Consider the following 72089-nt stretch of genomic DNA (forward strand, 5'->3'; position numbering starts at 1 on the left):
GCATGAAAATCAAAGTGGTCCAGTGAGACCCCCGACCCTGAGCCCTGAGCTTAGAACAGCCGTACTGGGTCAGACCAAAGGTCCATCTAGCCCAGTAGTCTGTCTGCCGACAGTGGCCAACACCAGCTACCCCGGAGGGGATGGACCGAAACAATGACCAAGCCATTTGTCTCGTGCCATCCATCTCCAGTCTTCCACAAAAAGAGGCCAGAGACACCATTTCTATCCCCTGGCTAATACCATTCCATGGACCCAGCCTCCATGAATTTATCTAACTTCTCTTTAAACTCTGTTATAGTTCTAACCTTCACAGCCTCCTGCAGCAAGGAGTTACACAGGTTGACTATTTGCTTTGTGAAGAAGAACTTTCTGTTATTAGTTTGAAGCCTGCTACCCATTCATTTCATTTGGTGTCCTCTAGTCCTTCTATTATGGGAACTAATGAAGAACTTTTCTTTATGCACCTTCTCCACACCACTCATGATTTTATAGACCTCTATCATATCCCCCCTCAGTCTCCTATTTTCTAAGCTGAGAAGTCCCAGTCTCTTTAGCCTCTCTTCATATTGGACCTGTTCCAAACCCCTGATCATTGTAGTTGCCCTCCCCTCTCCCACCCTCTCTCTTCCCCTCTCCCACCTCCTTTTCCCAGTCTCCCCGAGTTTTGTTCAATAAAGAGAGTTTCTATTTTTGAACACACGTGTCCTTTATTTTGTACATCAGGAAGAGGGGCTAGGGAGGGATAAGTGGAAGGAGGTGAGGGAGGAATGGGGTATGAACCCCCGATGGGGAAGACTGGGGTGGCTCTGCGGGCTCCTCGGGGTGGAAGCTGTCCTGCAGCCCCCCGATTGACTCCCTCACCAGATGGCAGCCTGCGGCAAGTGCAGCCTGGCTGATGACCGAGTGCTGTGATGTGCCGAGTCCGGGCACTCAGGGCACTCCAAGCCAGGACTGCTTTGCTGTCCCTCATCGAGATAGACAAGCGATCAGGGAACCCCTGAGAATTGTCTGTCCAGGGTGGGGGTCGGGTCCCTTTAACCACAGCCGTCGGCTAGCCTGAGACAGCATCTCCACGCTCTAAGTCCTAATCTGATGCCCTGCCGGCACTGCTTCCGACCATCCTTAACCTCGGTTCAGGGTCCACTCAATGTGGACATGCTAGTTCAAATTAGCAAAACGCTAATTCGAACTAGTTTTTAGGTCTAGATGACTAGTTCGAATTATCTTAGTTCGAATTAACTAATTCGAATTAAATTAGTTCAAATTAGTGCTGTAGTATAGACATACCCTTAGAGATCTCAAAATGTAATCAACAATAAGGGACCATTACTAGTGATATCTTGCAGCAATCCACTCTCAATTCAATCCTATTCAACATACTGATTAATTATCAGGATGAAAATTTAAATCAGTGCTGGTAACATTTGCAGATTAAAAATAAAACTGGCAGAGTGGCAAATAATGGATGGAAAGAGGACACTTATGCAGAGCAGTCTGGATCCCTTGCTAAACTGAAAACAGTCAAATAACATTATCTTTTAATATAGTGAAATGCAAGGTCATAAATCTAGAAACTGAAAATGTACCTCACACTTACAGGATGAGGGAATTCAGCCTAGGAAGCCATGTCTCTGAAAGGACCTAAGGGATTATTACAGTGGCTAGCCAAGTGAACATGAGCTCTCAGTTAAGTGTATTAGCTTAAAAGATCTAATGTAATCACTGAATGTATAAACAGAGGGGTATCGATTAGAACAGGAAAGAGATTTCGCAGACTGCTGTGACAATACTGTGTCCGGTTCTGATGTCTACACTTTAAATCAGATTTTGAAAACTGTGTAGAGTTCAGAGAAAAGCTGCAAAAACTATTCAAAGTTTGGAGAAGATTATCGACATAATGAGCTCATTCTTGCATAGCAGCTGCCCCATTACTCTGCTACTGACAACCCTATCCACATGCAGGCCTGTCCCTGTGTAGATGAAGTGAAAGTATAGCCATGGTCTCAGGAAAATATTAGGGAGTATGCAGTATGGGAATTGTTTTACCAGCTTTCCCTCCCCACAACAGTGCATGATAGGAAGATGGGGTCAACTAATGTTTCTCTTAACTGCACTGCCACATAAGTAACACAGCTTTCTTTAGCCCTGCTGAAGCCTAAGCCCCATGGAGCAAATTAAGAGAAAATTCAGTTTCCAGAATGAACCACTGGGAATCTGAGAATTTCAGGGTGGTTGTAAAAATTCCAACATGATAGATGCAATTTTCCCTACACTGTGGCTCTGTATCTATGCCACCTGGACAAACTGCTCTTGCTATAGTGAAGAGTTGAGCCTGTATTGTTCAGGCATCTGTAAATAGGACTTTGATCTCTCAGGGGTGAAGCACAAGACAAAGAAGAACCACATGATGGTACAGCACATTTGTGTCAGAGTTTCAGAAACCTGTCCTATGGGAACTAGGGTGCCCTATAGGATACTGAGTAGTAGCTCTCCAGAAAAAGACAATGGATTCTCCACTGTGCAGAGCTATTGGTCATTATTTCCCTCGGCTGCACACATAAGAACCAGGGAAACTACTACAGTCCTGAGGCTGAAGAAACAATATACCATGAAGTACCCAAAAAAGAACAGCTCCGACACAAAATCTGTAGCAAGGATAAAATGGGCAGGCTGCTTACCAGAATTTGTGGAAGCTTCACATCTCAGGCCATATGAAGTTGATTGCTCAGACTCTCTCTTGAGCCATTATTGATTCCCCATGCTTAAGTCACCAGTTCTGGGGGTGAGTGAAGGTCACAGAAGATAAGCTGCTGTCATTTATGATGATGATCTATATCCATTTTTGTCTCTTTCCTTAATGAAATACCCTCCCTCCCCACTGATGTTTCTCAAATCCATGCAATGCTTCTTCGTGTATTGCTCTTCCTTCTGCCACAGAATTGATGGTGTTCATTGTGTGGTTATATATAGGACAGGTGCACAGAGGGCAATTTTTTTCCTCATTGTCCCTTGCTCTTTCTTCTCTACTTCACTCCATTTGTATGGCCTTTCTTCCCGCCACCCTATTTTGCTCTCCTAGCAGCACACAGTTAAAGGACACATGAAAAATGTGTCAGTTTTTACTGCCAAGACACTATACAACAATGAAATAAATGCAATATTATAATTAAAATGTGATCTCTGATATTTAGTATCACATTAATGGAGATAAAGGAAGCAGCATAGCATAACAGAAGGCAATTAAAAATAAGCCAGGATAAAGAGCAAAGTTGTAATACTGGTTAAATGATTCCTTTACTTTTAAACCTCTGGGATTTGTTAAGGAATCCAGCTTAAGTATAGACAAAGGCTAATTAAAAGGCTGTTAACACTCTTAAGTGAAAGCTCAGCTCCATTCTAAACCACGATAGCGGAAGTGCCTTCAATGCCTTGTCACTAATTGGTCATATGGAGCCCAGGGAGTTGCTAGGACTGACACTATGAAAATGAAAGTCTATTGGTGAGTCACTGATAATTAAGTAGTGAGGGACTACAGGCAGTCCCCGAGTTACGCGGATCCGACTTATGTCGGATCCGCAGTTACAAATGGGGCCCTTCCTCTCCCTGGTCTCCAGCAGACCAGGGAGAGGAAGCAAAGCGGCGGAACACGCGGGCAGCGGACAGGGCTGTCCGCTGCCCACGTGCTCCGCGGCTAGGCTCTGCTTTGCTCTGCTTTGCCCCCCGCCTCCGTCCCGTCCCCCTGGTCTGCAGACCAGCGGGACGGGGGGGGGGCAAAGCAGAGCAAAGCCGCGGAGCATGCGGGCAGTGGACAGCCCAGACGCATCTGGGCTGTCCGCTGCCTGCGTGTTCCGCCGCTTTGCTCCCCGTCCCCCTGGTCTGCAGACCAGGGGGACGGGGAGCAAAGCAGATCAAAGCCACGGAGCCCGAGGGCAGCAGGACAGCCACGGTGCGTCTAGGCTGTCCCGCTGCCCCCGTGCTCCGCGGCTTTGCTCCAGACACCTGTGGTACAGCAGCTGGGGTGCTGCCAGTTGGTCCCGTAGCGCCGCTCTGGGCGCTACTGGACCAACCGGGCAGCACCCCAGCTGCTCTGCCCCAGGCGTCCTGATTCAGCCACTGCTGGTCAGTTTCAGCAGCGGCTGAATCAGGACGCCTGGGGCAGAGCAGGTTGGGTGCTGCTGGGTTGGTCCAGTAGCGCCGAGGAGCGGCGGCGCTACTGGACCAACCCAGCAGCACCCCAGCTGCTCTGCCCCAGGCGTCCCCAAGTCAGCCGCTGCTGAAACTGACCAGCGGCTGACTACAGGAAGCCCCTACCCCGGGCTTCCTGGAATCAGCCGCTGATCAGTTTCAGTAGCAGCTGACTTGGGGATGCCTGGGGTTCTTAAGTTGAATCTGTATGTAAGTCAGAACTGGCGTCCAGATTCAGCCACTGTTGAAACTGATCAGTTTCAGCAGCCGCTGAATCTGGATGCCAGTTCCGACTTACATACAGATTCAACTTAAGAACAAACCTACAGTCCCTATCTTGTACGTAACCCGGGGACTGCCTGTATCTGAAAACCTGTTTCACAGATTTAGCAGTTTCAGAATGATTTCAGTGGCCTGGAAGAAATGCATGCTGTGTAAGTGAGGCTTTTTGGGGGGACAGAAGGGAGTTGGTTTGTTTTCTATTGACCTTCAGTGCAAATAGGGAATTGTTAACAGATGTGTTGTAACTGACCTAAGGAGGTTTTGGCTGCAGATGTAAATGCAAGGAAGCAAAATTTATCTTTTCCAAGAGCTTCTATTTCTCATCTGAATGAAAGCCCAAACGTAAAGTCCCCAAACAGATGCCATTTTAACGTAATGTCAGTCTGAGTATCCTACATATGTTAAAACTGTATGTATGAAAATTCACTCTGTCCTACATAAGTTTAACTCATTGAATTACAGGGCTGCCTTTACAAATTATGGGCCCTATAATACAGAGGCTGCCTTCCACTGACACGGATTCTGCTGGGGGCCTGTAGATCTGGTCTTGGCTTGGTCTTGGGACTCAGGGGTTTCTCTGGGGCCAGAGCAGAGTCACAGAAGCTGAGGGCTCCTCTTCATCTGTCAGGAGGGAGCCCTCAGTTAGCAGCCAGCTGTTGGAGGAAAGGGTCATGTAAGGGCTGGCAGAAGCCAGGGAGAAACATTGTTGCAGGCAGAAGAGAGCAGCCGGGGAAGTGGCTGGAGGGGAATCAAGTGGCAGTGGTGACAGGGCCATCCTCAGGCATACAAGCACAAGTGGTTTTATAGAGGCCCCAAAAATGTGGAGCCTAAAATTTTCAGGTGTCCTATGCAGTAGTGTATTTCATATATGGGTAGGGATGGCCCTGTTGAATTGACTTTTCAATGTTTATGTATGATGTAACAAAACTGGAAATAAATCATTAGAATATTTGCATCTGAAAACTAATCAGTCTTATATATGAATAAGACCCTTTTCCCTGGGCAATTTCTGTAAACTGCCAAACATCACCAGCCAGCCCTTGCTTGGTTCTGAAACACTATCCACACGGTGAACTATGTGCCTGAGGTTCTGCAGATAATGCAGGTAGAATAAACGCTACAGTGAATGAACCTGTCAATCCTATGAGGTGACATCAGCCTGCATCTTCACCCACAACACGCAAAATACAAGTATTATCATGGAAAATGCAGCTTGACACTTGAATATAACAAACATTCCATGACTATTTGGACTATGTTTATCTAAAACCATTTGTCTTCTTTCAGAAAGAAACAAACAGCAAGGTGATAGCACCCACTGGTACAGTAATCAGCCAGGAAAATAAAGGAAGAATTTTTCACCCTAAAGCCACTAAGCAAACACATTTACATTACAGTAAGCACACAATGAAAAACAAAGCATTAGATCAGAGCATCATCCTGACAATATTTTTCTGGTGTGTGTCACCTTATTCTCCCACAAATAGTGTTGCAGAAGTCAATACTACTGCTTATGGTTGTGATCTGTGTTGGGGATAGTGCAGTGCCTGAAGATTTGCTTCACTTGTGGTCAGGGAGCAATTTTCTTGGAGGTCCTCAACATACACGGTGTATATTCACTGCTGTTATCTGTACATAACCAGCTAGGAATAGGGTGTCTGGAACCTGTCTCTAGCTCTCCCCCACCCTTCCCACAAACCTTTGGAGTCTTGTATCTCATGAGGAATAAGGAAGAAAAAAATCTGTCTTTGGGTGTGTAGAGATTGGGCATGTTTCCCCTACTACTTGTGGAAGCAGATAGGTGGGGCTTTCTTAAACCTTTTTCTCCTAGCCCCTGCATATCCACAAAGCAGCAGGGCATAAATTAGCATTCACATAAGTGTCTGATCCTTATAATCATTACTCCTGACATATTTTTTCTAACCTTCCTTTATAAAGCTTTCCTGCATCACCAGTTGGTTTTCATGCAATTCAACTAGCTTCACTCAGCTATTGCTGCAATAGCCGTTATATTTATTAAAAAGGTAGATTTAAGGATTTAAGGATTTGAGAGGTTTGAACCAGATAGTTTGGTTGGACGGGTCAGAAAACCAAATAAAGACAAAGTATGAGACACTCTGATAAATTTGTTCACTCAGTGCGATGCAGGAGAAAAAAAAATCTGTAACAAAAATAATATAGGAAAGTTTGGTTAAGAGTAGATTGCATGATTTTATTTTAAAAAATGACATGCCATTTAAGAGTCATACTGTTGACTGTGAGGTGGAACTGCATTATTCCTGACTATGTATTTTTTATGTATGCTCAGGTTTTAAAAAAATGGAAATCAATAAAAATTCAGTTAAAGAAAAGATTAAACTTAAAGGTGCAAAAGAATGAATTATGGAAGTTCTTCGGTACCCAGATAAACAGCAGCAGGAAAGCATCATATTTTGCTATAGCACTTGACTTTATCACATACTGCTGGAAATTGTTGGCATCTGCATCATATTTATAAAAAAATCAAACCTTTTATCATAAGGTAGACTTTTTCTCAGTGATGTGTAATTGCATTTTATTTGAAGGGCCAGGAGGAAGGATGATAGGAAAATTAATACAAGGATGTGCAGATAAAAATAAATTCTGTGCATAGGAATACAGATAATCCACAATATTCAGGAAACTGTCCCTCTTTTTACACTCAGTATCCAAACATTAAATAATTAGAAAGGACCTGAATTTGTCTACCTTAAAGTCAATGGCAAAGCTCTCTCCTTCGGTGGGAACAGAAGTTAGTCAAAAGAATAAGATAATATCCAGAAGATTTTTTCTAAATTGAGATTTTAAAAAATGAATCAAACTCACCTTTATGTTTAAAGTCTTCTCTTTAAAATATCCAAATCACTGCTGCTGTCTGAATTTTTGTTAAATGCACTTCTCTTTCTATACATTTCTATATCGTACAGTATTCTCAGAGATAATGTAATGGAGAGCACAGAACACCTTTGTTAATATCAGGTGTTGTTTCATATAATGCCATACATTTATTTTTCTCTTCCCTTTTTTCATTGTTGTTTCAGTAGGTGTCCTCTTAAGTAGCATCGCTTAAGGTCTGTACTCCGAATAGTTTCACCCACATTTGAACACATTGGTCCTATAGCTGGGTTCCCATTAAATCTATTGAAATTTGAGGGCCAACATCATTTGAAGTCAAAACATATTACCAGAAAATTCTTTCCTAAATTAGAAAAACTCATATAGGAGTCAGGAAATGTGGTGAATTTTAATTTACAGTGGTGCCTTCCGATTGACCTAAAATGATAGTTGAAGAAGGCAGGATTTTCCCTCTTCACAAGAACCAGCTAAGGGAGCTTGTGCCCTACATCAGAAAAGAGTATGTCTACACAGCAGGGCTGAAGCCAAATTAAGCTGTGCAACTTCAGTTACGTCAATTGTGTAGCTGAAGTCAAAATGGCTTATTTCAATTTTTGGCGCTGTCTACACATCAGGAAGTCAAAGAAAGAACACTTTTCCTTCGACTTCCCTTACTCCTCTTAAAATGAGGGTTACAAGAGTCAGAGTAAGATGTCCTCCTGCTCAACATTATTTCGAAATAATAGTGTAGACACGTGCTCGTTATTTCAGAATAACTCATGCTATTCTGAAATAATATTGCTATGTAGATGTGCCCAGACTGTCCTTAAATCTACCTGGAACATGATAAAATATCTTCAGAGGTCAAGGCCATGCATATAGAGGACAATTACCTCCAGGCTGCTTCCCAGCAATTGCAGGCCTACATGGCAGCATATCTCCTGAAGTATATTGTGACAGGGTGCGGTCACAGAATACCCCTTGTGGGAACTTCCTGGGGTGCTGACAAAGCCACTGATACTTACCACCTTGCTCTCACTACCCTGTCCTTCTGGGCCAGTTCATCTGGTGTGCATCCAGCCAAGACTGATTGCCTCCTTGAGGAGCAATATAGACACTGAAACACTTCAGGTCCGAGGAAAACACTGTTTAGAACCCAGCTTCCTGGGATACCACTCCCCATATGGGATCAGAATCCCAAATGAATTATTTAGGTAAGCCCCCTTAAACAATGGAAGGAGGACATCCTCACTGATTGCTCCCCCAGGTAACAATTATTTACACTGGGCTTGATAGCTCATTCTTATTTTATTAAGAACGAGCAGTAGGATTTAAGTCAGGGCTACTCAACTTTGGGAGCCCTGGGGACCACAATGATACAGTACATGTTGAGAGTCACACCTTAAGTATGGTTGCATATACATGCAAATATATATGCAAATAGCTTCTTTCATACTGATGGTCATGAATACAAAGCACTTCCTACAATGCCCTGGTGCTCCCAGCACCTCCTCCCTGAGGGCTAGAAATGCCGACACTCTGTACCAGTCTGTTCCAGACAGCCCATCCGCTTGCATCTTTCAGTGCTCACCCCGCCTCGCCGTTGTGGAACGTGTTCCTGCTGGAGGCCGTGTTCAAAGGATCCTAGCCACGTGCCACATGTTGAGCTTTACATAAACCCAAACTGAACCGTGGGCTGCAAATAAACTGGCTGCAGGCCATGTGTTGAGTAACACTGATTTAAGTAGTTATAAGTGAGAACAGGCAGAGCAAAGTAGATGACAAACTTAAAATAACAAAAAACACATCTAATTCTGAAACTAAAATATCAGTACAAACTTATTACAAATTCACCCTAAAACTGTTTTTGTTCCAGATAAACCTTGAAAGCCAGGAAGTTCCCTCTCCCTGGAGTCTTTAGGTATGCTCCTGGGTGTGTCATCCCAGCCAAAGACAAAGTAACTCCAAGCTTTCTATTGTTGTATAGCTACCACCTTTCCATGGACAATTACTTGGTCCACCCCTACCAGTTGGAGTGGATATGTGACTTCCTAAGATCAACCACTGCTAAGACTTAGAGGACAAAAGAGGGTGTTTACAGTTGGTCATCTAGATATTGAGAGAAACACCCTTGATGGCGTTCATTTGCACATTTTAAACCATAAACCATTCCATACTGCATATCACTAACTTTACATAGAAGAATGATACATACCTCAAAATAAGAGATACAGATCTAGTGAATTATGATGTTAAAATTGATAGGCTACATAGGGCAATTTGTCCCAAGGATCTTTAAGTTATGCATATTTGTGTCCATAAATCCATTTCATAAAGCCAGGGGGGGATGTCATTCACAGATACGTATTCCTAAATTGTGCCTGTACTCTAACCCCAGGTGGTATAAACTAAATTTAATGGATAATCTGGGGTATTTCGTGATAATGAAAATAATTCTTTACACACTGATGTTCACAACTAATCACTCCTGAAGTTGTAATAAAATTGGTGACATTTTATACAGGCATTTAGAAATGAAATGCAGAAAAATCCTTGTTCTTTTCACTAAAAAAGCAACATTTAGTAAATTATATTTGGCTCTTATGAAGTTTTCATAACATTAAATAAAGATGAACAGGTTACCTTTAAATACTTCTATATATTTTTGTGTGATATTACCAGAAATCTATGGAAGACTTCTGGTGGGCAAAATTAATATTCCAAATTCTCACAAATTTTAAATAGATTGTCTGTCAATATGAATGGAAGTATCTTGTTTTTCAAAGTAATTAATTCAAATCTTGTTTGGGATGTAGGGGATTTAAAATATGTCTATTCCATTTTTACCAGATTGCTTTAGAAGAATAGCAAGAATCCAAGTTGAAGAAATAATTCAAAACAATTCACATGCAAAAAAGAGCAGACTACAAAAAGAACTATCTGCATTCTATTTTAATCTCATTGTAATCCTTTCTGATCATTCCTCTAATTTATCCAGCTAATTCTGCTGCAGCTTCACCTAATCTTTTCCCCTTGTGCCCTAATAATCCTACTCAAGAATGCATTTGATAAAGAAATATACAAGAATGCATTTACATTAAAATTAATAAAGGTGAAAGATTTAAAAATAATGGTCAAGATAAATAAGTTCTGGCATTTCGTTGTGTTACATACTATACAAATTTGACACTGACATAGTACCATATTTCTGGCTTCAAAAATAGTGTTGCCAGGAAGACTTTGGCTTCCTTGAGCACAGGATGCTGCTCCATGAAGAAGGACTTTTACGCAAAAATTGGGTCCACTTATCAAGGAATGGGATACAGACTGGGTAACCAAGTGAGGAGGACTTTAAACTAGGTTCGATGGGAACAGGTGACCAAAGCCCACAGGAAAGTAAAAAACATGGAGCACATGAAGATGGATTAGAAATCGGGAGTGAGTGAACTGCAACAGCAGGGATAAAGGAGATCCAAGAGAGAATTGAGGGTGAAATCTTATCAGTATTTTAAGTGCATGTGTACTAAATTGACAAATATGGGAACTAAACAAGAAGAAATTGAAATACTAGTAAATAAACATGATTATAACATAGGCATTACAGTGACTTGGTGGGATAATCTGCATGACTGGAATATTGGTATAGAAGGGTATAGCTTGTTCAGAAAGGATAGGTAGGGGAAAAAAGGAGAAGGTGTTGCCTTATAAATCGTAAATGTATATACTAGGCCTGAAGTTGAGATAGAAATAGGACACTGACTTGTTGAGAGTCTCTGGGTAAGAATAAAAGAGGTAAAAATCAAGGGTGAAGTCATGGAAGGTGTCTACTACAGACCACCTAACCAGGAAGAAGGGGCAGATGAATCTTTCTTTGAACCACTAACAAAATCACAGGACTTGGTGGTGACGGGAGTCTTCAGCTAAACAGACATCTTTTGGGAAAATAACACAGCAGGGCACAGCTTATCCAACTGTAACCCTTCTGCTAAGAAGTGCCAGCTGCAGCCAGGGCCGGGTTCAATATCTAGGGGTTCCTCTCCATCCATCCAACCCAGAACTGCTTGAGCCCCCACCCAGTAACCTGGAAAATTCACACAAAACACCTGAGTGCCTCTGAGAGGCAATACTTCCTCACTTGCAAGCACAGAGTCTGAGTGTAGAAAAGAAACCCCTAATAAAAGGGGAGGGAAGTAATGTGGCATTGATTTGGGAAAACACCACAGAGTTTGTAACCAAAACCACGAGTAACAATGCGACCCCAATGTCCTTGGGCAATGTCCTTTTCCCTCTCAGTTTCTTAAGTCCAGCAATGTAAATGTCCCCCTCACATGCCCACCCCTTCTGTGCACCCCACTCTCACTCTGACAGGCCTAGAGTTCAGAGGAGCAGTCACAGAGGTCACCTCCTATCCTGAGTGGCCGTAGGTAAGGAGGCATCTTACTCTGCTGGTCATTCGTCATCCACCTGCTCTCTGCTTTCTATTGTCGCCTTGCTGGCCATTCATCTCACCTTGCTGCTGCCATCTGCTGGCTGCTTATTGTACCTCTCTGTCGCTTCCCTGCTGGCTGCTCATTACGCCTTTCTGTCACCTCTCTGCTTGTTGCTCATTGTGCTACAGCTGCCCTGCTAGCTGCTCATCACATCTTCTGCTGGCTTGTGGCAAACCTAGTGATTTCAGCTCTTGGCCCAAGCACAGTCCAGCCACAAGAAATTTCATCCACTAAAGTTTAAAATAATAAAAGAGACTCTTTATGGAGTCTGTTCTAGTTCTATCATTTGAACAAACAGGGGAAAAAACAGACTGAACCAGTCTGACACGCCTCGAGGGTATGTAGCCTGCTGATTCAGAGTCCTCCCTCCTCAGTTAACTTCACAGAACTTTGTCAGACGAACCCTTGTCCTTCCAAGGTTCTTTACACTGACAGGCTGTGTCTACTTTGGGCCACTTATTCCGGAAAATCAGCTGCTTTTCCGGAATAAGCTGCGAGCTGTCTACACTGGCCCTTGAATTTCCGGAAAAGCAACAACGCTCTACTGTACAAAATCAGCCGCTATTCCGGAAACACTATTCTGCTCCCGCTCGGGCATAAGACCTTATTCCAGAACACTGTTCCGGAAAAGGGCCAGTGTAGAAAGCCCAGTAGTCTTTTCCGGAAAAAAGCCCCGATCGCGAAAATGGCGATCGGGGCTCTTTTCCGGAAAAGTGCGTCTACATTGGCCATAGACGCTTTTCCGGAAAAAGGGCTTTTCCAGAAAAGCATCCTGCCAACGTAGATGCTCCTTTTCTGGAAAAACTGAAAACGGAATAGTATTCCGTTTTAAGCAGTTCCGGAAATTCATGCCAGTGTAGACACAGCCACAATGTCTCTCCTTCTGAACTGAGTTAAACACAGTCTGAGTTACTGCTTTCCCACAATAATTGCAAACATCGGTGATCATATCTCACAATTCCTGCATTTAGTGCTATCACAATTTGCGACCCGACACCAGCCACGCTGATTACAGTGACCAAAACACCAGTGTAACAGTTGAATACCTAGCGGACCCAAGCAAAGCAGGGGCAAACTGTACTTATATGAACACACCCAGGATTTCTTTCCCACTCCAGCTGGCTTAATGGAAGCATTGATTCAGACCCTGCTTACACAACAAGTTATTGAAATGTATTGGAGGCAATTTTTTCTTTCAGAAGGTGGAGAAAGCTACTGGGGGGAGGCTGTTCTATATATGATTTTACAAAAAAGGGAGGAACTGGTTGAGAATTTGAAAGGGGAAGACAGGTTGGGTGAAAGTGACCATGAAATAATCGAGTTCATAATTCTAAGGAATTGTAGAACAGCAAAATAAAGACAATAGACTCCAAAAAGGCAACTTTAGCAAACTCAGGGAGTTGGTAGGTAAGGTCCCATGGGAAGCAAGTATAAAAGGATAAACAATTGAAGATAGTTTTTTAAAGGAACATTATTAAGTGTTGTGACAGTCTGCTGGCTAAGCCAGAGCTCTGCCATTACAGCTGGCTGAAAAGGCCAAATGGAAGCCAGCTAAGCAATCCCAGGCCTGAAGGGCTAATGGACCTCATTAGCCAGAGGGCTATATAAGGAAGCCAGACGGGAAGCGGAGTGGGAGGAGCTAGAGGTGGCTGAGTGTGTGCACCCCAGCTAGAAGGAGAAGGTAGCTGACTTATCTGCTGCAAAAACCAAGCTCTGTAAATAGAAGGTGGTGGGAAGTTGGCACAAGCAATAACAGACATGGGTGATTGCACTAGAGAGGATCTCCTGGTGATTTGTGGCTGAAGAAGGGGTCCCAGGGCAAAGGGCCTGGGCAAGGAACTTGCCACAGTGTGCAAGAACAAACTATTTCAGTATGTAGAAAAGATAGGAAGTATGGCAAGAGACCACCCTTTCTTAGCCAGAACATCTTAAAAGATCTAAAAATCAAAAAGGAATCTTACAAAGAGTAGAAACTAGATCAAGTTAAAAAGCATGATACAAACAATAGCAACAATATGGAGGGGCAATTTAGAAAGGCCAAGGCACAAACTGAACTTAAATTAACTGAAGACATAAAGGGTAACAAGATAATATTCTATGAATATATTAGAAGCAGGAGAATGACCAAAGACAGTGTACAACCATTACTCACTAAGGGTATGTCTACACTACCCTCCTAATTCGAACTAGGAGGGTAATGTAGGCATACCGCAATTGCAAATGAAGCCCGGGATTTGAATTTCCCGGGCTTCATTTGCATAAAGCCGGCCGGCGCCATTTTTAAATGCCAGCAGTTCGAACCCCATGCCGCGCGGCTACACGCGGCACGGAGTAGCTAGTTCGGATTAGGCTTCTAATCCGAACTAGCTGTACTCCTCGTGGAAGTTTAAAGACTAACAAAAAATGTAGATGGTATCATGAGCTTTCGTGGGCACAGCCCACTTCTTTCAGTCTTCGGAGATCTCTCCTATCTTCCATGACTTTTCAAAGAAAATAGATAATGCTCAGATATCTCCTCAATCAGCTCATTGGGTATTCAAGGATGCATTTCTTCAGGCCCTGTGATCTGAAAATATCTAACTTATCTAACTAATTTTTAACTTCGGGTAGCCGTGTGTGGGGGGGAGTAGCCGAGTTAGTCTGTACAAGATAAATTTAAAAAACAACAAATAACATGGTAGATCTTTAAAGACAAACAAAACATGTAGATGGTATCATGAGTTTTCGTGGGCTAAACTTGCTTCTTCAGATGACTGGAGTATTAGAAGTCCAGATCCAAGAATAAATAAGGAAAGGAGGGGAAGGAGGGAAAAAATGAGAGAGAGAAGGAAGGGGGAAGGAGGAAAGAGAGACAATGATAGATGGTTCGAATAGTTACAAGAGGCTGATAAGAACAATTAGCACCTCCATTGTTAGTTTGGTTGGTTAAGACATTAGGATGTGGAAGGTAGCGTGCGAGCCAGCCAATATCCCTATTCAGACCATTTGTATATGAAGTTAAGTTCCAGTCCTTCCCTGTGTATTTGGCTTGTAGAATTGGCCTGAAACAACACAGTGATTTGGAGATCCATTAATGAGCGTCCAGTCAGATTAAAGTGTTCTCCAACAGGTTTTTGTGTATTGCTTTTTCGGATATCTGATTTGTGTCCATTAATTCTTTCCTGTAGAGATTGTCCAGTCTGGTCAATATACATGGCAGTGGGGCATAGTTGGCATTTGATGATTTAGTTAGGGTTGGTCTTCCTTTGGGTAGGAGGTTAGACTTGATGACCTGCTCAGGTCTCTTCCAACCATATGATTCTGATTCTATGATTATTTTTCCTGGGGTTGGTGTTACACTAATTACAGTGCATCTACACAGCACCCTTGTCTTGAAATAAGCTACACAAATTGCATTGCTTACTTCGAGGTAATTTTGAAATAGTTTATTTCGAAATTTGGCACTCTCTACACAGCACCAAATTTTGAAGTAAAGTGCTTTAACCTGACAAGTCCTTTAACCCTCATGGTTAATGGGTTCCCTGGAATTCTCTGGCCGGGGCCGCCTGGCTGCTGATAGAACCCCCACTGCTGCTGGATTCCCCAGGGTTCAGAACCTGTAGATATATAGATATATAGATGGAAAATTGAGACTATGTATAATTATTTATTCTTTTATCTTACCTCTTAACCAAGATGCTGTTTAAGAAACGAATCCTTTCTATTTTAAGAATGTTTTCTGCCACTCAATTTTGCTCATTATTATTTTCAGCTTTGTTAAACTGACCTTCTAAAGCACTATGCATTACTATATCAGACTGTTTTCTATTCGTAGATAGGAAATGAACTTAGATTTTGTTCATTTGCACGTAGGCAATTATCAGTTTTTATTTCAGTGATCAATTAATCATTATCTATCAGAATGAGATCGTCATAAAATGATCCTGAATTTGTTTCAATATTTTTTGCATTACCGAATTTCCATCTATAGTCTGTAGAATACCAAGGCTGCTTTGCCAGTGACAGCATGACACCTCCAGTTGATGCTTTCCTGACTGAAATTTTCCTATTTTCTTTCTATACATTATATATTGAGGGAGACACTCATATTGTGTGTTATGGCAGATTGCCACAAGTACCCCATCTTGTGATTTATCAGTTACAGTTTTAAGACTGTATCCCAGAGTCTGGAATAGATTGTATTCCAAAGAATTCCAGAGATTATTCTTAACTACTGCCACCCTCATCTCTTTCTGACCACTCTTTTTCCTACATAGGTTGTATCCAGTGATTTTGATATTCCAGCCATGCATATCATCTGATTGTATCAATAATACCAATCACATCACATTTCTTTATACAAATGAGTTTTCTTGTTTATTACTCAGGCTTTTAGTAATTGACAAATTTCTTCTCTTTGTATCCTTTATTCTTTTTCACTTATGCAACCTTGTGTTTGGCTAGAATGCATGGGTATTCAAAGCTGGAACACTTCAAAGAAAAATCCTTCTTTGTAATCCATAAGCAAAGTTTCTTTCACAGTTTTCTTTAACTAAATACTGACACACACTGGGGACATTTACTTACTACATGTTGGACCTCGCTGGTCTGTCACCCTCAGGACGTGACTGGTCCTGAACAAGGGGATTTGCTGGACTGGGGAAGGTCCCTGCTCTTGTGGCTATGCTGCCACTGGGCTAGAGCTCCAGCCTGCTTCCCCCCCCCCCAGGCTGCCTCAGCCCCCTGGGGTCCTCGCCAGTCCCACTACTGCTGGGGTCAGAGTGTCACAACCAGAGCTGTGTAGGCAGAGCAGAGCTCCACAGCTGCCTGGCTCTGCGGCTGTGGCTGGAGCTCAACAGCCCAGGGCAAAGCTCCCTGGCTGCCACTGCAACTGGGGCTGAATTTCCCAGGCCACTGGAGCAAGAATGCAGCCAAAGGTCCATGCCAAGGGATGGGGCTAGAGCTCCCTGGCTGAGGCTGCTCATGTGAGGGAGCTCTGCTGGGGCCAGAACTCTCTGCCATGCCATTCAGGGGGGACATGATAGCAGTTTTCAAATATCTAAAAGGGTGTCACAAGGAGGAAGGAGAAAATTTGTTCCTCTTGGTTTCTGAGGACAGGACAAGGAGTAATGGGCTTAAAGTGCAGCAGGGGAGGTTTAGATTGGACATTAGGAAAAAATTCCTAACTGTCAGGGTGGTCAAATATTGGAATAAATTGCCAAGGGAGGTGGTGAAGTAGGAATAAGAGCCTCCGGAAAAGGGCACTTTTTCCGGAGGATCGGGGCCAGTCTAGACGCTCTTTTCCGGCTTTTTTAAAAGCCGGAAAAAAGCGGCGGACATTTTTATTTAAATGCCGCGGGGGATATTTAAATCCCCCGCGGATTTCCCTATGACGACTAGTGAAATTTACATGCCCCTACCGGAAAAGGGGCCAGTGTAGACGTAGCCAGACACTACAAAGGACAGGACAGAAATTACACTAAGAAGTCACTTACAGGTACCATGAAACCCTTTGGTTCTCTGAGCTCTTATTAAATTCATGCAAAATAGACACATAGCAGGTATATATTCTCACCCCTGCGTTCCAGACTTGGCGTGGCCAGCGTCTTTCTCTCAATCCCTCGGGAAGAAGTAGGGCGAGGTTGGGCGTCTCACAGACCTCGGGAGACAATAAATACCTGCCAGCAGGTATAGATGATTGGAGCTCAAATGGGGTGGGCTGCTGAACCTCTTTTTATACCCCTTGGGTCATGTAGGCTTCTTCCTGGTCTCAAGTGGCCAATTAGGAAAAATGGCTTTGAATGCCAAGTTTCCCACGAAGGGTGCAAAGCATAATTTACACCTGGGAAAATGCAGACAATGGGCACCTCTGGTATGTGATGGGCGAAGATTCCTCTCCTGGGACAGTGCAGGCATGTCAATTACTGGTACTAGCCATCAGGGCGACGGGAGGCCCCGGGTCGTCAGCTAGCCCATTTACTGTCTGGTTTCTGTTTATGGTAGAGTCAGGGACAGGCAGCACACCTGCGTTCCCAGGGCATCAAAGGCTGACTGCCTTTCTCTTGCTCTCGGGGGGGGGGCAAGATGGGGTTCGTGGAAAACCAAGATGGGGTTTGTGTCTGGCTACACATGCAGAGCCTAGGATGGGTCCTTTTTTATAGCTTTAGAAGAAATTGAAATAAAAGATCAATGGAATTATACATTCATATATTTCAAGGCCAAAAGGAATCATTATGATCATGCCATCAAGGATCCTCTGCAGTACAGCCCTTTTAATTTTCACCTGCAACAAGCTTATAGCTCCTGATCTAGAGCAAATTGTTTAGAAGGGTCCATTTGGAAAAACACATCTTTTGTTAATTTTGTAGTTGTATTAATCCTGAAAGTGTCAATTCTAGAAAGCTATACTATAAGGCTATGTCTACACTGACATCCTTTTCCGGAAAAGGGATGCAAATGTTGCGGGTGATTTAAATATCCCCCGCGGCATTTGCATGAACATGGTTGCCGCTTTTTTCCAGCTCGGGGCTTTGCCGGAGAAAGGCGCCAGTCTAGACGGGATCTTTCAGAAAATAAAGCCTTTTAAAATCAGAAATAAGGGATCTTCCGGAAAAGGCTTTATTTTCTGAAAGATCCCGGAAAAAAGCGGCAGCCATGTTCATGCAAATGCCGTGGGGGATATTTAAATCCCCTGCGGCATTTGCAATTCTGAAGTGTCTCATTAGCATCCCTTTTCTGGAAAAGGGTGCCAATATAGACACAGCCTAAATGTTAAACAATACTATGGATAGAATACAATACTATTCTAGTTCTGTATTGGTTCGTATCCTATATTCATCTCCATAGTATATGAGCACCTTACAGTAGTGGATTAAACCATGAAACTACACATCTATCAGCTATTATTTGGTCTCATCTTCTGTTCAGAGGGAGGAGTGTGTGCAGTTGAGTATCTTGTCATGCCCATCTACTTAGACTTTGGATTTCCTAGCAGAAGAACATAAGAATGGCTATACTGGGTCAGATCAAAGGTCCATCTATCCTACTATCCTGGCTTCTGGCAGTAGCCAATGCCAGATAATTCAGAGGAAATGAGCAGAAGAGGTAAACAAGTGGACCATTAGTTATCATCCATTCCCAGCTTCTAACAAACAGAGGATAGGGATACGATCCCTGCCCATTTTGCCTAATAGTCATTGATGAACCTTTCCTCCATGAACTTATCTAGTTCTTTTTGAACCCTGTTATAATCTTGCTTTTTACAACATCCTGTGGCAAAGAGTTCCACAGGTTGACTGCAACTGTGTGAATAAATACTTCCTTTTGTTTGTTTTGCTGCCTATTGATTTCATTGTGTGACCCCTAGATCTTGGGTTACAAGAAAGAATAAACACCACTCCCTTATTTACTTTCTCCACACCAGTCATGATTTTACAGACCTTTGTCAAAATCTGTTCCATGCCCATAATCATTTTTGCTATCTTTTCTGAAACTTTTCCAATTCTAATATGGAGAGATTAAGAGGTTTACTGATGCTGATGATGTTGTTTGCTGATAAGCATATGCACTGTATTCATATTTGCAAAAACAATGCAGTACTTTAAATAAAACACATATTTTGTCAGATTCTTGTATTGGGCCCACCTCAGCAGAATTTGAACATCTGTTTCAGTTTACAAACTGCAATAGACAAAAGTGAAGTCAGCCTTTCAGGCATCTCAGAGAAAGGAAGGCAGATTGTGTTTGATAAGGATAAAACAAGACAGAGACCCAAAGGAGACAGAGTGGTTTGCTCCAGGTCTCTCACACTGAGACAGCTCATGGTACATATTATCATGACTTCTGATAAGGCTATGATTGATAAGAATGCGTGCTTGTAAGTTTTCTTAAGCTTATTTTTATCAGTCTGCAGCAGCAATAAGTCAACTGAAAAGTTTAAATAATAATAATAGAGCTTCTGTATGATCCATTTCATTTCATGTTTCTTATCCTGTAAAATTGTTGCTTTTTAAACAAGGCTATAGACCAGCTCAGCAGGCAAACTCCTGCTGGATTTTGTGAGTACAAGATTTGGCTTGTAGCATTCTCTATGGCTGCACTTAAATAAATCCTCTATTTTCACAGCCTATCTGATAAAGGTATGACACCCAAGAAAAAAATCAGCTTGTTAGGTGCTAAGTTGTTTTACCTCATTATCTGGGTTTGTAGAAAAACATTTGAGCCACAACCCTAGGCTTAAAGATACTATAGTCCTCCACCATCTTTGAATGTCTTCTGGAGCTTTCAGCTTTGTAACATGGACATATACTGAGCAGACAGGTTGTTGAGGCTTTTTGTGAGAGGCCAGCAAAACATGTTTCTTTGATTTGGTTTATTTGTAAAATTAATGTATACACATTTCATGTACTGGAAAAATTGTTATTCACACTGAGATTGTATTCCCAGATATGGGTATTAATATAGCAAAAAAAATTCAATCTTAACTAAAACTCTTTATCTTAATTAATCTGATATCTGTCCCCCAAATTATATATGTTTATAAAACACATTTCAGTGTATCATTTTTACTAGTCAAGAAAGTATCTGAACAAGCTTTGGAAGGTCCATTTATAGATAGTACCAGACTCTAAACCTGTCCAACATTGTTTTACCTGCTAATAATCTGCCAAATATTTTTGGGCAATGAATTTACAAAGCATCTTTCCTTGCAAAATTGTAAATATATACTTCCAGATGTACTAATTTAAGAGTTATCTAATTCAGTTATATCGATTAAGCACAGAGGAAAACCTTAATATGTTACTCAGCATTGGTAGCAAAACACCTGTTTTTTTTTTTTTTTTTTTTTTTTTTTTTTTTCCAAGAACAAAATGATTTATGTAAATACAGATGAGAGATATTCAAAACACAAGTCTACCAAGAGATACAGACCAAAAATATGATTGGCTTCTGTGCAGTTTAATGTTCTGACTAGTTTGGTCTTCACCTGTCAGCATTTGCAGAAGAGACTGAAATTCAGACATTCAATATTCAGATTCTCATTTTTATCATTTTTTGCACCAGAATAACTATTATAGGGCAAAATAAAACAAACAAACAAAAAACAGGAATGACCTTATTAATACAATTTCTAGAAAACCCTCATTTTACAAGATTGTTTACAGGAAATATGTTTTATTACTGTGTAAATTCAGAGTTTCACCCAGGGCTGCGGGTGTAAAATCGTATTTTCTTCCTGGGTGCAGAGACAAAGGGTACGTCTAGACTACAGGCTTTTGTCGACAGAAGTTTTGTCGACAGATACTGTCGACAAAGCTTCTGTCAACAAAGTGCGTCTAGACTTCATTCAGTTCTGTCGACAAAGCAAGCTGCTTTGTTGACAAAACCCTGTAGTCTAGACACAACCTGATGCAATAACACCTTCTGTCGACAGAACTCTGTCGACAAAAGGCGTTATGCCTCATAAAATGAGGTTTACCAGCGTTGACAAAACTGCTGAGTTCTGTCGACGTTATGTCGACAGAACTCAGCGGTAGTGTAGATGCAGGTAAAGTTTTGTCAACAAAAGTCCACTTTGTCGACAAAACTCTGTAGTCTAGACACACCCAAAGTCTTTTAAGCCACGTCTACATGGCAATTAAAAATCTGCAGCTTGCTCATGCCAGCTGACTCAGGCTTAAGGGGCTGTTTAATTGCCATGCACACATTTGGGCTCAGACAAAAGTGCAGGCTGTAGGATCGTGTGATGGTCCCTGAACTTGGACTTCAGCCTGAACCGGATTGTCTATACTGTGATTAAACAACCCCACGAGCCTGAATAAGCTGATAAAGGGAAGCTGAGAGTTTTTATTTGCGCTATTGCAGTGTAGACATACCTTCCGACACCCTGAGACAAATTATCTCTAGCAAGACCTCTCTGTCAGTGCCCAGCAGTGCTAATCAAACTATTTTAATTAAATAACTATGGCTTTCAGGAATTTTGCAATGGTATTTTTAAAATTAATTAATCACTTAGTGTGATGAGTTGTCTTTTGGCACTTCTTGCATAGCACCCTAACGTCCTGCTATATTCCACCTCCTTGGTGTTTTTAAAAAGAGTCTGCATGGAGCCAGACAAGGGCTGGGCTTTCAAGAAGTAATCCCCTGTTCAGGGGCAACCCAGGAAACTACTTAGAAAGGTGACCCTAATTAGAGCCAATGCCGTAAAAGAATGCATCATGGAATGTTTTGCTTCCAGTGAGGAATGAGGGAGTTGATATGGATTATGCTTGCTGCTTGTAAAAGTGGATGGAACAAATATGGTTAAGACTTTTGTTACCGTGGCCCAACCAGGTAAACTTGACCCACATAGAGTGATTAACTAGAGATGCAGATCACAGCACTAATCTTTTCTTTTGTCATTCCAGCACTACTATACCAGTGGGTCACATGAAACACCCAATAATCATAAAGCTGAGGTTACCTTAGAGATGACTATCACAGTGCACACAGTAATTCACAAAAGCAAAACATGGAAATTAGGGCAGCCTACCAGAAATGAGTACCTGTTTCATTTTGTAATGCTGTATTTCCCTTACGTTGAGTTTGCTAACTGCACAGATAGTGTATCCATATGCTTTATTTCAGGGAAGAATGCCATAAAGCATCTCTGATGATTAGGTGTTCTCTGTAGTACATCTGGAAAAATATTCTTTATGGGTCTGTCCACACTGAACACTTATTTTGAAATAAGGTATTTTGGAATTTATTTTCCAAAATAGCTTATTTCGAAATAGCGTGTCTGCACACAAAAAGCACATCAAAATACCACTTAGCTATTTCAAAATAGCCTGTCCACACTGATTGGACACTATCTTGCATTTAAGGCCACCCAGAACCACTTCAGGCAGGGCATCAGGACAGCAGTGATTTCCTGGAGCTGCTGCCTGAGGCTATCTGAGATGTGTGCTTAAAGAGACGCCCCTGTACAGCTGTTTCTCAGGTTCTTCTCCTGCTTGCCTACCTCTCGATGGGAAAGTAAAGTATATATCCTGTGTGCTTTGGTTGCCCTGTTGGACACCACAACACTCCCAACTATGGAGCTGGAGCTGCCTCCAGGCACACTATAGCCCCTATCATGCTGCAGTTTATGTAGCAGTTTAAGCAGGCTGCCCTCCTGGCCCTGCAGGAATGCAACCCTGAGCTCATTGAGGAGACCCCCAACATCTGTCTGGGAACACAGCCCTTCCAACTGTACCCCACTGTGCACCACCACTTCTGGCAGCTGGACACCAGTTCCGACTGGTGGGACCAGCTCGTTATGGAGTGGTGGGAAAACCAGCAGTGTCTCTAGAACTTCCACATGGAAGGAGACCTTTCTGGAGCTGTGTGCCTGGCTCGTCCCAGCCCTTGTGCAATGGGACACCCAAATGAGACCTCCCATCCCCCTGGAGATATGGGTCACCATTGCAATCTGGAAGCTCGCAATGCCAGACAGTTACCAATCCATTTGGGAGCCAGTTCAGCATGGGGAAGTCGACCGTTGGAGCCCTCATCATGCAGGCACTCTCAGGCTGTGGGAGGGGCGTGTAGTGCTGGAATGAGAAACCCTAGGGAAAGGGGGAGTTGGGGGGGGGGGAAGATCACTTCCTTGGGTGGATCTCCAGCCTGTCCTCACACAACCCTGCCAGAGGGATGGGCTATGTAGCAGGTGGCTCCTGGTGTGGTTGGGAAGGGGAAAGAAGGGAGCTTGGGGACCTCTCAAGGACTCTGTTATCTCTGTGATTCTGTTTGGTTGTTTGTCTCCTTCTGCACGAGGTGAGGGCCATCAACACCATCATGCTGTGCAGGGTCTTCTACCTCTGCGATGTGGACCCCATCGTTGCCGGCTTTGCCACGTGGCCTTCCCCAACTGCAGAGGCTGGGGGTGAGGGGGAGCTATTGACAACACCCACATCCCCATCCAGGCTCCCGATCACTGGACATCTCTATACATAAACCACAAGAGCTAGTTCTCCATGGTCCTGCAGACCATCGTCAACCACTGCAGGCAGTTTACTGACATCTACGTCGGGTGGTTGGGGAAGGCGCACAATGCCTATGTGTTCCTCAATTCTAGTCTCTTTCACAAGATGGAGGCTGGCACTTTCTTCCCCAAGTGCACCATCAAGTCTAGGGACTTGGACATGCCACTAGACATCATGGGAGATGCGGCTTCATCATGAAGCCCTACACAGGACACTTTGACACAATCAAGGAACGATTTAATGCCAGGCTGGGCAGGGACTACATGCAGGCGGAGTGCGCCTTCGGGCGTCTCAAGGCCCATTTCCAATGCCTCCTGACCCAGCTAGATGTTGGAGAGGGGAACAATCCCCAGGTGGTGGTTGCATGTTGCGTGCTCCACAACCTGTGTGAGAGAAAGGGGAAGCGTTACTCCCTGGATGGGGGGCAGAGGCTGGCCTTTGAACAGCTATTCACAGTTGCCATCCGGGGTGCATTTCCGGGAGGCCCTGAGGGAGAGTTTCTCACAAGGACCCCAGTGACACTCTTCCCAGGGCCTCCCCATTAGTGGCCTGCACCTTGCCCCTCTCCGTCTTTCCTTCCACACCTCTCCAATCCCCACTCCACTCCTCTCCCTTGCAGAGACAATAAAACAAACTGTTTTGGAAAAAAATGAATTCGTTGGTTATTTATTTGGGGTAGAAGTAACTGGGAAGAGACCGAGGCTAAAACCTGGAAGAGGGGAGGGGAAAGAGTAGGAGAACCTTGGAGGGGGAGAAGGGAGCTGGAAAGAGGAGGAGGGATGAGGGGAGGATCAAGGCTGGGGTGGGAGTGGCGCCTGGCTCAGATGGTTCCTCCACCTCGTGTGAACCTTGGTGAGCACTGTGGGGGCAGGGAGTCTAGGGGGAAAAGCAGGAGAGGGGGATGGAGCAGGGTCAGGAATGGGAGGAGGGGAGGGGCTGGCTTAGGAGGAGGGGCAGAAGTGGCAGCAGGAGTGGTACCTGCTTTTGGGTGGGTGAGGAGACTGCATCGTCATGCACATGGTGCGGCTCTGTTGCAGCAACTCTGTCCAGGTCTCTCTTCACCACTGCATGTCCTCCCGGAGCCTGGTGCAGCTCCCTGAGCATGGAGATGTGCTCCCATAGCAATTCTTCCTGCGTTCTCTGGCACCTGTGGTCCCCCCAGAGTTGGGTGGCTGCCTCATGTGGTGCTGGCCACTCCCCTCTTGCAGATAGCCCAGCTGGGGAGAATAAAGAGAAACAGTCAGTCATCCCTGGAGACACTGTCCCTGAAGCCATGCTTTCATCTGCGAGATGAGACCAACATCTCTTGGGTCAGATGAAGGTGATTTCCTGGGATCAAGGCCATGTGTGGCCTGGACAAGCAGGTGCTTTCTTACAGAGGCCCAGATGCCCTTCTCCCCCATGTCCTGGAGAAGGCTTTCCCCTCCCCCATGTCCCAGAGTCAAACAGGCATGGGAAGTTGCTGGACACACCAGGATCCTGTGGGCAGGAGTGGGGGCCTCAGGCTGGCTGGGATTGCCTCGGTGCCACTCACACACTGGGTCCAGCAGTGGTGGCATCCCAAAGGAAGAGAAATTGTATCCCTGGCTGCTGGGGGAAATGGGGTCAGGGTGTAAGGGGGCAAAGTGGGGTGTGAATAGCAGATGCACCTGGACCTGGCAGCACTGTCCACGGGACTGGGTGCTGCCTGGAGTGTGCAGGAATGCCAGTGCACTGTGGGTGGCACTCCAGAGTCTGTGTGTATGTATGTGTCTGTGTCTGTGTGTCCTTGTCTCCAGCCTTCTGGGGCTGTGTGGCCCAGACTGCCACTGTACTTGCATACAAATGCATGGACTGCAGCACAATTCCCCAGGCCAAGCAGGCTGAGTGAGGAGCACACCTCAGCCCCTCACCACCTGCCATCTCCACCTTGTCTGTGTGAGGCAACTAAGGTCAATCACCTGATGTTCCCTCCCCAGCCTCAGAGGAGACCTGGGACACATCCAGACTGTGGGGTACCAGCTCCAGGGTCACTGAGGTGATGTTGCTGGCTGCGTTGGAATCTTCCTCTTTGTCTTCTTCCTCCTCCTCATCATCATCTCTGTCTCTGGCCCCTGGGTGGGGGAGGATGGGCATCTCCAGCCCCGAATCAACCATGAGAGGTGAGGAAGGTGGCAGGAGTGTGTTTCTGCCCCAGAGCAGGAACTGTGCTCCCTTGCTCTGGCATATGCCTGGCCAAGATCCTTCACTTTCATTCGGACCTACTCCTAGTTCAGAATGTGGCCAGGTTATCAGCCATGCAGCCATAGATATTGGTGTTGTGCCATCTGGAGCGGAGATATGGAAGGTTTTCCTCCTTGCCCCACACCTCAATGAGGACCAGGATCTCTGCCCCAGACCAGGATGGCATACACCTCTTTAACTGCCTGTCAGGCTCCTGGGAGTCATTAGACTGCTCCCTGAGAGCAGGGGAGGGCTCTTGGGGAGATTGAGGGTCAGCAATGATGGCCAGATGATGTGCTGTGGCAGCAGCAGTGTGGGTGGAGGGCCAGCTTCCTGCCACAAGCCCTTTGCTCTGTGACTGCAGCTTTAAGGGCTATAGGGGAAGAGGAACTATAAAGTCCTGATGGGTGTGGATGGAGTGGCCAGCTACTCGGGAACAAATCCACACAGAAACATCTTCTGACCCCCGGCCACAATTGTTCTATCTGCTTCTCAAAATCCATAAACCTGGACACCCCGGACATCCCATCATCTCTGGTATCGGCACACTCACTACTGGTTTATCCAGCTATGTGGACTCTCTTCTCAAACCCTAAGCAACCAACACCCCCAGCTATCTCCGAGATACTACTGACTTCCTAAGGAAACTACAAAACATCGATAACCTCCCCGATAACACCATCCTTGCCACCATGGATGTAGAAGCTCTATACACCAACATCCCACATGAAGACGGATTACAAGCAATTAGAAACACTATCCCAGAGGACACCACTGCCAATCTGATAGCAGACCTGTGTAACTTTGTTCTCATCCACAATTATTTCCAGTTTGAGAACAACTTATACCTCCAGATCAGCGGCACAGCCATGGGTACATGCATGGCCCCACAGTATGCTAATATCTTTATGGCTGACCTAGAACAACGCTTCCTCAACTCCCGTCCCCTTTTGCCCCTTTTCTACTTACACTACATTGATGACATCTTTATGATCTGGATGCATGGCCAAGAAACACTGGAGACATTTCACAGAGATTTTAACAACCTACACCCCACCATCAATCTTAGCCTGGACCATTCTAAACGAGAGATCCATTTCCTGGACACCACAGTACAAATCAGCAATGGAAAATTAGACACCACCCTCTACAGAAAACCCACTGACTCATACAGTTGCCTACATGCTTCCAGCTCCCATCCAGAACACACCATACAATCCATCATCTATAGCCAAGCCCTTTGATACAACCGCATCTGCTCTAATCCCACTTACAGAGATTAGAAACTTCAGGATCTCTACCAAGCATTTATAAACCTCAACTACCCACCCAGAGAAATAAAAAAGCAAATTGAAAGAGCCAGACGAATACCTAGAAACCATCTACTTCAAGACAGACCCAAGAAAACCAACAATAGAACACCACTTGTCATCACCTACAGCCCCCAACTTAAACCTGTCCAACACATTATCAATACAGCCTACACTGGAACAAGATACTAAACTCCAAGAGGCTCTGGGAGACAGACCCATAGTCTCCTATAGACAACCACCTAAACTCAAGATGATTCTAACCAAAAACCACAGGACATACCACACCAATACCAACCCTGGTACTTTCCCTTGCAACAAACCCCGTTGCCAGCTTTGTCCACATATTCACTCTGCTGATACCATTACTGGACCTAACCAAGTGAATTATAAGATCAAGAACACATATTCCTGCGCATCCAGAAATATAATCTATGCTATCATGTGCCGAAAGTGTCCGTCTGCTATGTACATTGGACAAACATCTCAGACATTTCGCCAAAGGATTAATGCCCACAAAACAGATATCAGACAAGATCACAAAGAAAAAACAGTTTCTTGCCATTTTAACCAGAAAGGACATTGTCTCAATGACTTGATTACCTGCATCCTACTTCAAAGGCCTTTTAAGACTACACTTGAAAGAGAATCCTCTGAACTGTCATTCATGCTTAAATTCAACACTTTACGCCTAAGTTTGAACAAAGACTTTAATTATCTTACCCATACCTCGCCCCCCCATCCCTCTTCTGTTCTGAAATTTGATTTGTCCTTTTCATATGTGTTCATTTTTTTAATTGTATCCTTTGGTGTATAAGGTTATGACAATTTTCTTCCACTATTTGATCTGAGGAAGTGGGTCTGGCCCACAAAAGCGCATCACCTAATAAACCATCTTGTTAGTCTTTAAAGTGCTACATAGTCCTGTTTTCTGAACTGTAATAGTCTTGGCCTTCACAATATCCTCAAGCAAAGAGTTCCTCAGGTGGATCTTTTTCTGGCCCCTTCCACATGCATGCTATACCAGCTTTGACTTCCTTAAATAGTCTAAGTTAAATCATTTAGCTTGGTGTTTATTATCCCACCATTACAGCACATCTGCATTTGACCTGCTAACTCCAAGTTCAACAGAGTGTATTCTAAAGTAACTGCAGTAAAATTAACATTTGACTCTGCAATACCATCCAATATTTATCTGAACATTTAACTGTTGAATTCCTACTACTGAACTTTGACTCGAAACAGCTTCCCATCTTCATCATATTGTTCTACAGGTGATCTCAAAGAACTAGTGCTGGTTTAGGGGTGGGGATGCAGGGAGAGACCCATCAAAGCTTACAGTCACTAACATACAAAATACTTTTCTAGACATTTTATTAACTAACTTCATTGGCAAGCAAACCATATACAGCAGAGCAGCTTACAGCTCTAAATAATTAACCTAACAGAGAGTGCTAATACTACATACTTTTATGAATACTCCACTGATATTTTAAGGAGAAAGGGGTAGGAGCTGCATAACAAAATGTAAATAAAATCATAATCAATGTCCCCTTCCACTTTAGCACTACAACTGCTACTGAATAGCAAATAAACAGACACCAATAACAAATCTTAAATGTTCCAGCTACTACTCCCACAGCAATAAATCAAATCCCAAGTAAGTCACTTTTACTCAGCTGACAGAGACTCATAGAACAATGCGCTTACAAGGGACCACAAAGGTAATCTAGGATGTAGGATTTGTTGTGTCTAAAACACCAAAGACAGCTGGATACCCAGCCTCTTTATGAAAACCTTCAGTGAAAGAGCAGCCTCAACTTCCCTAGGCAGTTTCTTATATTGACCTGGTGTTCTTCCAGTTAGGAAGGTTTTTTTCCCTGAGATTTAATCTAAATCTGCTATGCTGTAGTTTGAACCCATTGCCTCCTATCCTGTCCTCTGTAACAAGAGAGAACACCTTCTCTCCATCATTTTTATGGCAGTCTCTCAAGTATTTGAAGATTGCTATGATGTCCTCCAATAATCTCCTCTTTTCCAAACTAAGTATACCCAGTTCCTTTTTAGCCTTTGTTCACATGACATGCAGTTCCATCCTTTTGATTATTTTGTCACTTGCCTCTGTATCCTTTGTAGTTTCTCTGTACCCTTTTCTATACCTTGGTGACCAAAATTAGACACAATGGCCTAACCATCACTTAGTAGAGTGGTACTTTCACCTCCTATGACTTGCATGCAAGGCCTCTGTAAATGCAACCCAAAATTGGCCTAGCTTTGTTTGCATCATCATTGTATTGCATTGTTATGATATACAAGCACAGAATCCAGCAGCAGCAGCTGGAGAAGCTGGAGACAAGCTTTTACATTTTGTAGAGAAGCTGATAATATATTTTGTAGAGAAATGAACTGTGATCTCCAGGGCAATAGGCAATCAGGTACTAGAAGCTGCAGATTAGAAAGCTAAGCTACTTTGTTCTCATCACATCCCCATCTCATATCACTTCCAGCTGGAACTAAGAGCCTATTTTCATAGTTTCACGTACTTGCCTAGAGAGTAGCAATGCATACTGGATGGCCTCTTGTTATAATTCTACAAACTAAAAAGTCATTTAGGTGATGTTCTTGTTTGTCCCTCTCTGTTAACTGTGTTGAGACTCATAAACATTCTTCTGAAGAGCAAATATTTCACTACTTTGATGGAAGTGATGAGTATTATTAGCACATTTTCATGCAGAGAATACAATCCGCTCCCCCCCGCTCCCGAGGTCTTTACTTCCAGCCTTGTTTCAAACTATACAAGCAGAACAAAGGGTTGGTTAGTTGTTAGTTTTTTTGTTTTGATTTTGGTTTGGAGATTTCCCAATGTTCAACTGATCATTAAAAGTTCAAATGGGATTGAAAAGAGGGGAGTGGAGCTCTAACAAATTAACTAAGATGCTTTTCCTATTGACTTCTATGAGTGGGGGGTACGGTTACACTGTGCAGGGTTTTTTTGGAAGAAGTATGCAAATAGCACTAGCATTCGCATACCTTCTTCTATTTTTTTCCTGGAAGAGGCTTTTCAGTCGTTTGGCCCCATCTTCACAGGGACAAATGTCAGAAAAAAAACCTCTTTTGAAAACTCCTTCTTCGTAAAACGAGGTTTATAGTGGCTTTCAAAAGGGGGGGGGGGGTTTGTCCGACATTTAGCCCCATGTAGATGGGACCAAACGGCGGAAAGGCCTCTTCTGGGAAAAAAATTGGAAGAAGTAGGCAAATGCGAGTGCTATTTGCATACCTCTGCCGAAACCACCCCCCACACACATAGTGTAGCCATACCCCTGTAGGAGACAGGCCAGAAAGTTGGTGGGTTGAAAGCAGTGGTTGGGGAAGGAGAATAGAGTATTGTCTACTCTTTAAAATTCAAGCTCTTGGGGCTTGGTCATAAGATGCTGAAAATCAACATAGTTTCATTGAAATCAATCCTCTTAAATTATCATACAAACATAACAACAGTTACTCACTATTACATTATTTCTTGCTTAATCCCTTTCATGCCCCCTCTTTGAAAAAACAAAAATAAAAATAAAAAGACCTAAGCACACAACACTTCTCATCAAGTAATCATTAAATCATTGACTTTGCAATTTATAAGCCAAGCCCCGCTATTTGGAGGATGTGATAAACTAAAAGTCATTTGGAAAAAAGTTAACAAGAAGATATTTTTGTCCATGATTTTAAAACTTTTCTGATTTTTTTTTCTTCCAAACTTCCCAGAAACGTTCAACACAATAGGTGAATCTAGATTACATCCCTCTTTCGAAAGAGGAATATAAATGAAGGAAATTGAAAATGCCAATGAAGTGGAGATTTACAAATCTCGCACTTCATTTGCATAATAGCATCCGATCGCTTTTTCAAAAAAGGGGTTTTTGGGAAAAAAAAGCAGCCTAGACATGATTCTTTCTGGAAAAAAAACTTTTTTGAAAGAACCGTTACTCCTGAAAAAATGAGGTTTACAGGGTTCTTTTGAAAAAGGGTTTTTTTTTTTTTTTAAAGAACTGTATCTAGATTCAGAGGGGTAGCCGTGTTAGTCTGAATCTGCAAAAGTGACGAGGAGTCCTGTGGCACCTTATAGACTAACTGAAGTGTAGGAGCATAAGCTTTCGTGGGCAAAGACCCACTTTGTCTACATGCATCTGACAAAGTGGGTCTTTGCCCACGAAAGCTTATGCTCCTACACTTCAGTTAGTCTATAAGGTGCCACAGGACTCCTCGTCGCTTTTGTATCTAGATTGCTTTTTTTTTTCTTCAAAAAACTTTTTTCAAAAAAGTGATCAGGCACAATTATGCAAATGAAGTGTGAGATTTGTAAATCTGTGCTTCATTTGCATTTTCAATTTCCTTCATTTACATTCCTCTTTCAAATGAGGAATGTAGTCTAGACGCATCTATGAGATGCATATGGAATTTCAGGGGCATTGAATTCCCCTGGGGGATGTTCCTGGAAGAGAATTCTGCTGAAAATTAAATGCAGAGTCAACCTTAATCACAGAGAAGCTACTGGTTCATTATAAACTCAGTACTGTTTCAGTGGGGAAGAACATAAATACTTCCAGCACATGTATTTAATACAATATTTTTGCCAAATGATGCTACCATTCTCTTTGTTTATGGCTTTAAAATTTTTTATTTAAATTGGAACACAAATATATCACCTAGTTCCATGCTCATCTTCCTTGTAAACACAGGCACTATAGGACACAAAGCTTATCCCAGGCTAACTGAGAATTTTTTGCGAGAGTTCTTTGTTTAAAATATTGATATCAACTTAGAAGAAGAAACCAGGTCTTGCAGTCTCCTTTTCACCTCTGATATAATGTCCACCTTAGAATGCAAGGGGAGGCTCAGCCGCAGTGCATCCAGTTCCACTGCACAGCACTGTGCTTTGTGCGGCCACAATTTGATCCTGGAACCAAAGGATCATCCCAATGCAGCTCTTTAATGATGATTGCTGATTTCCAAAAAATAGCAAGTCAGGAGAAAAAGAGATCTTGCCCTTTGACTGTTCTTCAATTTATCTGCCACAACATATTTCCCGGGTCTTTCATTTGAAAAGTGGTATGTCTCCCCCTGTTTTCTCACTTACATCTCTGCTTTTTCTAATTTATTTTGTAGTTCTTTCTCTCCTTATCTCAACAGTTTCTGAAGACTGTGGTATCTCATTAACATGAAATTGGAATTGTTAACCTCCTAGTCTCAGTATTTTTTCAAGGCTTTCAAAGAATGCAAAGATATAATTACACACTCATCAACTTTTAGAAACCTAGAAGAATCCTTAACAAAGCTCAATACAGTTGGGCAGTGAATTAGAACTGGGCAATAAAATTTAGTCTCATCTAGGCTTCATCATACTGAAGAAATGTTCAAAGTATTAGCCCGAATGTTCTCATCTTGGGGCCATGCAGTTTCAACTCAAAGATTGAGGTGAGTGTATATAAGGGAGTACGGATGAATTGTATAAGAAAGACTTTCCAGAATGAGTCTTTTAGGCTTTTCAGAATCATTATCTTGGACATACTACTTATTCACTTATAATAGTAATCCAAGGTAAATCAAGACCCTTGTGGCATTATAGAATCAAAATAGTGTTATCAGAACTGCAGCTGTAATGCAAACACACCTCCAATTGTTGTCAGGTCACATCAAACCTGGGACTTCTCAAGCTTAATGCACAACCCCCTACTGCAGTGGGATGGGGAACCTTTTTTAGGGGCGGGGGCGGCTGACCCACAGAAAAATCAGTTGGAGGCTGCACAAAAGAGGGAAGAAAAAAAATCCAACTCAGTGATAGAGAAACATAAAGACACTCCCATCATTCTCCTTCCAGAGCAGAGCCTATGGGACCTGGGCTAGTAGATTTTGTGGGGAAAGTGCCCCCAGACAGCATCTTACTGTGCCAGCCAAGGGGAAGGGGAGCAGCAGCACACAGAGCCACTTCCTCCCCTCACCAGACCAAGCCTGTGGATTGGATTTGTCTCTGCTTGCCTGACTCTGGACCCTGAGATTCAAAGCTCCTCTCCCCAGAATGGGGAATCGGCGCAGGTGCTCCAGTCCCACAGTGGAATCTGCAAGAGGGTAGCCATGGGGTTGGAGTGTCAGTGTGGGCACCCCAATGCTGAGGGGTAAAACTTGAGCGTCAGGGGCCAGATCCAGGCAAGCCGGGGCCGCATCCAGCCCCTGGGCCTTGGGTTCCTCACCCCTGCTCTATTGTGTGACCTAAAAGACACTTCTTCCTTAACCAAGGCTCTATCACATTCCTCGATCTCTGTCTGGTCATGCCACCACTAGAGGACAGAGTGCCATACTAATTCAGCATGGGCTACATAGTGTTAGCTTCATGATGAGCTAGTTTGTGGCTTTTATGTCAGAGTCATATGTAGAGGGTGCTGCACAGCTGCATCTCCTGGAGCACCAGCGCAGAGATTGTGCCTCTCTCTAAAGTCCCTTCTGGGGGTGCTCCTTTCTCATGACAGTCAGTCCAGTGGAGCTATGTCTGCACTGAAAAGCAATGGGGCTTGAACCCTGGATCACAGCATGACTCAGATTTGGACTTTCCAGCCCCATGTGATCCTGGAGCTTGGTGATAAGCCTTGAGTTAATGCAATTTGAATGTAGACAGAAAGTGGTTTAGGACTGGGTCTGAGTTCAAACCCTAGGCTTATATTGCAGGGTAGACATATGGGCTGTGTCTAGACTAGCAAGTTTTTCCATAAAATCAGCTGCTTTTGCGGAAAAACTTGCCAGCTGTCTACACTGGCCATTTGAATTTCCACAAGAACACTGACTTCCTACTGTAAGAAATCAGTGCTTCTTGCAGAAATACTATGCTGCTCCCATTCGGGCAAAAGCCCTCTTGCGCAAATCATTTGCGAAAATGGCGATCGGGGCTTTTTTGCGCAAAAGCGCGTCTAAATTGGCACGGACGCTTTTCTGCAAAAAGTTTTTTTGTGGAAAAGCGTCAGTGCCAATCTAGGCGCTCTTTTCCACAAATGCTTTTAACGGAAAACTTTTCCGTTAAAAGCATTTGCGGAAAATCATGCCAGTCTAGACGTAGCCGAGCAGTGTGGCACTATGACTCTAAGCTGAATTTACAGGTAGCAAACACCCAATATGAGAGGAAAATAAAATTGGAAAGACCATAGAGAAAGAAAAAGATTAGATATCCACACTTCAGAAAAGTAAAAGAAGAAACATTATGAAATAATATCTACAAATATATAAAGGCTAACTATGAACAATACATAGCATAGGTCTCTGAAAAATAAAAATGAAAGATAAAGTTGATGCCTTTAATAGAATTATACACATTAATTGATGAAGGAAACAGTCAAATATAAATGTATGTTTGTAGAATTTTTGATACAGTACCTCATAAAATTATACCCATCTAGTTATTTTCAATTGGGTTGGCTGAGATTCCTGTCACAGGACTGATGGCTCGAAAGCTATAAACACAAATCCTTATAAATGGAAGCATATTGTTCTAAGTGAGCTCTCCTGAATACCTCAAAGATTGGACTTAGGTCCATTCTTACGTAATATTTTCATTCACATTTTGGAAGGCAGGGGGAAACAGCATATTAATAACATTTGCAGAGGATTCTAAACAGAACATTTGCAAATCAGTGATAGTGGAATAATGCAAAGAATCATAATCGTTTAGGTGAAAAACATCAAAAATTCATTAATCTTGGAAAGAATCTATAAAGCTATAATGATAATGTAATTGAAATCAGAAAAAGTTTTAAGGGATTTATGACTATAAAATGCTTGTTGATTTGGGGAGCATGCTGATGCACTGTGATCTATGAAAAGATCCCGAAATAATAAAACTAGATAGTGTCAGCTTGTACTGATGGCTCTGTGGCCTGCCTTTGCTAAATGGCAATGAAATAAGTGAATACCAAAATCATGCTTAGAGTTATTCTAAGATATCACTGAATGCTCCTGCACTTGTTAACCTCATTTTCTCTTTCCATTTATTACACTATTGTCATAATTTGGGCCATGATCCTGTAACTGACTCCACTACAGACAGACCTCTGCAGCACTGAAGAGTTCTCTTCACAGGGTCAAGATTCTGGAATGGATACTCTTTCCCACAGGGCTTGTCTCTTATTATTTGGTTGCAGAGTTCTCAGTGTAATGCAGGCCTATTCTGACTCATGGGTGCTACTGTCATACAAATAATTAACAATGATAACAAAGGAACAATATCCACTCAAGTCTTTGATGGAATTGTTCACAGCACATTAATAGAAAACCAGCTGAATATTAGACAGAATACCCTCTCAGCAGACTCAGAGCATTAAGTAGTCTGCTCTGTCTTCCCTTGCATTTAATAATCAGAACCTGTACTTTCTATATTTAACATGTGTAAGAAGTTCTGAGTATAAAATATATATGATAATGATTCTGGAAAGGTATTTCTGAAGTTAAGAAGGAGAGCGTAATGTGCTGAACTTTAAGACTTATTATCATCACTGTCTCACTACCTTGGTGGAAGTGTTGTCTCTTTGGTGTTGCTGCCAGTCATTTCTAAAAACTATTACCTCTTTTGTCAACACACAGGCCTATGTGCTTCTAACTGTATCACAATGTGAAAATAGAAAGGGCAGGTCTTCACTAAAAAGTGATGTCAGCCTAAGCTGAGGAAGGAGCAAACTAGTTCTCTAATACAGAGATTAAGAAAGGCGATACTTTCCAGCCTCTTCCATTCTGGGAACCACTACGACTTCTCATTATCTAAAGAAATTCTTAGTAGAACACCCACACATTTAGCAATATGGAAGGAGTGGGGGAGCTGCAACTCCTAGTAGAAAAGCCCATGTCCTGAGAAGAATTAAGCCCAGCTAATTGCATGGTGAATCAGTAGCATAGAGCTGTGATGCTTTTTCAATAGGACTGTGTGTCACTGTGTCACTCCACTGCCTCAGTGACAGAAAGACTTACTACTGCTAAATGGGTGTCAGATCCCACTACCACCCCATCTGTCAGTCACCCAATCACCTCAGAAGCTCTGCCAACCTTCACTTTGCCTTGTAGGTTAACACTTGGCATACCCAAGCCTAGGAGTGTCTTTGAAGAGAGGACCATAGTAGCATCCAACCCACACTCACTCACAGAAATTACCAAATTTGCTGTCTCCAAAGACACATCAGCTTGTTCAGTTCAACTGAGGATTCACACAGCATAATACCACAGCATGGAGACATATTTATAATAAAAAAAGGATATGTGTATTAATAAAGAGCAGAAATGAAAAAGAGACTGAGCACAGAAGATGGAAAGCGAATTGGTTATAAATTGAAACAAAAGTATAACGTACTTCTGGGAGACTAAATCTTAACAGGCTAGGACACCTCCTCCCCCTACCCCCCGCTCATTGACACTAGATTTTCATCCTCAAATTCTTTCTGCACAGCTTGCTGGTTTTCAGTCAGGCCAGGATCCAAGATGATTACAAATCACCCCCACCACCACCATACCTGTTCCTCAATAAAATGCATAATTGGGGTGTTGTTCTTGCATCCCCCTCATTATAGCTGAAATTTATTCTTGCTGCTTGTTCTCTAGTGTTCTAGCACCAAGTTGCTTTCTCTTCCCCATGTTAACTTGTATTTCCTGTTTTACTTCAACTACAAATATAGTTCCCATTGTATCTGCTTACAAGGCTTAATATACTTACAACAGAGAAAGCTATCTTTCCTCCGGTCTGGAAGAAAACTTGTTTGTCCCTTTGTTTAAAGTATAATACCACTAGGCATACATAATTGCTCATGTCATGTCACAACGTGCATTTCAAAATGATTTTAATAACCAGTATGTTATTGTCTTTCATTTGTTATCATATAAGGCAGTTTTTGCATGAGTAGTATGATAGCCATGCGATGGGTGTAGTGAATTTGTCAGGCCTGACAGGAGTTGTTGTTACAAGGGAGTGAACCCTTTGTCAGTTGGCACTGAGAGGTTCTTTAGATCATTTGAGCATCCTGTAGTTAGTGGTTTAATTAAAAATGTTAAAACATTTAAGTTAATTGCCATTTAATAGAAAAACTGCAGTTGTGGTTAGCTGGGTTTTTAGAAAGAAGAATGGCTATAAAGTTAAGAAGTGCACTGTATTCACTCTAGCATCAAAAATAGCTAATGATATTTCCTGATTTACAAGAATGTTAGTTTGATCTGTAGTTAGTTACCACTAACTAACTAACATCACTAATCAAACAAGACTCAAAAGAATGGCATAAGTTTTGATGCTTAGTTCCTACATTCTGCATTCAAATATTGTAGACCTCCTTGAGAGCAATCTACCAAATGCCTTAATGCACGTCATAGTTCTTGCAAATGTAAAAAGGAATGTCAGCAGCAGAACAGATAAATTATATATAAGAAATTCTGTCTCTTCAGGAGAAAAAGAGAAATAAAACTAGACTAGACAAAGCATCCCCTGCAGTGGGCCCCAGGAGAGGACCAGATGACCTAATATTTCTAGCTGATCTTTTGTGTCTAGTATCTATGGGACACTTTTAGTGTTTTATTTTTAGACACAGAATATTTTAATAAAAATGTTCAGAATTAAGCTGCAGACTCCACTGTAGTTTGTATTGCCTGAGCTCCCTGATGTCTTAATATTACAGGAAAAATTTTTACTTTTTTATTATTCTGAACAGCAGAACTCTTCTTCTCCCCTCCCACCGCCCCATATTATGAGAAAGTGCAAAAAATAAGGCATAAGACCTGCTTTGAAGGATATTATTTAATCTCTTTTCAACAAAGCTGCTGCAACTTTGCCAGTAGCAACTGTTTAGACGGTATCTGCTAGCATAATTTCCCTGGCCAATGTGGACAGGGATTTGTATTCTGTGCATCATTCTGGCCAAACCATAATATAAACTTCCTCCTCAATGCATGTTGTGGAAAAGAATCCTCTCTAGTGACCAGGAGGACCATGCTCATCACTGTGGGGAAAAAAGAATGCAACTTACCATTTGCATTTGAGGCTGAATAAGCTTCATCTGACTTACAAAGGAGAATAGACATATATTGAAGCTTTTTATAAATATGCTCCAATCCAGTGGATGAAGATCTCTGAAATATATTTTAAAGGAACCACCTCAAAACATCTTTCCAATTTCTGAAATTATTTTTTAAATATGTTCCAAATAAGCTAGTCATTAAGCTATACAATTATACGGTAGTGTTATCACACACACACATACACTCACACTCACACACACTCACACACACACACACACACACACTATTCATTTTATGTAGTAAGCTTTTTTAAGGGAACAAATATTGATGTTACCCAAATTAAGGCTTGTTTGGACGTCATCTAGATCCCTAGAGTTTTTGTTTCAAAGTCTGTAGCTCTATCAGATCAGATTTCATGGGATGAGGTTAAAGAGGTAATTGCCTCTTAAATTATCAAAGATCCCCAGAGAGAGATAGTTTATGGCATAATTTTATGAAAATGTAGCAATATCTCAGCAAAAAAAGAACAAATATGTAATTATGGTTCTTCAAAAAAGATTTTTATGGTGCTTTGCATACTTGGGGATAAAATGGACTCTAAGAATATCAAGCTGATATTCTTGCTGAATAAAAGTTACAGAATTTTGATGTAAGTGTTACTTAATAGCTAAAGTATCGGAAAACCAGTTTCAAATTATAGAGAAACTAATGTGGACATTAAAGAGTGGAAATATCTGACCTAATAAATTATCATAATTAAAAGAACAAAACAGTTCTGGAATGTCCCATTTTAGGTTACTTCTGGAAAAGGCTATTGGGTATGTTCAAATTAATATTCAAACTCGCATATCTATATAAAGTAAACGTCCGATAATCTGGCACCTTTGGGACCCAGGGGCTGGATTATCGGATATGCCGGAATATCTAGAGGTACTTCAGAAGGAGGGCTGTGAGAGGTCGGGGGTGGGGGTTGGCGGGGAATGGGATGGCGTGGGGCGAACCCTCCGCCATTTTGCAGGGAGGCGGGGGAAACCCCGCGCAGCCGCCGGCAACAGGCCAACTGGGGCTGCAAGCGGCAGCGGTGACTTGGGGAAGCGGCGGGGCAGAGCAGCTGGGGTGGTGCCAGGTTGATCCCGTAGTGCCACCCCTCACTCCCCTGCTCGGCGCCAGGCAGCACCCAAGCTGCTCTGCCTCGCAGCTTCCCTAAGTCCGCCGCTTATCAGTTTCAGCAGCAGCAGCTGTGCGGAGCAGAGCACCTGGGGTGCTGCCAGGCGCCAAGCAGGGGGGTGAGGGGTGGCACTACGGGACCAACCCGGAATCACCCCAGCTGCTCTGCTCTGCGCCTCTTCCCCAAGTCCACCACTGGTCAGTTTCAGCAGCAGCAGCAGCGGACTTGAGGAAGCGACGTGGAGCAGCTCTAATTGTCCGACTGGCACTCTGGGTTCCAGTTGGTGCTGGACTATCGGGAGTGCCGGACCACTGGATGCCGGACAATTGGAGGTTTATTGTAGCTCCTGACCCCACATTAATTCACGTTGTATTTGAGCATAAAGCATTTGGATCAGATTTTGGCCCCAGGCTCCTGTATGCCATTCTGCAGATTTAAGGAGCTTGCATCAGTCTTAGGAAAATTCCCAGAGGGAATGTTTACACTGCAGAGTTTTTCTGGAAAAAATGGCCGTTTTTTCAGAAAAACTACACTTACGTCCACACTCGTATTGAGTTCTTTCGACAGAAAGTTGAAAGAATGGAGGTTTTTTTCTGACAGCAATAAACCTCTTTCTATGAGGAAGAAGCCTTTTTCCGAAAAAGCTTTTTTGGAAAAAGGCATGTGTGGATGCAGAAGAGAGTGTTTTTTCGAAAGAAGAGGCCTTCAGGAAAAAACACAGGTGCCCTAGTGGCCACTCCATCCACAGTAATCACAACTGAAATATGAGATAGCATCCAATGAATGTGGATGCTACCTTTTGAAAAAGCAGATCGCTTTTTCATTGCGCTTTTGCTGTGTAGACGTTCTCTTTCAAAAAAAGCTTTTCCAGAAGATCTCTTACAGAAAAGCTTCTTCCTAAAGAATCTTGCAGTCTAAATGTAGCCACAGTACCGGAGCTCCACAGAGCCTGTGTATATGCTATGCTAGGGGTCACCAAACTTTTGAGGGTCAAACACACCTGTGATGGATAGGAGAAATGCTGGCCAGCAGTCGGTGACTAAAGGGTTAAACTCAGGTAGCTAAGAGTGTTGGCAAGGGGCCAGAAGAACCAATGGGATACAGTGCTGAAATCTGAATTGTATGTAGATACCTTGCCTGCTCTCTTTCTGTGTGAGTTTAAGCTAGGAGTGGGGAGACAGAGAAAGATTTAAACCCAGACAGAAGTACCACGCCTCCAAGGAATTTGGGGCATGGGAGTGGACTGAATCATGAAGGAATTATGGGTAAATAGGGGCCAAATGTGTATTTAGTCACTATACGGGTTTCTTCTTCTTCTTTTTTTTTTTTTTTTTTTTTGGTTGTTTGGTTAAATTTCTCTATGTGAATCTATGCCTTCCTTCCCCCCACACCATATTAAAGCTACAGCCCAAAGAGCTATGGTTCTTTGTGTTTTGATCTGTTCTTTTCTTTTATGTAGTAACTAGCAATCAAGTTTGTTTTATCAAGTATATCTTTTTGCTTTGTTAATAAAACTGCCTCTTTTAAGTGATGATTTGATTCGTGTGTCCTGGAAAGTAATGAGAGGTCTCTCTGTGTGTCTGCCTAGCCTGAGAGGTCAGCTATCAGAGACAGTTTGTTTTCTGTGATTTTTTACTTCTTTTTTCAAGCTCTCTGGTGGCAGAGGAGCTTGGGCTACCACTGGGGAAGGAATGCAAGTGTTCCTTCTTGGTTTTTCAGGCTTCTTTAAAATCACTTGAAGGTGGCAGCCTATCTTCCAGAGCCAGTTCATCCATGACTCTGAGGAGTTGTTTTTTATTTGTTTGTTTGTTTTTTGTAAGCAGAGCCAATAGAGGCAATGTATTTAAGGTCTTTTGCAGGCCCCCACCTTCTGTATTCGGCTTGCCAGAGTGGGGAATAGCCCTGACAGCACCCTGTCCCTGTGTGTCCCACACTACTGCCTCCTCCAGAACTAGAGTGGCTGATTGGGAGGGGTGTCGCAAACAGGGTAAATGGGTCTGATTAGAGGTCTAAGATGAGGTTGTGCTGGGGCAGGGAGCGGAGATGGGTGGGAAGCAAGAGTGGAGCTGTTCATGAAACTACCACTCGTGGGTCCGACATGTCCTTCTGAAGGTTCCTATGTACTCTGCTGTGGGGGGGGGGGGTCGTGCCCCACAGTTTATGGACCTCCACCCTATGCTATTTCCTTTCACTGCCTTCTGCACAGAATCAGGCTGGAGACGGAGTGCTATGATGATTTTGGGTTTCAGAGCATCCCGTGGAGGACCATGAGGTGACTGACGTGTCAGAGTCAGCCCTAGCGCACAGAATCTAGCTCTTTAATCTGAAAAGGAATCTTTGTGTTCTCTTTCATAGGAAGTTTGTGAGGAACTGCAAAATAGCGAGAACATTTTGGAGTAAATGCAATTTCATGTTTACAATGTTAATTTTCTTTGGCTGCTAATTGTATTGGGATTTTAACACTTTAAAATATCTGCAAACAATGAAAGTGCAAGTAACCAAAACTTTCCGATCTCTGGGCAAATCCCTCCTTAAGGTAATTCCCTTCATCTCTGTTTTGAAAATTAGCTTATTCTCTGGTTTTGAGGCCCGAGGGGAGGGGTGAGAGAATTTTTCTTATTAGACATTGCTGTTATTGATAAAATGCATAATGGGCTAAGCATAAGCATAGGCACACAAAGGGTGTAAGTTATATCCAGGTGAGTTTACTAGTAGTTTTCAAGGATGTACATCTAAATGGGAATATATTAGGGAAGAATACAAAATAACTCCACAGAACCCTGTGTCCATACAGAGCTACAGTTACTTGCATGGGGCTGCTCACAGGCACACAGGTTTGTATAAGAGGAGATCTTTATAAGACTAAGGCCTACAAGCCCAGTCTTACTAATTCAAGTTGTCCCACAGCTTTAGGTGGTGGATGTTAGGAAGGCATTCATTCTGCACAACTTACTGGATCAGTGAGGTTGGTGGACTAGTCACGTGTTGCACAATCCATGTAGCAAAGGCCAATAAGTGCTTACTTCTACTCTTGTGACAGATAAACTCAATGGCAGCAAAATGGAGGTAGGAAAAAATGGGCCAAGTCATGCAGCTGTTCAGGCCACCACACATAAATGAAGTCCTTGTCTACAAAAATGCTCCCTTATAGTTCATGTGTATAAACTATTAGTATTCCGGAATACTGAGAAGCAATAAAGCCAAGGGTATCCTTTACACTGTTCCAAAATACAATCCAATTTTGGCATATGGAAGGACTGCAAAGTCCTATGGGCTTTAATGGCAGTCTTGTTTATAGAATAACTACAATGATCAGTCCCTGCCCCCTCCCCCACACTCACTTTTTTAAAATGTTACATTGGTGTATCATACACTTATGATATCTTCTGATATCACTAGACTCCCAATCTCCCAGATATTTTTCTGCCTTGGTGTTCTTTCACATTTGATTCTTATCGCTTATTTCAGTTACTTACCTCATGACTCATCATTCTTCTTATATTGTTGGTTCTGAAAGCAGTGAGAAATCTGTCAAGAATGGATGGAAATTAGACATAATAGAGGAACAATTAAGATTTATTTTAGCAATCAGTGTGAGGTTTAAAAGATAAGTTTGAAAAAGAGAATGCTCGCTTAAGAGAGAGTGAGATAATATGGAGCAAGGCACAGAACAGTATGTAAGGAAAACCTATTTCCCCAACAGTCTGCTCAGATTAGCATGCTTCATCAAACCTTTGCCACCCAGAATATTGTACCAGATCTGGCATTTTAAAAAAATGGAAAACCAGGATTTGGGTTTATGAAAATCCTTTAGAACTGTTGACATTGTTATTTATTCAGCACCGTTTACAGGCGACCTCTGCCCCGCCCCAATTACGACCGAATTGGTTCCTGGAGAACTGTTGTAAGTCAGGCCATTGTAAGTCAAACCCTAATTGCCCATAGGGACAATGTTATGAATGGAGGTTCCATTCATGGCCCTCTTTGTCTCCTAGGAGTTGCAGCGCAATGGTGCCCTGAGCTGGCATGGGGCTGTGCTGAGAGGTAGGCGGTGCTGCAGCTCCCGGAGCAGAGTGGGCAAAAATGCGGGGCGTGGGGGTGTCACAGGTAGGGCGGTCGTAAGTCGGGGGGGGTCGCCTAGTATGTGTATAGTTCTAATAAAACCAGTTGAAGACACAGGATTCTACCCCACAGATTTTACAATGAGAATCACATGGGCAGACCGTCACCACACAGGGCCCTGCTGATGTCAATGGGTGTCCACAAAGAGTAAGAAGTTTGCTAGGCTGAGAAATTTTCAAGATTATTAACTAAACAGAGATATAACATGACAGTAAAGTGAAGAGTCAAGAGAAGGCAAAGAAAGAACAAAGAACATGGTTTCTCTCTCACACTCATACACACACAGATCTCCTAAAATTTATCTGTAAAAGTATATTTTGTTCATTCATTACAGTTGTAAATTCCTGCCAATTCTCACATTCTATTTACTTTTGTGCAGCACTGATGTGAAGGGGATAAAGTTGGCAAGAGAGTACATGAAACACCAGGAGAAATGAGATGAAGGTGAAGAGTAGTGGATAGCCACAGATGGGCAAAAGGCAGGGGTGAAATGAAAGGACAAACACATGTGGCAGATTTAGACTTTCTTGGCAGCAAGGATGTAGTGAGCTATAAATCAAATGGCAAATCCATTAACAGCAAAAGCAATTCAAAGAACAAATGAATCATTGAGAAACATATGAAGTGTGTGGGCTTAAGAAGCAAATCTTGAATATGCATAACATGTTTTTAGAGTAACAAGGCAGTACACACAGGGGGATGGAATTGGTCATAAATGTAAAATAACTTAACCAAAAATCTTTTAAATAGTGCAATTTCTCTCTTCTTCCCCAGATGGTACCATATGATAGATACCACTGTTCTTAAGTTCTATTGTTCTAAAAAAGAGAAACCATACAAAGTCTTTTACATGTGCTTCCCAAACACTCTGCTTCTTGCTTCTAACGTTGAATGGTACGGCATGTATTGCCCAGCAGTGCATTATTGATTTTGGATGCTAGGACAAAAATGGATGGAGGATAAGAAAATCTACTGCTGGGGTTAAAATACCATTTAGGTTGCACTAAAGGAATAAAATGGATTTTGTACCTAGTGAATGATGCTGTAAAGCAATGTAATGAAGAAAAGAATGGACCATCTAATTCAGAGATCAGCTATATCAGAGAATAGGGAGCAGAGCTTAGTGCAAATTTACAACAAATCTGATGTACAGTATTTATTGTTTTTTCTTTATTTTCCAGTTAGTACAAGGAGCTCAAAAGATGAAGTCTGTCACACACTGAGTCAGCAATTTGCAAGATTACCAACTAGACTCTTCCTGGCTGTCAGTTTTCTTAATGGGTTATCATAAACCAAATCTACCAGCTTTCTTAATTTGCTTTCTCTTCTCTGAATCTTAAACTTGTATTCCATACTTCCCATTAGATTCCTAGCACTGAACATATGACATGTAATATTCTGTTCATTATTAGTACATTCTGTGCACTAACCCGGAAAGGTTAACTGACTTGCCAATCTACATATAGTGAGACTCATTGGTAGAGACTGAAATAGAAAACAAAGCTCCTGGCTCCCAATCCGATGTTCTAACCACTAAATTTCTATCCCTTTCCATTCTTAAAAAAATCTTTCCCCAATACTAGTCACTTCAACTCCTAATAGTTTATGTTGTTTCCTTTTTAATTAACATCAGGTGGTTGACTTGTATCTAGTATTAAGATGACCAAAATCCAAGTACTTCCTAAGTGCAAAGAAAGACATGAAGGGCATGTCTACATAGGAAATGATTTCAAAATAACTTATTTTGAAAAAAATAACTTCGGAAATAATAATTTTGAAATAGCGTGTCCACACTATGAAATTAGTCTGAGGCAGCCTCCCTTAATGAGGATGCGCTACCTCGAGTTAGAGCCCTAGGAACGCTGGGGAATAAATGCTTTGAACGATTCTGGGGAGTAATTATTTTGAAATAGCAACAAGGGAGGATCTACACTAACACTATTTCAAAATAAGTGTTATTCCTTGTGGAAAGCAGGAGTTACTATTTCAAAATAACTAGCTCCTTATTTCAAAATAACAGGCCTGGTAGTGTGGATGCTCTGCTTGCTATTTCAAAATAAAGGCAGCTGTTTTGAAATAACTTCCTAGTGTAGACCAGGGCTCCAGGAGCCCAGGTGAATTCAATCTTACATTACGGGTAATATAGCTAGATACTTCATTATTCCTGTCTAGTTTCCTACAGTCCTAGACCACTTCTGAGAACCTCAGTAAATTGATTGGTTGGTTTTAAGGTAACTTTTCTTTAGGCCTAAAGAGGTTTTTGTATTTATACTTTTTTCATTTTTCTTTAGCCCTTAAAAACATTTTCAGCATTGTAACTGCACTAGAATATTACACTTTAAATGACTAATGCAATTCCCTAGGTCAGGAGTGCCTCTCAAGCATCCAAGTATAAATTTCTAGTAGAAATAAGATTGCCAAATAGTATTCTCACCTTTAGAGTTTCACATCTAATTCCCTAGACAGCACTCCACTGAAAATCTCCCTCCTACGCACCATGCCACTCCTAGCATTACACAGACCCTTCAATTGTGTGTTTAGAAAAAGAAATCTGTCTTTCACAGAGTGTCTCAAATATTAAATGCATAAAAATTCCTTTTAACGTTAAAGATCTGATATATTCCATGCTAAATAATATTTTCACAGTGAAGAGCCACTCTAAAGCATTCAGTTCCCAACTAAAACTTTTATTTCTGAAGTCTTTTGATCCATTTTTGTGCTATTGTATCTTCAACTATAGGATCATAGAGGATTCCAACAGCACAATAATTAACACGTAGCAGCCTTCACGGAATCAAAAATACAGGTGTATTATACCTCTTCCAGAGGTGCTGCATGACATGTACAGATACAGGTTGGACCTCCCTGGTCCGACACTATCAGAATCTGACTGGATACTGAATGAGAGAATTTGCCAGACCAGGGGAGGTGTCCCTACCACCTGCCCCAAGCCACCTAGCCTCCTGCCTCTGGCCCCATCAACTCTCACCACAGCTGGACTGTCTGTCATGATGCTGCTGCCCCCAAGCTCTGGGTTGCCACATTTGGCCAGGGTTGTCCAACCCCCAGCACTGCCCTTGCATTGCTGTGAACGGGCAGGTTTCCCCAGCTCTGCGCTGCTGCAAGTGGGTACAGCTCTCTAGCCTCCAGCCTGCGCTGCTGCAGGTGGCCAGGCTACTTTGCCCTGGCCCCGCACTGCAAGGGCAGCTGAGGTTCCCCGGCCCCACACTGCCGTGTGCTACTGGGCTTCCTGATGTCGGCTGGTTTTGGTAAACATCTTTATTAATGACCTGGATGAGGAGCTGGATTGCATTCTCAGCAAGTTTGCAGATGATACTAAGGTAGGAGGGAGAGGTAGATACGTTGGAGAGTAAGGATAGGGTCCAGAGTGACCTAGACAAATGGGAGGATTGGGCCAAAGAAATCTGATGAGATTCAATAAGGACAAGTGTAGAGTCCTGCCCTTGGGATGGAAGAATCCCAAGCATTGTTACAGGCTGGGGACTAACTGGCTAAGAAGCAATTTGGCAGAAAAGGATCCAGGGATTACAATGGATGACTGCATATGAGTCAACAGTGTGCCCTTGTAGCCAAAAAGGCTAAGGGCATATTAGGATGCGTTAGGAGGAGCATTGCCAGCAGATCTAGGGAAGTGATCATTCCCCTTTATTCAGTACTGATGTTGGGAGGATTGCATCCAATACTGGGTCCCCCATTACAGAAAGGATGTGATGCATTGGAGAGGATCCAGTAGAGGGCAACGAAAATAATTAGGGGGGTGGAGCACATGACCTATGAGAAAAGGCTGAGGGATTTGGGCTTATTTAGTCTGCAGAAGAGAAGAGTGAGGGGGGATTTGATAGCAGCCTTCAACTTCCTAGAGGGCGGTTCCAAAGAGGATTGAGAGAGGCTGTTCTCAATGGTGATAGAATGAAGAGCAATGATCCCAAGTTACAGTGGGGGAGGACTAGGTTGGATATTAGGAAAAACTATTTCACTAGGTGGGTAGTGAAGCACTGGAATGGGTTTCCTAGGGAGGTGATGGAATCTCCATCCCTAGAGGTTTTTAAATCCCAGCTTGACAAAGCCCTGGCTGGGATGATTTAGTTGGGATTGGTCCTGTTTTGAGCAGGGGGCTGGACTCAATGACCTCCCGAGGTCTCTTCCAGCCTTAGGAGTCTATGATTCTCTGGTTTCCAGCCCTGCATTTCTTTGGGGTTCCTCCGGCCCTGCTGCGCCCAGGCCTGGCCAGGATGCTGGCCCTCCTACCATTAGGCCCCTGGGCTCTCTGGTCCAGGAGCATCCGGGGACCTGCTAGACCACAGATGTTGCCAGACCAGAGAGTTCCAGATTTCAGAGGTGCAACCTGTGCCTCCTGGTATATGAAAAATACTAATTGATCTCTTATTAGAGTGACAGTGTCTCTCTAAAAGCCACTGGTGTTGTTTACTTGGCAAATCAATTCAGACTATATCAAGAGAAGAATTTTTGGGTTTCATTATATATTCTGAATTGCACCATACTATGGAGCTCATTCTAGTTTTCCATGTGTGTGTCACTGTGGAATTTAAGTTTCAGAATATTAGTGTTGCACACATTATGCAATTTGTAGTCCATAAGTTTGTTTTACAGTTTTGCCTGGCATAAAAGACGTTTGTCATCTTGATATTTCAAATCTACTTCTATTTTAGGAGTTGTGGGAATTTTGCACAAAACCCTTATTTCATGTTTTCTTTCTACCCATATTTCCAAAGCAAAGGATCAGATAAATATCCAGAATATTGGGTGATTGGATGCGGTGATTCTTCTGAATTTCATTTTTCCTAATACACTCCTGTTGGGGCACAACATGGTCACATAATTAACTTCTGACCGTGATGGAATCATGTTTAAAGAACATATTCAAGCAGTTGCATAGAAATCCATGGCAAAAATAGAGAGATGTGATGGGGAAAGAAAGATTCAAAGTCAAGGCCTACAACTTAAAAATATGAATACCTTATAGCTTATGTAGTGCACTATTCCCTATTGATCTATGAAATGTATTATTTTAAGATGAAATACATTTGTTAGCTAAAGGTCAAATCTTCTGTGTTCTGCAAAAGTGTCTAAAGTTACTGCTGATGTGATATTGGATTATGTGAAGCCTTAATCTGATTAATAACTAGCATTTATATAAAATCTTTCATCCAAATATCCCAAAGTGCTCAAATAATAATGTTATGGACTGGGTGAATCCTTGTTATGGGATTGAGAGTGATGTGTTAATTAAAGGGTGAGTTCACAATTAACTATAAGCATAAACTCCATCTAAGGGTATGTCTACACTAAAGCGCTAATTCAAACTAATTTATTTCAAATTAGTTAATTTGAAATAGGCTAATTCGAAATAACGCATCTAGACCCAAAAACTAATTTGAATTAGCATTTTGCTAATTTGAAATAGTGCGTCCACACTGGTTGGATGCTGGGTCGCATGTAAGGGCAGCTGAAACCAGTTCCAGCAAGGCATCAGGTCAGTAGTTGCTTTGTGTGGCTGCTGTGTGAGGCTATCTGAGGCTTGTGCTTAAAGGGACACCCCCCCGGACAGCCAGTTCTCAGCTTTTTTGCTTGCTTTCCTACCTCGCTGAGGGACAGCAAAGCGGTTTCCTCTCTGTCTGCCTGTATCGGTGGTTCCCATTGGGGCAACCTCCGCAGTTGGCACCATGGAGCCAGAGCTTTTGGACTTGCTGCTGCAAGCCTGCCAGCAATGGCTGGAGGCTGCCTGGCACCATCTTGTGCATATCAGCTCCCTGCCCCTCCCCCTGGCCTCCTTGGGGGCTGTGGAGGAGCCACAGCAGAAGCGGAAGTCAGGGTGTCCCGCCGCATCTGGCGTCTGGACACCAGCAGCGACTGGTGGGACCACATCGTCCTGGAGTGCTGGGGAGACCAACAGTGGACCCAGAACTTCAGGATGAAGAAGGACACCTTTCTGGAGCTCTGTGAGTGGCTCACCTCTGCTCTGTGGTGACGGGACACTTGCATGAGGCCTGCCATTCCTCTCCAGAAGTGTGTGGCCATCGCCCTGTGGAAGCTCTCCATAACGGACAGCTACCGATCCGTCGGGAACCAGTTCGGTGTGGGGAGATCCACCGTCGGAGCAGTGCTCATGCAGGTACGGCACTCACTGGCCACTGGGCCGGGGAGGAGGGGGTCTGCAAGGAGGGGATGGGCCGCCCCAGGGAAAACGCGGGGGGGAGGAGTCGAAAGTGCCCCGTACGAGAGGGTTCAGTCTGTCCCGGCCGTACTACACGTGGCCAGGATCACAGCAGGGGTTGCTTCTGGGAGTGGGGCATAGGGCAGTGCCAGGGAAATAACACTCCCAGCCACCTGGGCACCCCAGTGATTCACGGTTTGGTGTGTCTCTCTGCAGGTGGTCAAGGCCATCAACAGGGTGCTGCTCTGCAGGGTGGTATGCCTCACCGACCTGGACACGGTCATCTAGGGGTTCGGTGCCCTCAGCTTTCCTAACTGCAGGGGGGCCATCGACGGGATGCACATCCCTATCGGTGCCCTGGAACACCAGGCCTCCCAGTATATAAATTGCAAGGGATACTTCTCCATCCTCCTGCAGGCCGTGTCTGACCACTGGGGCCAGATCATGGACATTAATATGGGCTGGTCCGGCAAGGCACACGATGCCAGGGTGTTCCGGAACTCCTCCGTGTGCCAGAGGCTTCACGCTGGGATCTTCTTCCCCGACCACCACATAAGGGTCAGGGACATGGACATGCCCGTCTGCCTGGTGGGGGATGCGTCCTACCCCCTACAGCCCTGGATGATGAAGCCATACATGGGGCACCTCAACCCCTTCCGGCAGGCCTTCAATGCCAGGGTGACCAGGGCCCGTATTGTGGTCGAGGGGCCCTTCGGACGCCTGAAAGCCCAATTTAGATGCCTTCTCACCCGCCTTGACCTTGCCAAACACAATATCCCTCCCATGGTGGCAGCATGTTGTGTGCTGCACAATGTATGTGAAAGAAAGGGGGAGGCTTTCCTGCCAGCCTGGATGGCTGAGGCTGACGGCATGGCTGGCCAGTACATGCAGTCCCACACTGCTGCCATCCGGGAGGCCCAGCAGGGGGCCATCCAGATCCTGGAAGTCCTGCGGGAGAGCTTCCAGGTGGAGGACTGAACTCTCCCTGCATGCCCCACTGGGGCCTTCTTGCACCCTCCCCTCCTTCCCCTTTCCCCTCCCTAACCCCCCTTCCTAATGTAAAATAAAGACACCTGTTTTGCCAACAAAACCTCTCTTTATTATAAATAACTGGGGTGGGGGAAGGGAGGATTGAGGGTGGAAGAGGGGAGAAACCTGGGAGGAGGGAGCTGGAAGGGGGAGGAAGGGAAGGGAAAGCTCAGGGTTGGGGGTCCTGCTGGCTCTCCCATCTCACAGCACTGCAGGTGCGGGACCATCAAGGGGGAGTGAGTGTGGAGGTTGGGGTAGGAGAGACGGTGGGTGCGGAGGAAGCGGGAGGGGAAGCGGGGGTGGGAGGAGGAGCGAGAACTGGGGCAGCCACAGGGGCTGGAGCAGGAGGAGGCAGGAACCTATCCACCAAGGTCTGGAGGTGGCATCTGAGGGTACGGCCCTGCTCCTCCAGTGCCTCCAAGCTCCTGGGTGCAGAGCTGGTGCTCCAGTAGCCGCAGGTACCACCGCTGATAGTCCTCCAGGTTGCGGGTGCACCTGCTGGCCCGGGTGCGGGTGTCTGTTGGAGGCAGGGTGGTGCACCCTGCAGTCTCAGGTGCTGCAGCTGTGGTGAAACAAGAGCAGTGGTCAGTTCTCCCTGGGGACACAGTGGGTGAAACCCAGTCTCCCTCTGCAAGGCGAAGTCGGCGTGTGGGGAATGGGCCAGGGCCCCTGCATGACACCTACCTGCTGCTCCATGGTGGGCAAGGCACAGGCGCACAGTCCCTGGGCTTCCTCTCCAGCGCCCTCCCCCATACACATAAGGGGAGCATGATGGCACTCACATGTGGAGCCCTCCCCGGCCTCGGACGACACAGCCGATGTGCTCTGTGGGATGCCTCGGGGGTCCTGGGTCCTGGGCAGGCTCCCTGCAGGCTCCTGGCTCTTGGCATCCTCCTCCTCCTCCTCCATGTCAGGGACGGGGCCCTCTGCCCTGGGGTTGATCACCACCCGGGGGACATGGACTATGTGAGCCCCTAGGATGCTGCCCAGGTCCTCATAATGAGGGCATGCCTCCGGGTCGGCCCCTGGCTGGGAGGCCCTGGAGTAAGCCTGCCACAGGTCTTTAATCTTGCAGCGGACCTGCTCTTGGGTCTGCATGTGGCCTCTGGTGGCCAGGCTGGCATCCATGAGGCTGTAGACGGCCACATTCCTGTGCCTAGTGTGGAGATCGTGGACGTTGGAGGCTTCCCCCCAAACCTCAATGAGGTCCACAATCTCCGCACTAGACCAGGCGGGCACTCACCTTTTGCAGCCCCGGGCAAGTTCCTGGGAGCCGCCGGCCTGATCCTGGGAAGAGGCAGAGGGCTGGGTGGCAGCGGGTGGCTGGTTCATCCCGTGCCAGGTGCAGGGTGGGCACACCATGCCCCTTTAAGGGCTCCAGGGCCAGGAGGGAGGCAAAAGAGTTTTCCTGGTTTGGCCCAAAGTGGCCACCAGGGCAACCTGGGAAGGGCTAGCATCCAACTAGTGGCTACACAGCTCTTAATTCAAACTACTTAATTCGAACTAGGCGTTACTCCTCATATAGGCTGTGTCCAGACTCAGGGGTTTTTTCGAAAAAAGTAGCCTTTTTTCGAAAAAACTTCACCTGCGTCTAGACTGCAGCCGCGTTCTTTCGAAATTAAATCGAAAGAATGTGGCTTTTCTTTCGACGGTGGTAAACCTCATTTCACGAGGAAGAACGCCTTCTTTCGAAAGTGCTCTTTCGAAAGAAGGCGTTCTTGAATGTAAATAGAGCTTCTTCGAAAAAGAGCATCCAGACTCACTGGGTGCTTTCTTTCGAAAAAGCGGCTTGCTTTTTCGAAAGTTCCGCGTGAAGTCTAGACGCTCTCTTTCGAAAGAGGCTTGCAGTCTAGACATAGCCATAATGAGGTTAAATCCGAAATAGCGGTTTGCATGTGTAGCCCCTATGAAAGTTAATTCGAACTAACGGCTGTTAGTTTGAATTAACTTTGTAGACATACCCTAAGAGACCAGAGAAGTAAAGTAAGACAAAGAGCATCTGAAGAAGTTGCTGACTCTTGGAAGAAAGCTGGGGAGGGGTTTTAGGGTCAGAGATGCAGCATGAAACGGGTGCTCCTGCTGCTGCTGGGAGCAAAAGAAGCTGTTTTCTGATATTTGATTCATTTTTACATGCAAAGATCAGGACTTCGCATATTCTTCATAAATAAACAAAACTGCATCAAATAGTACCTGGCTGCCACCAATTTTTACTCATAACTAGAACACCCACAGAGCCCCAGACTTTGACTAGCCACTCAGAATAAAGGAGGCAATAGTATATATACATAGAAATGCAGCCGCTTTAAATAGAAAGCAGCAGCCACTCCACAGCACTACAATGAGCAGTGAAGAATATTTTAGACAGTGAAAATTACAGTGAATTTAAGGTAAGCAGACTATAAGCAGCCAGCTAGATGTAGATGAGAATGCTGTAGTAACACCTCTTTTCATGCAAAATGTTGCATGGCTACAAGTGATTAGAACCTTGGTTTTATGTCCCATCAAAAGGAGACTATCTCCTAACAATGTATTAAAATATGGGGAATACAGATTGTAGGGGAAAATGTCCCCAACCTAAATCACCCACTCTACTTATTACAGCACCCAGGTAACCTTTAAGAATCTGTCTAATAAGAGGCTCATGAAACCTTGCTTATTTTTAAATTAAAGTCTTCTGAGATAGCTGTGCTACTTCAGGCTGTGAGCTATGGGCCTTGAACAGCCAAAGAGAATAAGCTTCACAGTAATGCTATTATCTGTCTTGCAGTAAGCTGAGGCTATCTGTTACATTACCCTCTACATGGCCTTTATTTCCCTCTTTCCTGACATTTGAGTGTGTTAGTGCTATCTGGCTGTCATTAACAAGCCAGGTCAGGACAACATTTACTTAGGATGCCTGACAGTCTTCATTGCTCAGCTGTTGGACATACCGACTTTCTTGGTTTGACATTTCTCTTTCCCTCTCTCTCTTTCTGTCTGCGTGTGTGTGTTTGTGTGTGTGTATATAAATATATATATATATATAACATTTATTGGGGGGTTATTTAAAAAAAAACCTCTCAATCCATCATCATTTGATTTGAAACCTCTTTGAATCTTACATTAGTTCAAGATGTAGATCAAGTTAGTTTTGATTTTGAGAGCAGTTCAGGACTACAAATAGTGCTATTTTTAAAGCCATTTTTCATAATTCTTGTACCATATCATCAAATCAGTCACTGCAGAGATGTTTTCTTGGTGCATTTCCCTCCCTCTGCCTTTTAATGTTGCCAGCAGAGTCCATACTTTTTTGTGGGGGTGTCTTTCAGCAGCTGCCTCAGCCGTCGTGTACACTGGGCTCAGGGGATCAACTGGGAGCCTGGAGCAGGACAGCAAAAGAGTCTCTCCCAACACTTACTACTGTGGTGAGGACCTGAGCAACCCAGCAACCCGCTCCACTCTACCCCACTGCCCATTTCCTGACCTGCTGTTCTCGGCTTCACAGAAAAGTGAAGAGCAACAGACTGGGAGAGGACAGTAGGGTGGAGTGGAGCAGACTGCCTGGTCATTCAGGTTCCCACCATCATGAAGAGTACAGAGGCAGGAGGCATAGCGGGGTTGGAGGAAGGGTGGGGCTTTGGGGAATAGATAGTGAAGGGAGCAGGGTGGACCTACAGCAGATGGGGTTTCCCTTGACCTCCATGCCTGGGGCACTGGCGGGGAAGTTGCTGTCCCAAACCCCTAACCTTATGGCACCGTAGAGACCGCCCTGGTAGTCATTATAGTAACACCTTTTGTACTGTTCCTTCCTGCCTGGCCATTGTCTGCACATTTTTCTAGATGACCCAGTATGTCAAGGAAGTAGAATACAAGTACCTCATGTGCAGTCTCATATTAGGAGCATGATAGTGGACTATAGGTTTTATTCAAGAGCCCAAAACATCCTGGATTCTAATCTGAACTAGCTATTAGTTTGTTGTGTGTCCTGACAATAACTTGGCCCATCCTGTTGTGTCTGATACCTCAGTTAAAAACAAACTAAAACAGAAAAACAAAAAAACCCAACCCTATCTTTAGAAGGAGAGTTATATTCTCTAAAAATGTAATTAGCAGATGAGCACTTGTTCCTACTGCAAGTTGCATAATCCAAGACACACTCCTGGAGATTTTTTTTCCCTCTTCATCACTTACACTTCATTGACTTGGTAATAGAAGAGAGAGAGTATTTTTGGCAGGAGAGGCTGTATTTCAAAACTGCAATTCATCGCTTAACTCATTACCAGCAAATTCTTTCTGCACATTTCTATAGTATGGATCAATTTCCAAGATATCCTGAGTTTAGCATTGCTGCAACCTATATAACATCACATCAGGTTTTAACAGAAGTTATTTGTTCTTGAGGTATTACTGTTTCCATATCTGTCCTGTGACAGGACCAATGCTAGGTCCAGATTTTCAGCTCATAGTCCTCTTGAAGCATAACAGAAATGTCAAGTACTATCTTAACCAATTTCAACTAGTTTACTTGGAATGCAATAATGGGACATACAAGCCTTGAAACTTAACTTATTCCAATGGATGAGCAGTTGTAAGACACTGATATTTTCCATTTAAAATGAATAGCTTGTATCTTGCGGGAAATCCTCAATAGCTTTAAAGGACAGGTTTAGTAGTTCTTAATTACTAGCCTATCACATTTCCTTAAACTTCCATCTTAGAAAATAAAGATACAGTATAAGTGTATTCCATTGTTGTGCTTGAAAAGTGAATGCATTTTAATGCTGCATTACTGACTACAATTAAATATTAACTGGTAGTCCAGGGCTATGAATGTATGTAAGAAGTCCTTCCCTGAAACAAACAACCACCATTTATTAATACACTGCAAACAACAGCTATACAGATATCACTGCTCCTAAAACAGGCTGGTTGCTTATTTCTTTTTAAAAACATGCATTATCAGAGAAAACCCTATTCATGAAACTGACCTTGTAATCAATAGTGGAGTTTATACTTCATTCTCTATAGTAAAATAATTACCTGAGTTCAAGTCCTGAGTGAAGGTTTCAGTTCCCCAAGGGTGTATCTACACTGCAGGGCTTAACTCGAAATAAGCTATGCAAATTGAGCTATGTTAATTGCATATCTTATTTTGAAATAGGGAGGATCTACATAGCACTTATTTCAAAATAGAGCACTCTTCCTCCAACTTCCCTTATTCCTCGTACTATGAGGGTTACAGAAGTCAGAGTAAGAAGTCCTCCAGCTTGACAGTATCTCAACATTATTTCAAAATAACTGCCTGCTGTGTAGACATGGACTAAGTTATTTTGGAATAGCAGTAGTTATTTTGAAATAGTGTTGCACTGTAGCCCAAGGTAGCAGCAGTATGGAAGTAATGTATTTGGTCCCATGAGGCTGTGCAGATGGAAAGAAATAGTTTATTTCTCACATAAGTACCTTTGCACAAGTAGGATACCTAATACCTTCTCTCCTGCCCACTCACAAGTTTTCTTAATGAAAATGAGGGTGCACTTGGAAAGTCAGTTGATCGTTGCTGTTTGCATTGCAATAGTGCCTGCAAGCTCCACTTTAGAATTGAGATCCCCTTATGCTAAGCACAATACAGTACAAAACAAAAGGAAGTCCAAAGAGTCTAAATTAACAAACAAGAAGAGGGTGGAAGAAGGAAGATTCAGCTTAGAGTGAGAAGGACATGCAGACATGTCAGCTAGATAATGTACATGCTGGGAGATGGCATCCTCAGTACAAATGAGCAGGGGAACAGGTGACTTTCTGTAAGTATGAAGTACTTCTGCATAGAATCATAGAATCATAGAATAATAGGACTGGAAGGGACCTCGAGAGGTCATCGAGTCCAGCCCCCCGCCCTCAAGGCAGGATCAAGCTCCGTCTACACCATCCCTGACAGATGTCTATCTAACCTGTTCTTAAATATCTCCAGAGAGGGAGATTCCACCACCTCCCTTGGCAATTTATTCCAATATTTGACCACCCTGACAGTTAGGAATTTTTTCCTAATGTCCAATCTAAACCTCCCCTGCTGCACTTTAAGCCCATTACTCCTTGTCCTGTCCTCAGAAACCAAGAGGAACAAATTTTCGCCTTCCTCCTTGTGACACCCTTTTAGATATTTGAAAACTGCTATCATGTCCCCCCTTAATCTTCTTTTTTCCAAACTAAACAAGCCCAGTTCATGAAGCCTGGCTTCATAGGTCATGTTCTCTAGACCTTTAATCATTCTTGTCGCTCTTCTCTGTACCCTTTCCAATTTCTCCACATCTTTCTTGAAATGTGGCGCCCAGAACTGGACACAGTACTCCAGCTGAGGCCTAACTAGTGCAGAGTAGAGCGGCAGAATGACTTCACGAGTTTTGCTTACAACACACCTGTTGATACAACCTAGAATCATATTTGCTTTTTTTGCAACAGCATCACACTGTTGACTCATATTCAACTTGCGGTCCACTATGACCCCTAGATCCCTTTCCGCCATGCTCCTTCCTAGACAGTCGCTTCCCATCTTGTATGTATGGAACTGATTGTTCCTTCCTAAGTGGAGCACTTTGCATTTCTCTTTATTAAACCTCATCCTGTTTACCTCTGACCATTTCTCTAACTTGCTAAGGTCATTTTGAATTATGTCCCTATCCTCCAAAGAAGTTGCAACCCCACCCAGTTTGGTATCATCTGCAAACTTAATAAGAGTACTCTCTATCCCAATATCTACATCATTGATGAAGATATTGAACAGTACGGGTCCCAAAACAGACCCTTGAGGAACTCCACTTGTTATCCCTTTCCAGCAGGATTTAGAACCGTTAACAACAACTCTCTGACTACGGTTATCCAGCCAATTATGCACCCACCTTATCGTGGCCCTATCTAAGTTATATTTGCCTAGTTTATCAATAAGAATATCATGCGAGACCGTATCAAATGCCTTACTAAAGTCTAGGTATATGACATCCACCGCTTCTCCCTTATCCACAAGGCTCGTTATCTTATCAAAGAAAGCTATCAGATTAGTTTGACATGACTTGTTCTTCACAAACCCATGCTGGCTATTCCCTATCACTTTATTACTTTCCAAGTGTTTGCATACGATTTCCTTAATTACCTGCTCCATTATCTTCCCTGGGACAGACGTTAAACTGACCGGTCTATAATTTCCTGGGTTGTTCTTATTCCCCTTTTTATAGATGGGCACAATATTTGCCCTTTTCCAGTCTTCTGGAATCTCCCCTGTCTGCCATGATTTTTCAAAGATCATAGCTAAAGGCTCAGATACCTCCTCTATCAGCTCCTTGAGTATCCTGGGATGCATTTCATCAGGACCTGGTGACTTGCTGACATCTAACTTTCCTAAGTGATTTTTAACTTGTTCTTTGTGTATCCTATCTTCTAAACTTACCCTCTCTCTGCTTGTATTCACTACGTTAGGCACACCTCCAGACTTCTCGGTGAAGACCGAAACAAAGAAGTCATTGAGCATCTCCGCCATTTCCAAGTTCCCTGTTACTGCTTCTCCCTCCTCGCTAAGCAGTGGGCCTACCCTGTCCTTGGTCTTCCTCTTGCTTTTAATGTATTTATAAAAGGTCTTCTTGTTTCCCTTTATGCCTGTAGCTAGTTTGATCTCATTTTGTGCCTTTGCCTTTCTAATCTTGCCCCTGCATTCCCGTGTTGCTTGCCTATATTCATCCTTTGTTAGTTGTCCTAGTTTCCATTTTTTATATGACTCCTTTTTAATTTTGAGATCATGCAAGATCTCCTTGTTAAGCCACGCTTATTATTTTAGTCCCCCTTGTATGATAATAATCCTGGGGTATAATCATCTACCATTAAGTTGCATGAACTGAGATAGGAGTGGCAGCAACTCCAAAGAAATATTTTCAACCCTTGCCATAAGCACTGATCAAAGAGGACATGGGGAATTATAGATCAGTCAGCCAAACTTCACACTGGCAGAGCTCCCTACCCTCAGCAGGCAGAGCTCTGTTTCTGGGTGCTGGGTTACCCTGCTCCTGGCTGGTAGAGTTCCACTCCTGGCCAGTGGAGCTCCATTCCCAGTCCACAGGGCTCCCCACCTGGTTCTGCTCCAAATTCTGGCCCACTGGCTGGGCTCCCTGTCCCCTGGCCATTTCCTCTTCAGGTTGCCTGCTGTCAGACTGGCTGAGGTCCCAGCCGCTGGCAACCTCTGTGTCAGGGACTCTCTGATCCAGCAATACCCATGGTCCTTGCCAGACCACAGATGTTGCTGGCCAGAGAGTCCCAGATCACAGAGGTTCAATCTGTACCTAGAAAGATACAGGTACAAATTATTAAACAACCCATCTGTAAGTATTTGGAGGATGATAGATCAAAAGGAATAGCCATCATGGACAAACATGAACAAATCATGCCAAACTAACCTAATGTGACAGGGTTACTTGACTCCTGGATGGGGGAGGGGCAGTATATGTGATATATCTTGATTTTAGTAAGGCTTTTGACATAGTCCTACATGACAGCAAGCTATGGAAATTTGCTCTAGATGAAATTACTAAAGGCAACAATTAAATAACTAATTGAAAGATCACAAAGAGTAATTAGCCACGATGCATTGACAAACTGGAAGGGTGTATCTAGTGGAGTCCCGCAGAGGTCCATGCTGGTCTTTTCATTAATGGCCTGCACAATGGAATGGAGAGAATGCTGATAAAACTTAAGAATGACAACAATAATATGTGAAGGGTTACGAGCACTTTTAGAATTCAAAACAACTTTGACAAATTGGGGGACCAGTCTGAAGTCAACAAGATGAAATGCAATAAATATAGAAGCAAAATATTTTATTTAGGAAAGAAAAAAAATTAAATGCACATCCACAAACATGAGAAATAACTGTCTGGTAAGTTGATATAACTGATAAAAAATATGGGGGTTATAATGGATCACAAACTGAATAAGTGTGAACAGTAAGATTCAGCTGCGAAAAAGGCAAATATAATTCTTACGTGTTTGGACAGAAATGTCATATATAAGACATGGGAGGAAACTGCCCCACTTTACTCAACTCTGGTGAAGCTTCAGCTGGAGTTCTGGGTCCAGTTCTGGGCTGTACACTTGGGGAAAGATGTGGACAAGTTGGAGAGAGTCCAGAGGAGAACAACAAAACTGATAGGTCAAGTTTTTTAAATCATCCATGAGAAAAAGTTAAAATACTGGGAATGTTTCATCTTGTGAAAAAAAACTGAGGGGGGGACCTGATCACAGATTTCAAATATGTAAAGGGCTGTTATAATGGGGATGGTGATCAGTTGTTCTCTTGAAAGTAGTGTAATGCTGACAGACCTTGATCATCAGTGGCTGGGACCAAACCTGGGATTTTTGGAGCTTTAGGCATGAGCTAATACTGCATGACCTAAAAGAGCTCTCTCTGGCCAACAGTGGGGTGATTTTTCAACAGATACTGTACGCCTCAAAAAATGAGGAGTACCGGATCAGTTGAAAAATCACCCTGCTGGCGGCAGAACTGCATCTAAGTTGCGGTGTCAATTTCAAAATGGCGCTTGTTCAAAACAGCACCCGAATGTGATTATGCAAATGGAGCATGGGATATTTAAATCCCCGTTTCATTTATACTTCCAATGTGTCTAATTTATATCCCTCTGCTGATAGAGGGGTGTAGTTTAGATGTAGCCTCTCTTACCCAAGGTTATAGCAGACTCATTAATCTGTAGCTGATATGGCTCCCTCTACGGGGGAAAGACCACCACGCCAAGCAAGCATGGATTACAGTAGTGCACAACATAATCAGCTTAATGTGCAGCAAGGGAGATCTGAGTCAGATATTATGAAAAGTTTTCAACTATACATGTAGCTAAATTCTGAAATAGGTTCCAGGGTAGGTTGTGGAATCCCCATCATTGGAGGTTTTTAAAAAGTTTGAACAAACAAGTGTGAGGGATGGTCTAGGCTTACTTGGTCCAGTCACAGTGCAGCTGACTGGATTTGATGACTTCACAAGGTCCCACCAGCTCTACTTTTCTATACACCAACATGGATAGACTGAAAGTTCCTGAAAATATAGAGACATTATAAGAACATAAGAATGGCTATACTGGGTCAGACCATAGGTCCATCCAGCCCAGAATCCTGTCTACCAGCAGCGGCCAATACCAGATGCCGGAGAGGGAGGGATCACAACAGGTAATCCTCACATGATCCCTCCCCTGTCACCTACCTCCAGAGAAACAGAGGCTAGGGACACCATTCCTACCCATCCTGGCTAATAGCCATTAATGGACCTAACCTCCATGAATCTATCTAGCTCTTTTTTGAACCCAGTTAAAGTTCTAGCCCTCACCACATCCTCTGGCAAGGAGTTCCATAGGTTGACTGTGCACTGAGTGAAGAAAAAAAGTAATAAGTTGTATTGTATTTAGTTGCATATTAGTAGCAATTAGAATTATACCTTGGTTTATTTTGATTTTCCAATATGTATTTACATCGCCCTACAAAATCAATTCAAATTAAAATTATGTTGAAAACTTTCAATAACTACAAGAAAATTCTCCTTAGCAGTAATATTTAAAAAATGTTAAAGCCAAAAATTTCAAACTCAAGTCTTTAACAAAATCCCAAGCACTACAGCTAGTAGAGATATGTACAATTAAAATCAGTGAAACAATTTTCTCTCTATCCCCTGGCATGTAAGATATTTATCCAGAGACAGAGGGAGAAACCGACATCATTCTCTAAACAGGAAATTAGTCACAACTTTCGCTATGAAAAGACTCCATAACATAGCACTTTATCCCTCCAAAGTGCTATTCAAGCATTAACTAACTTTCAGGCCACCTTGAGAGAGGTGGACAAGTCAGTAGTTCGATACCATTTCACAGAGAAGTCACAGGAAGGTAGTGTTGTGTCGTAGACAAAGGAGTGGGAATCAGGAGATCAGCGTCCTGCTACTAAATGATAGAAATGTAGCTGTGTTAGTCTGCTGTAGCTGAAACAAAATACAGGACTATGTAGCACTTTAAAGACTAACAAGATGGTTTATTAGATGATGAGCTTTCGTGGGTCTGGCCCACGAAAGCTCATCATCTAATAAACCATCTTGTTAGTCTCTAAAGTGTTACATAGTCCTGTATTTTGTTTCTGCTAGTATATGTGTGTGTCACTATGAACAAATGATTATCTCCTAAAACTAAATTTCACCCTCAGAAATGTAGGAATAAGAGTGCTTATCTACTGTAGTTTCATAGGTGTGCCTTAAGTTTCAAATCATGTTTATTAGATGCTATGAATTCCTCAGACAGAAGTTAATGTTGAAATTAAAATTCTCAGCCACATAGCGAGAGGGTGATAACATTGAAAATAGAGATCAGAAAAATCGTATTTTCAGACCCCGAGTTCAGCCAACTAGCTCATATTGCTTCAAGACAATTAACCTCTCTTCCTCCCTCCCAGTGCCCATATCTTGAATCTCTGAAACCTCAAAGTCTTCTGGTCTCAAAAAACACCTACACTAGTAGCCTGAGAGTGACCTGGAACATGCCTAGCCTACATGTGTATTTTCTGAAGAATGCATCATAGCTGTGTGTCCATCCAGAAGCCCATTGATTTCAATTACTCTGATACAGTTATTAACAATGTTAATCTGTCACCAAATTGTAGGCTTGGTTGACAGCATGGAGTCAAAAGCAGATTTATAATAAGTGAAAACTAATTTTAGTGTGAATTATGAGAAAACTAGTATATCTTTAAGGAAAACTATTAAGACCAGCTATTAAGTGTTGCATAGAGGAAGCATTTGCAGTGTACAAGCTTTATTGGTCCAAACAAATTCAGAAAGTAGCCAGCATATTCTTGAAAACCATCTAACAACAATTTACATGTATAAAACATCTCAGTTATACAGAGCATTTGAAATCTTCCAACCCCAGAACAGCCTGTTAAGGTGACCTTCCATGAGAAGGTTCCAGTGAGTCCCCTTTGAAAAGGAGCTATTCTTCCTTGATGTATATATCACAACATGGTTAATGGATGCTCCTTTTCTCGGGATCTGTGTCCAAATCCTTTCCTACAGTATTTCATAAGGAGAAATTATTTTATCGTCTTGTTCTTGTTCTAGGAACTTTTAAGGATTGTGCAGCTAAATATACTCTCTAAATTATATTCTTCAGCTGACTGATCTGCTTCTTGACCCATGGGAGTGTTGAAATCAAGTATCTATGTTCCACATGGCAGCACAGAACTCCACCTTTATGTCAATGGATTGGCCCAACCAAAATTTCAAAAAAACTGTTTACTCCTGTTCAGCCTTTAGAAAAAACCCTTAATTTCTATGGCATCTATCCAGAAAGCAGTTAACATTTTTTCAGCATCTACGCATAAAAAAAGCTGAAATATACCAGAAACAAGAAAGGACTCTTCTTACTTTTCATATAATCACCTTCCATTTGTGCAAATAGCAAACACTCTTCTATTTACAGTCTATTCACTAGTGAAGAAATCGCCTGGGGAAATCAAGGTACATATTCCAAAACAATGCAGAACATCTTCCGGAAGGGATAGAATGCCCATAAGTACAGTCAAAAGCACAAACACCAGCTGGGCAAGCACTAAAATCCTTTATAAGTACATAGTTTTAAATGTCACACAGGATTTCCTCAAAATACTTTTAATCTTCATTTAAAAAAATAAGATTAAAAATAATCTTGAATTATTCTGGCCAGAAAATATTTCTAGTGTAGACCAGAGCTCAGGTGCCACAGGACTACTCATTGTTTTTATACTAATAAGGAGCAATTTATACTCTGGAAAACAGATTGGCAACCAGCCAAGAACCCTACCCACAAATTAATCATAATCTTTCAAGACTGATCTTGATGTTAATGGAGTTCTGTTAAAAAAAAAAGATATGCCTGCCCTGTAGCACTGCCTTCTGGACAATGATGGCTCTGCGGAGACTTGCCTCAGTTTCCCATTCAATGAGCAGCAATGGGTCCACTTTAATAGCCTGGGCAAGGAGAAGCCAAACAAAAATGAGTCTTCCTTTAATAAAACCCCCTGAAAGGAGCACTTGAACAACAGTTTAAACACTCATAGAATACTAGAACTGGAAGGGACATTGAGAGGTCACCAAGTCCAGTCCCCTGCCCTCATGGCAGGACTATGTGCCATCAAGATCATCCCTGATTGGTGTCTATCCAACCTGCTCTTAAATATCTCCAGTGATGGAGATTTCACAACCTCCCTAGGTAATTTATTCCAGTGTTTAACCACCCTGACACTCCTCCCTCACTGCCTAGATTTGAACTACTTAAAACTTAAAAGTCCCAAAAATAAAGGTCTCTGGGTCTGGTCAGATTAGTCCTTAGAGAACTGGCCAGAGCTCCACCCCTTATCTCTTGCTAATCGTTTAGTCTTCATGCCAGCTATTCATCTCCACTCCTTATTTTAAATATGCAGGTGGTTCTGACTGCAGTTTCTGGCCAGGCTCCATTCAAGAGGTCTGGCTGGATCCATTTAGACTAAGGATCTATGCCTAATACTAGGCTATTCAAAAATCCAAAATGTGGAATCAGCCTAGAAGCAGTGAAAAGGCAGCAGCAGCATTCACGTTGGATGGATCACAACCTGTGGGAAACCAGTAAAATATTAAACTAGAAAAGTGAAACACTTATGGTTTGACAGTAATTTAAAGTTTCTGATACGCTGATTTGACATGGTAATTTTATTTTATGAAGATAAACATTTTGTGGGTTTTTTCAGGTGAAATCTGCCTGTATTGTTAGTCAGTTGATTAGACAATTGTAAGAGCCTCACATTCTCACTGGCACTGCAGGCCTGTGCCAGAATCTAATATATAAAGGAGAATGTTTATATGTTTGTGCGCTAATAACTTGGACACTATGGGTATGTCTAGACTACATGGCTCTGTCATCAGAGCCATGTAGATTAGTTTACTAGACATACCCAAATGAAGCGGCAATTTAAATAATCGCCGCTGAATTTAAATTAAAATGGCTGCCTCACTAAGCCAATCAGCTGTTTGTCGGCTCAGCGTGCTAGTCTGGACGCTCTACGGTCGACATCAAAGACATTTGTCAACCGCCCCGGTAAACCTCATCCCACGAGACATAACAAAGTTTACCAAGAATCTCCCTATAACTTTCAGGAAACTCTCCAGAACAGACTATATCTATTCACGCCTGGGAGGACCCAAATACAGCCCTCATGTTAAAGGGGTGACATCCAGGGAGTTCTTTTCCAAAATAAAGGCTTAGGGTTAGGGTATATACCCTATATAGTTGGAATAGCTTAAGTGATTATGTTCCACATATGGGGATCAGTCATATGCAGGGCACTGACAGCAATCTTAAAAAATTCTAAACATTTTACAGAGGAACATAAACATACACACTGCAGAGACTCATCTTTGTTATCCCAAGCATGCACATTCACTAACCCCATTTTATTTAACATCCGTTACTAGCATTAGATGCTCTGTATTCTTCTTTCCCTTTGTTTTAAGACCCTTTTCTGTACTGTTGCACTAGCAACACTGCTGCAGCTGCTGTCACCCTGTGATTGCTTTTGTTGCTTCCTCTGATTCCTTCACTATTAGGTGTCTTCTGATCTTCTGGTGCATCTTCTTTTATTGTTCTTTGTGTGGCTGCCTTTTGCCTGCATGCTTTTGGCCTTATATAAACTTTTGGCTTTTCTGATTGGCTTATTTTTAAATGCTAGTATTAGTATATTTAGGCTTCAATCATCTTTAAACCCTCTTTGATTGGTCCATACTTATAGACTAATCTCAACTGCTAAATCTGTCATTCAAATCTATTACACAAAAAGTTTTAGTATTATAGGATGTTATCTAATGTAGGATGGTGGCCCTCACCTAATTTTGGACTGAGCATGCCTGATTGCCCCCTCCTTTTAGTTTTGGAGTGATCTCTACTTAACCTCAAACCACATTTTGTTTTCCATAGGCTAAACTGTTTGAACCTGCCTTGGTTGTGTGCCAATATTGTATGCATCACCTTATTTCTTTAATATATGTATTATTGTTAACTTGCTACCATTTCTTACCAATTTAATTAATTTAATTTTGGTTTTCCCCTTATTTCAGGTTAATGTTGGCAAAGCAAGGTTCTCGGTGCTGTATTTAAGAAACCAAAAAGAAGAGCTCAAAAAACTTCATGTTACTGTCACTACCACCCCTAAACAATTATTCCTCATTTCATAGTTGTGCGTATGATTTTTTCCTTCCTAAGCATAGTACTTTGCACTTGTCTTTATTGAATTTCATCTAGTTGATTTTAGATAAATTCTCCAATTTGTGAAGGTCATTTTTAATTCTAACACTGTTCTTCAAAGTGCTTGCAACCCCTCACATCTTGACGTCATCTGCAAATTTCATAAACATAATCTCCACTCCATTATCCAAGCCAGTACTGAAATATTGACTAGTACCAGACCCTGTGGGACCCCACTAAGTACTCCCATCTAGTTTGACAGTGAACCATTGATAATTAGGCTTTGAGTAATAGCTGTCAACCAGTTATCCACCCACCATATAGTAAATTTAATCTAGACCACATTTCCCTAATTTGCTTAAGAGCAAGTCATCCTGAAGTACAGCAAAAGTCTTACTAAAAAAAATTATCAAGATATATCACATACAATGCTTTTCTCTAAGCTGTAGGGCAAAAATTCATCAACAAAGGAAATTAGATTGGTTTGCATGATTTACTCTTGATTAATCTATAGTGGCTATTCCATATAGCCTTGTTATCTAGATGGTTAGATATTGATTATTTAATAATATTTCTCAGTATCTTCTGAGGTATCAAATTTAGGCTAACTGGTCTGTTATTCCCCAGGAGCCTCTATTTCTTTTTTTTAAAGATAGGTACAATATTTGTCCTACTTCAGACTCATCCATCTCATAAAAGTTTTTAAAATAATTATGAATGGTTCCTAGATTGCTTCAGTTAGTTCCCTAAGTATTATAGGATGAATTTCATCAGGCCCTGTGAACTGAATATATCTCTTTTCTAAATACTCTTTAATCTGTTCTTTCCCTTCTGGCTTGTGTTCCTTCCCCCTGGCATGGGAGGGTAGAGTAGGTCCCCATGGAGCAGGTTCTGAAAAATAAAGAGTGAATATGCAAAAAGTATTCTTGTTCAGGGATATCACTTTGGCTGTGTCTAGACTGCAGGGTTTTTTTTCGAAAAAAGTAGCCTTTCTTCGAAAAAACTTCACCTTCCTCTAGACTACAGCCGCGTTCTTTCAAAATTAAATCAAAAGAATGCGGCTTTTCTTTCAATGGTGGTACGCCTCATTTCACGAGGAAGAACGCCTTTTTTCGAAAGTGCTCTTTCGAAAAAAGGCATTCTTGAATGCAAACAGGGCTTTTTCGAAGGAGAGCATCCAGACTGCCTGGGTGCTCTCTTTCAAAAATGTGGCTCACTTTTTCGAAAGAAGAGATTGTAGTCTAGATGCTCTTTTTCAAAAGAAGCTTTTTTGAAAGTATCTTTTGAAAAAGCCTCTTTCGAAAGAGGCTTGCATTCTAGACGTAACCTTTGAGAAATGGCGCTAGTGGTTCTTGATGTCTGTGTAGACTCTGGTGTTCATACTCTTCCTTTCCTAGTGCAAACTAATGGTTCTTATCAGCCATGGAAAAACAAATTGACAGACCAAAAAAAGTACCCAGATATGAACTACTTCGAGAAAGACCCAAAAGAGAAAACAACAGAATTCCACTTGTCATTACCTATAGTCCACAGCTTAAGCCCCTCCAACTCATTATCCACAATCTACAACCTATCGTGGAAAATGACCCCTCACTCTCAGAGGCCTTGGGGGAAAGGCCTATTCTTGCTTACAGAAAACCCCCTAACCTGAAACAAATTCTTTCCAGTGACCAAGCTACACAGATATAACATAATCATCCAGGAACCCACCCCTACAATCAGCCCCAGTGCCAACTCTGCCCTTACATCTTTACAAGCAATTTCATCACTGGAGCCAACCACAACAGCCACCAAATCAGAGGCTCATTTAACTGTACATTGTGAGCTATGCCATCAAATGCCAGCAATGCCCACTGCAATATATATTGGACAAACTGGTCAGTCCCTATGGGAAAGAATTAATGGACACAAATCAGATATCCAAGAAGGTAATACACAAAAACCAGTTAGGGAACACTTTAACCTTCCTAGATACTCATTATTGGATCTCCAAGTGGCTGTTTTGTTTCAGACCAATTCCGACTCTGAGAAGGACTGGAGTATATACTCAACTTCATTCACAAATGTAATTCTCATGCTAATGGTCTAAATCACAATATCAGATGGCTCACACATTATCAACCAACCAAATAATGAAGGTGCCAATGGTTCTTGATGTCTGTGTGGAATCTGGTGATAATACTCTTCCTTTCCTAATGTAAACTAATGGTTCTTATCAGCCTCTTTTAACTATTTAGTCTTTAAGGTACTGATAGACTATTGGTTGTTTTTTAAGTTTTTCCTGTTACAGATTGGCTTGGCTATCTCTTTGAAACTTACCTACCTACAGTCTTTCCCTCCACCGCCTCCTCCAATTTTTCCCTCCCACCCCTTTATTTATTCTTGGTTCTGGATTTCCAACACACCAGTCATCTGAAGAAGTGGGTTGTGGCCACGAAAGCTCATGATACCATCTACATGTTTTGTTAGTCTTTGAAGTGCTACTAAACTATTTGTTGTTTTTTAAGTTTTTATCCTGAGAAATGGCCTTCCTTTGATAATGATCTCACAAAAGCAATAAACGTGCCATCAAGTGCTACAGATAAGATGGCAAACTAGCTTCAATAGTTTCAGAGGGGTAGCGAGTTAGTCTGTAACTGAAAAAACGTAGATAACAAAAACGAATAGTCTAGCAGCAACTCAAAGACTAACAAAATATGTAGATGATATCATGGGCTTTCATGGGTACAACCATTTCTTCAGATGAGTGGAGCATTAAAAGTCTAGATCCAAAAATAAGTAGGGGATGGGGAGGGGAGAAGGAAGGGTAAAAATAGTGAATAAAGACGTTACATTAGGCATGAAAAACTTAAAAAACAACAAATAGTCTGGTAAGACAGCATCTGAACAAAGGTTCTTTTATAGTAATAATTTGAAAAAAATATTGGCCAGATATCCTGGGTATAATTAGAGTGCATTCTACATATAAAACAGAACATCCTAAGATATGTAAAAGAGGCGTATCTAAAATACAAATTATAGGCACTCAGTTTTAATAAGAATTGAATTACTGTGTCAGAATTCTAATTGAGTACCTTATTCAGTACTTCCACTGGCTTCAATTGGCTTTGGAGCAGACCCTGACTACATATTGCTTAATGATATTGTTGCAGTTTTTACTGTGCTTGTTAGATTTGTTTTTATTTTGCATAAAATTATAATCTGAAAAGATATGGCTCACTTGTTAATCTACAGCATAATTTGAAACCTTATCTGCTAACTACTTGGTCCCAGTGGTGTTTACATTTTCTGTTTTCTGTTTTATTAAATGTTATTTATTACATTTTCCACTCTCTTTAAGATAGTACTTACCCACATGGGAGGTTGGCCAGGGCTAAACTTAACTGGGTCTCAGGTTATTTATGGAGAATGTTATTAGATTATTTAAAATAGAGGAGAATTTAATAAAAAATTAATGTTATCTGGTCTTAATTAGCTGAGGTAAAGAATCTAATTTATTTCGATACTTTCTAATTCTCTTGTTCACAAATCTTCCCTTTACTTGATATACCCCAGTTCTGCATTTTATCTAAACCCTTCATTCCTCTTCATAGTTAGCAACACAGGTTGCCCTTAACACTTAGTATTGCACAAATGACTAGATAATATTATGTCAGGGTATGTCTACACTACAATGTTAGTTCGAACTAACGGACGTTAGTTCGAACTAACATTCATAGGCGATACACTAGCGCTCTGCTAGTTCGAATTTGAATCGAACTAGCAGAGCGCTTAGTTTGAACTAGGAAAACCTCATTTTACGAGGATTAAGCCTAGTTCGAACTTACTAGTTCGAATTAAGGGGTGTGTAGCCCCTTAATTCGAACTAGTGGGAGGCTAGCCCTCCCCAGGTTTCCCTGGTGGCCACTCTGGCCAACACCAGGGAAACTCTATTGCCCCCCTCCCGGCCCCGGACCCCTTAAAGGGGCACGGGCTGGCTACGGTGCCCGTGCCAGGTGCAAGCCTGCCAGCACCCAGCCAGCAGACCCTGCACCTGGCACGGCACAGAGACACCCACCCGATGTCCCCCAGCCCGCCCCCTCTTCCCAGGACCAGGCTGGCGGCTCCCGGGAGCTTGCCCGGGACCGCAAGAGGCGGGCACCTTCCTGGGCTAGTGCGGACATCATGGACCTCATCCACGATCTCCGCATTAGGCACAGGAAAGTGGACGGCTAGGGCAGGAGAGCTGCCAGCCTGGCCACCCAGGAGCAGGTGTGCATGAAAATCAAGGGGGTCCACTGAGACCCCCAACTCTGAGCCCTGAGCTTACAATGGCCGTACTGGGTCAGACCAAAGGTCCATCTAGCCCAGTAGCCTGTCTGCCGACAGTGGCCAAACCTAGGGACCCTGGAGGGGATGGACCGAAGACAGTGACCAAGCCATTTGTCTCATGCCATCCCTCTCCAGTCTTCCACAAACTTTGGGCAGGGACACCACTCCTACCCCCTGGCTAATACCACTCCATGGACCCAACCTCCATGACTTGATCTCACTTCCTTTTAAACTCTGTTCTAGTTGTAGCCTTCACAGCCTCCTGCAGCAAGGAGTTCCACAGTTTAACTATTTGCTTTGTGAACAACAACTTTCTCTTACTAGTTTGAAGCCTGCTACCCATTCCTTTCCTTTGGTGTCCTCTAGTCCTTCTTTATGGGAACTCATGAAGAACTTTTCTGAATGCACCCTCTCCACCCAAGCCCTCCTTTTAGAGACCTCTATCCTGTCCCCGCTCCATCTCCTCTTTTCTAAGCTGAACAGTCCCAGTCTCTGTAGCTTTTCTTCATCTGGGACCTGTTCCCAACCCCTGATCATGTTAGTTGCCCTCCCCTCTCCCAGCCTTTCTCTTCCCCTCTCTCACCTCCTTTTCCCAGTCTCCCCCAGTTTTGTTCAAAAGACAGAATAAATGTTGGAAGAAACGTTATCTTTATTTTGTACATCAGGAAGGGGGGCTAGGGAGGGGTAAGTGGAAGGAGGTGAGGGAGGAATGGGGTACGATCCCCCGATGGGGAGGACTGGGCTGGCTCTGTGGGCTTCTGGGGGTGGAAGCTCTCCTGCAGCCCCCCAATTGCCCCCTCTCCCCAGATGGCAGCCTGCGGCAAGTGCAGTCGGTCTGATGGCCAAGTGCTGTGATGTGCCCAGTGTGGGCACTCAGGGCACTCCAAGCCAGGACTGGTTTTCAAGCAGGGCACCCCTGAGAACTGTCTGTCCGGGGTGGGGGTTGGGTCCCTTTAAGCGCAGCCCTCGGCTAGCCTGAGACAGCATCTCCACGCTCTAAGTCCTCCTCTGATGCCCTGCCGGCACTGCTTCCGGCCATCCTTAAGCCCTGTTCAGGGTCCACTCAATGTGGATATGCTAGTTCGAATTAGCAAAATGCTAATTCGAACTAGTTTTTAGTTCTAGACGCGTTAGTTCGAATTAGCTTAGTTACACTACTCTGTAGTATAGACATACCCTCAGATCCATAATTGATAGTATTTCCCATATAGGGGATTCCAAGAGCATATTGAAAATATGGGTTAAATTTATTTAGCTATCCAAGGAAGTTGGAAAGGTTTTGAAGATGCACACTGCCCACTTGCAAATTGATATTTATGTATAAACTTATTATTACCATTAAAGCTGGGGCTAGATATTTAATTATTCTTTAAATGTATATTTCATAGCTGTTTGCAGTCAGAAGGCTGTATTTCATAGATATGAAATCAAAAGTGTGAAATACAATTCCTTATTCAAATTATTTCAGAGGAAGAGGAATACTTTTTTCTGGATAGTTAAGAGTTACGGTTTGAGAAAATGAGTTAAATATATAGATATGTGGTTGTCCTGACTCATAATTATTTTTCAATGAATAGTTTGTTGCTACTCATTTGATTTATAGTATTTTAAGTATACTGCACTTCTAAGAGTATGTCTAGACTGCTGAGTTAAATTGGAAAAAGATACGCAATCTGCGGTATAC

At 42.9% G+C, this 72089-nt stretch overlaps 1 long non-coding RNA gene across 1 annotated transcript; it reads right to left on the bottom strand.

The window, feature by feature from the left end:
- Window positions 1-20317: 20317 nt before the first annotated feature.
- LOC142826533 (uncharacterized) lies at window positions 20318-36950 on the bottom strand. Its single transcript, XR_012900729.1, has 3 exons — window positions 36837-36950; window positions 24773-25011; window positions 20318-24177 (listed from the first exon to the last, which is right to left on the bottom strand). It is a non-coding gene; the product is annotated as an uncharacterized LOC142826533 (long non-coding RNA).
- Window positions 36951-72089: the final 35139 nt, after the last annotated feature.

Source organism: Pelodiscus sinensis, chromosome 1 (genome assembly GCF_049634645.1).
Source record: "Pelodiscus sinensis isolate JC-2024 chromosome 1, ASM4963464v1, whole genome shotgun sequence".
Lineage (NCBI taxonomy): Eukaryota > Metazoa > Chordata > Testudines > Trionychidae > Pelodiscus > Pelodiscus sinensis.